The 58,162-nt window shown below is 42.6% G+C and overlaps 2 protein-coding genes across 6 annotated transcripts; one reads left to right on the top strand and one right to left on the bottom strand.

Moving 5' to 3' along the window:
* The first annotated feature begins 1,929 nt into the window (after window positions 1-1,929).
* LOC310911861 (L-threonine ammonia-lyase-like) lies at window positions 1,930-34,925 on the top strand. 5 transcript variants are annotated; one of them, XM_083865859.1, is made up of 12 exons: window positions 1,931-2,137; window positions 7,071-7,097; window positions 10,254-10,596; window positions 14,629-14,745; window positions 16,164-16,405; window positions 19,986-20,151; window positions 20,611-20,707; window positions 21,572-21,647; window positions 22,365-22,490; window positions 23,720-23,887; window positions 24,192-24,249; window positions 31,468-34,925. In XM_083865859.1, the coding sequence occupies exons 1-12, from the start codon at window positions 2,037-2,039 to the stop codon at window positions 31,564-31,566; spliced, it is 1,620 nt and encodes a 539-aa protein (XP_083721985.1). In that variant the 5' UTR covers window positions 1,931-2,036; the 3' UTR covers window positions 31,567-34,925. The 5 variants fall into 5 exon arrangements, with proteins under 5 accessions (XP_083721987.1, XP_083721985.1, XP_083721986.1 ...); XM_083865857.1 differs by having other exon boundaries at window positions 2,026-2,331; XM_083865861.1 differs by lacking the exon at window positions 7,071-7,097 and having other exon boundaries at window positions 1,930-1,983.
* A 1,218-nt stretch (window positions 34,926-36,143) lies between these two features.
* Window positions 36,144-42,992, bottom strand: TMEM254 (transmembrane protein 254). The gene is made up of 4 exons (XM_083865916.1): window positions 42,872-42,992; window positions 41,118-41,221; window positions 39,880-39,939; window positions 36,144-37,697 (listed from the first exon to the last, which is right to left on the bottom strand). The coding sequence occupies exons 1-4, from the start codon at window positions 42,965-42,967 to the stop codon at window positions 37,577-37,579; spliced, it is 381 nt and encodes a 126-aa protein (XP_083722042.1). The 5' UTR covers window positions 42,968-42,992; the 3' UTR covers window positions 36,144-37,576.
* Window positions 42,993-58,162: the final 15,170 nt, after the last annotated feature.

Here is a 58,162-nt window from a genome sequence, read left to right as displayed (position 1 = left end):
CCACTAAAGAGCAGATGGGAAGGAAGTAAGAAACTCTAGATTTGAAAAGAAATGTCATTTGGGGTGACCTGTAGTTTAGTGTTGTCCTTGACAGATTCATGGCAATTGTGTTAGATATCATTTGACTGTACCAGCAATACAATTATATCATACTTATCCCTTACTTCCACTCGTATAAAAGAAATAAATCGAAGATGAAAGCTAGTTTTTCTTTCCTGTGGTAATTGTGGTGTTTTTTAAAGCACTGTGAACGGGTTTGGAAGTGGGAAGGGCTTTGAAAGAATGTTTGACATGTGCCGAAATCTGCAGCAGAAATTCCCAAAGATCCTTTTTCTATAGTTGGCTCCTTCTTTGGGAGTGTTTTGCAGGGATAGCAATTCGGTGCTTCATGTACTTCTGACATGCAACAGCTTGGTGAATTTTTTTCCAGCTTCTTGACCAAATGGTTCCAGAAGTCCTTTTACCCATGCAACGTGGTCTACAAGTGTCAATTGCAGATCAGAACCTTGCTTGTGAGGAACTGAATTTATGTCAAGACTTGAATGCATCAGCCTGGACCCCCAGATACCCCAAAGCCAAAGGAATTTCCCTTTTCACTGCTATAAAGTTCCATTTCCTGCCCACCATTGCAGTTCAGATGTGTTGTGAACAAAGCAGTGACTCCCCTTGCCTTCCCTCTCCTCTTCAAGGTGCCAGTGAAGTTGGCCTGAAATATCTTGGCTGCAGGGATGTGAGTGCTGGCAGCAGCTGAGTGCATTTTTTCCTCATCTCTCCTGGCAGCAGCAGTGTGCTGCTGGGCTGTGGCCACTTGTAGCACATGGCACCACCACAACCTGCACATCCACCACCTGGAAAAGGAAGAATAAGAGGGGTTTGTGTGTGAGAAACTGGAAAAAATGGTGAATCTGGAGCTTCATCAGTACTGATGAAGTCAAGAGAACATGGCCCCTGCCTGCCACGCCAGTGTAGGGAAGGCTCCACCAGCACAGCTCAGACTTTCCAGTGATCCCAAAAGACTATTTGATCATTTATTCTGACTCTCCCATGTAAATTAGGTTATAGTATTTCCCATGACATCCTGTGGGGAGAGTTAGGTTACAGCTTGGGTTAGATTTTATGACAGGTCTGTGCTCTGTCTTGGAGATAAAGATTTTGTATGCTCTCAGCAGAAAGCAGAGGGTACTGAGGGACCACTCATACCTGCAAATGGATACCTGGTCCACCTTCAGGCAGTCTGGAGACTGCACTCCATCAGGAATATATTTGAGAGGAGAGGCACCAGATGTGCCCCATCGAGGCTGCACAGCCATTCTGTGTCTGGAGCTGTGACTCTGCTGGGCTCTCTCTGGACAAAGGAAGACAGATTTAGATGGAGTTTATATATATATATATATATTCCTATATAGATCTATAAATGCCATATAAATATATATAACAGATATCTACACAGATATAGCTAATTGTTGCTACAGTGCTTCCAGGATGGTCTTTTCTTTTCTTTATGATTTAGATACCTGTATTTTTCTGCTACAGGGACTTGTGCCAAGAGAAGACCTGAACCAACAGAGTTGTCTCCCCTGTGCCTCAGTCATGAGGTCTTCTTTAAGTGTCCCTTGGGGCTGCCTTAAAGGATCCCTGCAGAGACTCAAGCACCCCAAACCTGGGACCCTTTTCCTGCTGCTCTCCCTACCAGAGTCCTGCTGCTCACTCCTGGGCCCTGCAGCTGGTTGGGATCATGCTCCACAGCTAAGCAGTAAGTAACTAAAGCTTCGAGTGTCCTGCTAACAGAGTGTCACCCAAGAGTAATCCAGGCCCTGACTCAAATTGACAAGGACAGGTTGGGCTCTGAAATAATCTCTTTAAATAGCAGCAGCCATCTCTTTCAAAGGCACTTCCCCCCCAGCCAGCGCTGAGAGCTGCTTACAGCACACTGCCTGCTCTTTCCCATCCAGGCAGTGCAGGGCTGACCCTTCTCACAGGCAGGTGTGTCCCCCCTGCCAGCAGCCTCCAGCTTTGCTTTTGCACCAGGAGTTAGAATGAATTTTGCAGCACAGTTTCTCTACTTCAAGGTCTTAAAAAACAGAAGTCCCAGGGACCGCTACAGGGAAGACGAAGACTACGATCCTTTCTGGCAAAGGTTGGAGAATATTGCTGTCTGACTTAGAGCTAGAGTGCTCCTTTATCCCCCTCAGGGGTCATGGTCAGCCCTCGGGGTCCACCCAGGGCCAGGCCCAAGGACATGGCAACCCCTGGACCCCTCCTGCCTCCTTATGGTGTCGTAGTTGGAGTTTTGCTTCGCCTCGTTGTTTATTTAGTCGCTGTGCTATATAGGTAATGCTTTCTTTTTCCTTTCCTTACTTTCTTAAAAAAAAAAATCAAAACAACCAAAAAAAAATCCAGGAAGTTGTTTGTAATTTTCCATAATCTCCCAGGGTTCTGTGGGTCTGAGTTGCTCTTTGAGTTATCCACTAGAAATGGTGGAGATTTGAATATTTTTAGCCCTCAGAGTTCAGATTTTTTATTTCTTCATGAGTATACAGTGTCAGAAATAACCCAAGACAGACCAATGGACTGCTGAAATTTTATCTTGGGATAGCCCATGCCAGATCCTGTTATTACAGCTCTGTGGTTGCCTTTGTTATGGTTCTTATGGTGATCTTAAATTCCTGTTTTCAGATTTGGATGGGGTAGCTGGAATTTAAGAGTCATCTAGTGTGCTTGTGTAGCATGAGCCGAGGCTGTGCACACACATGGCATGGTGGTGTTGTGCAACCTCATTCTTAACCTTTTCCATAGTTTGTTTCTCCCTCAGTTTTATTATCTGGACACCACTGTTGAGATCACGCTGGTTTAGCCAGATGTACAAACAAAGAACAATTCTCATTTCCTGAATCTCCTTGTCACAGATGTTGTTAACATTTAAGACAAGAAATTGTTTCAGTGGCCTGATGCTGTTAATAAAGGGGAAGACAAGGTCTTCTGCCCTGCAAAAAGGGCTTGCCCAAAGTCACCTGTGATATGACTGTTCTGCAGTTCACTGTGAATCTCCTCTCAGGACTCTTTCCTCTATTGTGAGTTATGCTATTCGTTCCTAATTGGAAGTAAATTATGGAGATGTGTTAGTCACCAAAAACCTCTAGACTCAGAATACATTCAACTTAGGAAAAAGTCAAATTGAAGAGTTTTAGCTGCCAAACTCTGTACAGTGTTGGATAGTGATCATTTGACATTCACAGCTGTGGATGTCTTATAAGAACTTTTGAGAGGGATGGGTTTGTTTGAGAGACAGTTGGTTACCTCTGCTTCAGCATTTCCATGATGGGTGGCCTTGTGAATTCTTCTTGCTTTCAGATTGCTTTTTCCAGTGTTAACCATTTAGCAGCTGACACCCAGTTGCCATTGCCAGCAGTAAGAGATGACATGACCATAGTGTGTAGAAGGCCATAAAAGAATGGCAGTAGACCACAGATGAAGGCATGCATAGTGCTAGGCTCTGGCTCTGGTAAATCTGACTTACTAAAAGTAAGGAGAGATTTTATCAGAGGTGGTATTACAGCTTGGTTGTTTCCTGCATGAGCTTGAGCTTTCTTTGTGTGTGTTGCTGGTGCAGCATCTCACAGGTTTGTCAGACCTGTGTGTGGTGAGCAGAGTTATAAAGTCCTGCTCAGTCTCAAGGCTTGGTCATTATCTACCTATCTGTGCTGGATGGTCACAGTGCTCACACTTTGTCATCCAGGCTGGTTACTAAGCCCTGATCTCTTTGTCTTTAAGACACTCTGATAAATAGCCCTGCGGAAGTCTTAGGCAAGTCACTGGATCTGTGCCCCAGTTTCCATCAATAAAGTTGAGCTGAATATTTGCTGAATTTGTCTTTCTGTTTAGGGGAAGGTGTTGGTGATTCCTGTGTGACTTAAAAACAATCACTTTGCATGGGGTTTAGGTATATAGATTTCAGACATGCATTTTATATTTCCATCCTGTATGTGCCACTAGTTGGAGCAATACAGTCTTGGATGGGTGTTTCTAAGTACTAGTATTACACAAAATACTGATAATTCAAGACAGTCATACTTAGAGTGAATATTGTCTTTGATCTGTTTTAAATTTATTGTCAGAGATCTTGTGTTCCTTCCCTGTGCCTGCAGGAGTTTACTTGTCACCCTGTAGTGGTGTGCAGGGCACTCAGGCACTGCAGAGTGCATGACCTGGGATTCCTGGTAGTGAAGATGACATTTGTTATGATTCTTCTTGACACCTTTATCTCAGCAAGCTTCCGTTTTTCTACCATTTTTCTTTCATAAAGTCCTACTTATACACAAATTTCTGAGATGCTTTAAAGAATTGCTGCTATTGCAGTATTTGGATGTGTTTGGGGATGGGTAAAAAGGTAGAAGAGGAGTTGAGATGGAACAGGAATGTTCAGGAGCAGGAAAAGGGGATTGAAACAAACAAGGAAAGTATCAGAGGGGTCTAGGAGGCTCCAGTGAGAAGGGTCAGAGGAGACAGTGCTGGGACATGGAATTAGAAGGATTAATGGAGCTGGAGAGGTTCTGGGTAAAAGGGATTTGGATGAGGGAAAGGGCCCTCTGTCATATCCTGGGATTGCCTCTTTCTCATTCCTGTAAGAGCAGATCCCAGTCACATTGCAGTCATAAGCCAAACAGACTGCTACCTGCAGCAGGCTGCTCCCCCTGCCTTGCCCCCTGTACATGACCCATCTCTGCTCAACACTGAGGAAAGAGGCAGAAGTGACTTTAAAGGTGTCACCTTTTGCCTTACTAAGTATTCTGAACTCACAGGCCTAAGATCTGAGCCCAGTTACCTGAAAGCAGATGACAAATATGTCTAAAGCTGTATCTTACCAATGTCTGTTGGTCAGTGTTCTTCAGGAAAGTCTTCAGGGAGCCTGGGGATGATGGCAGCATATTGGTATGAGCTTAAGAAACTCCTACAACCAAAACATTAAAAAGGACCAAATTAAAATCCACATGTAGAGAAAACGTGCAAGTGAATTTGAAGTGGTATTCAAGCTTAACATTCTGTGACTGCTCAGCCCAAGCTGGGCATTGGAATTGGAACTTTTTGTCATGGCACAGGCCTGTAAGGATGCTAAAGTATTCCATAGAACTTGTGCCATACTGCTGTTGTCCACAAAAATCAGATTCCTTACCTGGTGTGCAACAAGCCAATAATTACATGCTGAGAGAGCTGTTCATTAAACTTGAGAATTGCACAAGCCTGGGTGCTCTGTGGGTGCTCTGTGGGTTCCACAAACCAACCACACCACTGGCAATGCTTTTTACTATCTATACGCTTTAACAAATAAAGGAATTAGCTTTCATTTGCTACAAGTTCTCTTATTAATTGGTATTCTATCTTCTATTGGTTAATGATTCTCTTGTTTCTCATGCTAATTAGTCCCCTTGCTCAGTCTTTCTCTTCTTTTGGGTTGGTGGTCACAATCTGCCCCTGCCAGAATCATCTTTTGCCCAGTGGGAGCTGATTTCAGCACAGCTGCTGAGTTGGCTTTGTTAGTTTCTCCTTTTTCTTGGGAATTCTGCCAAATGTCCTTGGGGCTCAGAAATTCTGCATATTTGTGTCCACTATCAGTGGTACATCCTTGTCCCCAAGCTTTGTTAACATCCTATGAGGTCCTAGACCATTGAAGCATGTCAAGCCCTAAACATTACTGAGGCAATTCTACCAACAAGTAATTTGCTTTCCTAGCACATGAACATCACTTGGAGCTTGCTAGCTGCTCTTTCATGGATTAAATCTCCCTTCTTGTTGATTAGGCCTGAAAATATTCAAACATTAAACATCAAAAACATCCTTGCTTGAGAAAATTTTTACATTTGCACATTTTGCAACACTGTCAATCCCTCTTAATGCTGAATGTGCATCACTGTGAATGCAGATGACAAAAGCTGATGTAGAAATGACAAAGAAAGGCTGAGTTTTCAGTCTTATATTAAAATTAGTTTCTTTTTGTGAGAGCTGAATTTCCATCTGTGGACCAGTACATGGGAGTGTATGTCCGTAATTCCAACTTCAGGTCTGCCTCAAAACTTGTTTTTGTGACTCATTATGGGCCAACTGCTGACATTGGGTACATCTGCAATCAAAATGGCAACACCGGGTCAGGCCAAAGATCACACTGTCCTCCTCTGTGGCCTCTCTCTAGGGGTGGCCAGTAACAGACCTGGGAGAATAAGCAAAGCACCTAAGACACTTTCTCTCATATGCTTTCATGGAGTTTGCCAAGTGCTCAGGGGCTTCCTGAATCACAGATTAATTCTTGAATGGTGTATTAGTCACTACTGTAATTTAATTGTGCATTTTTTAGGGTCCTGTTTGCATTGTTGTTCTTCATAAAGTCCTCTGGCAATGAGTTTTGTGGGCTAATTACTTTCTCTAAGAAGGGAAATTTTAATTTTTCTACCTGATACTTTCATACCATCTCCCCCTAACATTTATACTGGGCAGAATGGTGACTACTCTTTCACAATTTGCTATTCCCTGGACATGTGTGATTTTGCAGATTTTGCTCCTTCAGTTTTAGAAGCTGAGGAGACCCAGTGCATCAATTTAATCTGTTTAGTCTCTTTCATGGGTCCTGAGGGAGGCAATCTGAACGTGCCTTACAATGGGGTCATGTTGTTGTCCATCACTGCACACTTGGACACTTCTTTCTCTGTCTAAGGAAAGCAACAGTTGTGGTCTTTAGGTATAGTATGCATTACTGCCTTTTATCTCCCCAAAATTATTTTTGCTAGTTTATTATTTTCTTAGTTTGTTAATATTACTATTTTTGATTTCTTCCCCTAGTGCTGTTTAACTTGATTAATATTATAAGTATGTTCAAAAAAACAAACTAGAAATAGAAAAAATTATTCATTCCAAGTTGTTGCTTTTTATTATTGTAGGAATACATTTTGGTACACCCTGTCTGTGCATTGACTTTGAGATTTCAAACTATGTAAAGCTATCTACTTAAACAAATTTTTTTTTTCCTGTGCCTTAATTGTTTATGGAATGTCTGCATATGGATCTTCTCCTTTTTTTTCCAGTTATGCTGAGCAGCTGTTCTTGAAAAAGTAGGTTTATAAACTGCATTTTCATGTTTGCTTTTACTAATCACTTTAAAGGTAAAATGCTGTAATTTATAACCATGTAACAAAGCTTGCCAGCTGGGTATTTGTTTTAAGTCTGGAAATAAACAGACCTTTTAAAGAAAACTTTTGATAAACTCCAAAAAAGGAAAAAGCTCAATTTGAAAGGAGCTGTATAATGATGGGGCTTGTATTTATATTGGCTCAGATCTTCATTTGGTGGACAGGATTACTGGAGTAGGGACTATATTTTGTTACTGTGCTTGAGAAGTCCCGGGCTGTGTTTCTGTGAGCACTTGCATGCTTTGCTGTCTGCTTTGGCTGTTCCTGTAAAAGAAATCTCTGCCAAGCATGTGGAATGCTCTTGGGGCAAGAAATGCTTTTGACCCAACAGGATCATTAGTTGCTCATTTGTGGTATGAGATCAAACCTCAGCCCACTGTTTACCTTGGGAGTTGGAGAGCTCCAGGAGGGTCTGTGGCGCATCCAGGTGGGCTCAATATGGGGAAATGTCATTCTCTAATGTAAATGAAATGTGGGTGTAGAAGAAGAATCAAAGTTATTCTGAAATAAATACATACAATACATATATATACAATAGAATGATATCCCCTGCTGACCATTCAGATGCAAATGTATTATAGTTTTCATATTAAACATTAAGATGGTAATGATTCAGATGTGCTCTAAATCTAGCTCAAGCCTGGAAGGCCTAAACATATTTTGATTTCTCTTTTCCAATGGTCACAAGATGTTGTCTCCATTGGAGTCCTGAGCAGATACTCACTGGTCATGAGAGTGGTACTGAACATCAAGGACTGAGAATCTGATTTACTTCCCTCCTCTTTTTCTGCCAAAAAAAGGAAACCTAAAACTAGGGCAAAAAATCAATAATATACCATTTTGGTCTTTCTATTTGAACATACAAATATTTGATGGCACTAATGTGGTGTGGTGTTACCATGAACTTCTACTTTCTCACAGAATCCTGCTTCATCAGTAAACTTCTCGAGGCTATCTGGCTGGGTGTTTTTATAGACTTTTTGATTGCAACAGATGCAATGAAAAATGAGAATTGTTCTTCCATCTCAAATGCCAGTTGGATAAAAATTTGACCCATAAAATCACAAAATTTTAATCTATTTTTTTTCACCCTACATAGACCCCTTTAACCCATTTCCAGTGTAACAAACATAATTCATTGCTAATGCTTGTTGCTAAGCATTTTAGACAGTATGTTCAGAAATAAGACAGATCTGTTCTTCCTTTTGGAGTGGTTATGGGAGTCTGATATGGAAAATATTTTTTTGGAAGGGAGAGGTATGGAATGAGCCCCTTGGATGCTGCTGCTGGTTTTGTGGGGGCAGTGCTGTAACAGTCTGATCTGGTTCTCAGCTTTGCATTAAGCAGAACTAATGTGCACCCAAATGAACACTGGAAGCTTTATGAAGTGTTCCAGCTGTCTAACCCCAGTGGAGCAGAGATGCAGAAAAGTGTGGAACAGACCTACTTGATAAGTTATTTGATTTGAAAGCAGAAGGCCTGGTGTTAGGCTCTATCAGCTTTAAGATACAGTATTATAAATATTTCAGATCACAAGTTTCAACATAAAAAGATTAAAAAGTATAAACTTTATTTATCTTAGAATTTTTTTATTTAAAAAAGTATATACCTTATTTATCTTAGAAAATTAGTGTTCTCATTAATTTTAGAGAGGGAAGATCTTGCTATAAAAATTTTCTCCTGTGAAGATATACAGAATGATTGATGCTACTGGTATAGTATTTGATTCTAATAATAAAACATTTTATGTTGCCCATATTGTTATGTGAATTCCTCAATGGAAAAAATTGGAAGTGTAATAGGAACCAGAGCTACTGGCACAGATTATTGACACCATTAAGGAAATGGATGATACTGCCCAAAGTGGGCAATTGCTCAAAAAAGAGATGTTTCTAAATATTTAAAAATTCTTTTGGAAGTTGCTGAAAAGCATATTATGGTGCTGATCACTGCTGTAAAATGTGCTTTAACCAGCCCTGCTGATGAATAACTGCAAATCTTAGACCCAAATTATTTTAGGAAAAAGGTAAATATTTTTTGTTGGAGATAATGCTGGAATCTCTGACATAATTTAACATGTTTGTTTTTAGAATACCATTTCTACCAAATAGATTAATAGCAAGTCATGTAGAGGAGCTTATACCATCTGTCTAATCATAGCTACAAACCAGGGGTGGTATCAGCTCCTTTCCAAATCACTGGTCTTCTGCTTAATGCTCCTTTTCACCATGATAATCTCTCAATTCCAAGAATTCCTAGATGCTTTGCATTTATCTGTTGACAGGACTGCAAAATCCTGCACTACAGTACATTGTGAACTGAAGGCTATGGACCACAGAGTCAGGCAGCTGAAGGTAGCAAACCCAGCAAATTTTTCTAGCAGTGTTGTTTCTCCTGAGTTTCTTGGGGAAGGAGAATTTTGTACCACCACATCTACACATGCTGTATTTGCACGTGTGTTTACCCATGAAATGTTAACCCACAGATCAGGAGACCTAATTCTTTAGCTCTGCAGGAGGATATAATTATTATCCCTTATCAAAGTGATTTCCTTCCCATCACGAGGCAGTTGACGGCTGTCAAGAGCTCTGCAAGTATGCAAGGGCAGAGAGCAGACCTCTTGTGTGCAATGTAGTGGCATTTGTGACTGCTATTAATAGTTTATGGGAATAGTCTGCAGCAGCTGCTTGCCCTTTTTGAAAATGATAGAATTGTGTACAGAAAGCACAATTATTCCAGTTATTCCAAAATTTTTGGAAGCTCTAAACTAGGATCATTGCTGGTTGAATACTGAGTACTCTAAGGAAGGTCTGGCTGTCCAGACAACACAGAATATATAATTCTTGTTTTCTTGGGCAGGACAGTTTCACAGTTTGCCCATGTGTTGGGTTATTTGTGGCTTTTCTAACAGCTGGAATCTTTCAGTGCACCCACAGGGAGGTAATATGACAGCAGCAACTCACTCTGCCTGTTCAAGCCTCACAAAGAGCAACTGAGACTTGCACCCTTCCAAAATCCTAAATATTAAGCCTTTAATCACCCCAGCCTTTCTAACAAGCTTCTTTTATTTGTTCTCAGGGATGACAATAAAATAAAGAAACAAGATACGCCAGCAGTTTGTGATCTTCACTGCTGTAAGGACATGCCCGTAAGAAATGGCCTCATTGGGCAGAAATCACCCTCTATCAACCCCGAGAGACTGAAGGACTTTGGTGAGGAGGATTACCTGAACGGGGATGTGAAGACCTGGGAAATGAAGATAGTGAGCCGAAATGAGGAGTTACTTAGGGAGGCCCTTTCCTCCATCCCTCAGCCAAGCAGTAGGGCCAGCCTGGCGAGCTGTAACAAGCTGATTCGATTTGAAGACATTAGTGCAGCAGCCTTCAAAATCCAGTGTGGTGTTCAGAAAACCCCCTGCATGGTAGGGAATCTTTATGGTTTTGCATTCTCTCAATGTTTCTTTTATTTTTCATTATGAAAGTTGATCAGAAATAAATAAAGGGTGTGTGTGAATTGAAGCAGATAGATCTGTGTGAGAAGACTCATGTTCATATTAATTGTATTTAACTGTCAATAATAATTTTCTTCTTATCTGTTTACACTAACTTAAATCCTCAAAGATTGCAGTGACCTGTAAACAAAGGATAAACCACATTAGGCATAGACTTAATGCACTGTGATATGATGCTGTCAGTGAAAAACTCCTGCAGTAAGGAACGTGAGTTGGAGGTGGCAGACTACCAGCACCCTTGTGGGAGGGTCTGCTCTGGAACCTGCCCTCATATTTGGAGTGTTTGAAGGTACAGATTTGCCTTCTCAGTCAGGCCAACCAGGAAGGGCTGGGTATGCTCTGTAACCAGGTATTTCTGCAACAGGTGTCTCCAGCAAAATAAGGATGTTAAGACACACAAATGTGCACCTGTCAATCAGTCTTGGTGTAGAAATGACTGAGATCCCCCACCAATGTACAAGGTCTGCTAAAGCACAAGAGAAGTACAATGGCAAAAGCTGTACTGTATTTCTATATATTTTCATGGTGTATTTCTACTGTTGGGAGGTCTTCAAGCAGGCTGCTCTGGGCTTTCTGGGTAATCTCTTCATTCTGGTGGGTGAAAAGAGTGTCTTTGTCAAATGGCAGTTCCTAGCAGCAGCCCCACATTGTGCTCTCAATGAATCCTTGTAATCCCTGCTGATCCACAGACATCATAACTACTTCCAGTGTGGATTTTTTAGCCTAGCATTCCCACATTAAGGATAGCTGTGCTTTTTGTAGCACATTACTGAAGCAATGTGTCTTGTGTCAAAGGACATGGTACAAGACAGTTTGGGGCTGTAAGGTGGCATAAAAGATTTGACTGGGAAGTTTTGGCTAGGGTAGAGTTAATTTTCTTCACAGTAGCTGGTATGGGGCTGTTTTGAATTTGTGATGAAAATCTTATTGATGAGACAGATGATTTTGTTAGTGCTGAGCAGCTCTTACACAGAGTCAAGGCATTTTCTGTTCCTCACTCCATCCCACCAGTGAGAAGACTGGGAATGTACAAGGGGTTGGGAGGGTACACAGCTGAATCTGCTGACCAAAGGGACATCCTATACCTTATGACACCTTGCTCAGCAATAAAATTAGGGGAAAGTTGGCTGGGGACCTGTGGCTCAGGGCCTGGCTGGTCATCAGCTGGTTGGTGGTGAGCAATTGTTTTCAATTGCATAAGCTGTCTTTCTTGGGTCTTATTTATCTCTCTTTTTTATTTCCCATTTAATTACATTGTTGCTGTAATTATTTTGTTTATTTATTTATGTGTTTATTCTTACTAACTGTTCTTATCCCAACCCATGAGATTCCTCACTTTTACCCTTTCAATTCTCATCTCTCACAGAGCACAGGGGCAGGGAAATGAGCAAGTGGCAGGATGGTGTTCAGTTGCCAGCTGAGGTTAACCATGACACCCCTCAACTTAAATAGCCCCTTTCTCCTGGGTCTCCCTGGCAGATTTATGTAACTCAGTTGTATCCCCTTTCTACTTTTACTGTCTCGAGCTAAACAGTCTCACTTTCTTTAGTCATTTTTATATGAATTCTGCTTTTAAAATTGTCAGAATAGTGGAAAACCTATATCCATATAAAACCCTGTATATTTTAGTGTGAAAAGAGCCTATGACTGTTGTTATTTAAAATATTGTTCCTGCAGAAGTCATTAGTGCGTTTCATGCATTGTTTCAAAAGCACAGAGCAGCGTCAAGAAAAACACAGAAAACCTTTATTTTAACTCATTGTTGAGAGGTAAGAGCCTTTTGAAGGACATAGAAAAGTGAGTGTGACTATAATCCATTTAGTTAATTGAAGGGAGAAACACTTTGCAGGGTGGTTCCTAATCTGCAGGTAAAACCACGGATGGAGCATCCTGGTTCCTCAGGCAGGAGTTTGCTTTGGAGCTGAGAAATGGCATCATGAGTGAATTGTAACATGTCTAAGAGGTAGTAAGCATAAGAAAAGTAGGAATTGACATTAAATTGGACACCTGGTTTGGCTGCTGATGAAGGAGCTGTAAGGGTTGTGCTGGGTTAGCTTTGTGGATGCCAGAGGGAGGCTGTGCTGTGTGTTGTACCTTAGATATGGTATCTGTAGTCCTTAGATAAGATCACAGTGACTAAAGGGAGATCTCACAGGTTGGTTCAAAGAGTCTTATGAGGTCACACATCAGGTCAGCTCAGCTGCAAATAGCACTGATGCCTGCTTTGTTAGAAGTAATTTCTATATTTAGGCTATATGAAAAAATCCTCAATTAAAGGAAGACAAAAAGGAAAACCTACAGAATTAAAATCCTGAGTATCAAAATTATAGAAAAATATCAATCTAAAGTATACCACCCCTGTGGTAAGAAGTGACTTAAAGACACAGTTTTAAATGTAGGAGGCTTGGCAACTTTATTATTAACAGGATTCATATTCTTAAATCCTTTTCTGATTGCTCACTCTAAAATCCAAGATTCTCTACAAAAACAAGTTATGGTATGTGAAGAACTAGTAGCATTTATTTTATAGTGCTCTTGTTCTATTTTGCATGAGCATTCTCCATAGATTAGGATGTTTAGGATATAAACTATTATCCTATTAGTGTGCTAAGCACTTTCCATTGTTTCAGTTTCTGCAGCCAGATTTGCAAAGGAGCAGCAAGTGGTGGCTCTTATGTCAGGATTTTCAGGAGCAAAATAGAGAATCTGGCCCCACCTATGGGTGAGGAATTTAACATATGCTTGGAAATCCACTAAAAAGCCTTGAAATGTTCACCTGAAACATGTAGTTTAACTGTATACTTCAAAGCAAGTCTCTGTTTCAGATATATTTAGTTTATAAAAAATCACTTGGAAAGTCCCACAGTCTGGAAAACGTGTCAGGACATATTAGTGCAGACACTATACATTGTATGCATGACACTGCCAGATACTGCTGGAGATAAATGTTTTGTCATGCTGTTTTTGGATCTGTCTCACTTTGTGACTTATCTTAAATGAGGACTTGATCCCTAAATCACCAGGGCCTCTTTTGCCTTGGCAGCCAATAGAGGAGATGGAGCCAATTCTGAAATAAAGCTGCAGTAAGCCTGGGGAGGTGGCACCCACAGGCTTACTGAAGCTTTATTTCACAAGTTATCTTGTGTAAAACTCTTGGTTCAGTGAATACGGTAATTGGAAATTAATATGTTGATGCATGCTGGGAGTGTCTTATTATAAAACTTAACAAATATTTGCCATTAAATTTTTTTAAAAATCATGCACTTGGGCACTGTAATGTGCTTGCTAATTCCCCTCAGCTCAGGCATCCTTTCTGTTCCAAACACTAAATTTTCCAAACAGCTGCTGCTTACACTTACAGTCCTGGGAATTTGTTTTTTATTATTTCCATCTTTCTTTGAGTAAGAATGTCTTTACTAATATTCTGCTGGCTTTAGGAGGCAAAATGGACGATACTCAGCAGTGAATCAGTGGCGGAAACCATAACAGAGCCATCATGGGGCTCAAGGAGGTATTTTCTGATGGCTTTTGTATCTGTTAGATGATGACCTTATTTTTTGGGCATTCAACATCCAGTTCTGGCAAGTGCTGGAAACATGGGTTTTGAGATAATGGAAAATATTTATTGTAATAAACATGTGTTTGTACAGTAAGATCCAAACAAGTGCTATTTTCAGAGTTCTTAATGGCATATGCTCCATATTTCACTGCTGTGAGTTTGAAAATCACTTCCATAAAGCAGAAGGACTTGGTAGGTAACAACTAACTGTTGTGTATTTATAAAGAACCAGAAAATGAATTTTACTTTTTAGAGCTCACATATAGCAGTAGAATTCATGCCTCAACAGGCAGCTTGATGGGGTGTGGAAGGTTTTTTTTAATAGTAGATATATTGATATAATATTATTTATCTATTGATATAATATTATTTATCTACTCCAGTATTCTAGGCTATCCAAGCAGTATGGAATGGAAATCTACCTGAAGAAGGAGTTCCTGCAGTACACGGGGTCTGTGAAGGAACGAGGTGTACTTTACCTTCTGATGTCATTGCCTCAGGTATTAGCAAAATGTCAGCGTTCAAAAAGATGTAGATTAGCTCTGCTTCATGAAAATGGAGCAAAGTTGAAGATAAATTCACCTCTAACCTCCATGCAATCACAGTGTTTCTTGTCTTTAGAATCATTGGGCTGAACACAGCGTGTGAACACAGCCTGAATGTAAAATACTTTATTTACAATTGGCTGATCTGCTGGTGGAATCCTTAAAAATGCTTGAAACAAAAGCTTGCAAAATGGGAACATCAGCATTTTCCCAAGGCATTAAGATGCAAGTGGGTTTATGTGTACTGTAGTTCTGATATGTTGAAACCACCAAAACTCCTGAGTGATGATGAAACTGAATTACAATAAGTGATGATAAAGATCTAGATCACCAATTGATTTTGTAATGAATTTCAGTTTTTCTTACATGAATAGCTTGTTTATCATTTGTCATAGGATGTTGCTGCCATTGTCATAGGAGTCTCTGTGCAGTAATAATTGTTATAATGGGCATGAGACAGCAGCCCAGAGCAGTAGTTATTCCTACCTTTTGTAATAATATAAATTAAACCTTCTGTTAAAAGGAAGCCTGGAATGAAATAATTCCATACAGGCAGAGCAGAGATATCAGCTCTGAGGGACCAGATATCAACTCTTCTGTGATCAGTTGGAGTTTTTCAGCTCTTTCCAATGGAACAAGAACTGAACTCAGAGGAGTGCAGGCACAGGGATTTATCTTGTGCTGTTTTAGCTTTGTGTGTGAATCCTGAGATCACACCAGACCCCCATACACTGTACCATAATATCACAATTCAATCAGCTAGTAGAAGGAAAAAAGGAAGTCAGATCATTAGATATCACTGCTCCAGGGCTGCCCACCAGCTAGCCTTTGCCCTGTGGTGATATGATGGACTTTTTGGCAGGTCTGGAACTCCTGTCTGGAGCGTGCTCGAAGGCGTGGAATAAAGAGAGTGGACTTTTGCTTGGGTTTACCAGGCTTTATTCTTGTCCTGGCCAAACCTCGTGCAACAGACGGGCTCCTGACCTTGGGTCACCCCTTTTTACCTGAATGGACATTCCCCCAGAGAGGGGAATCTAGAACCAATAGCCAGCAAGGGAGGCTGTGACCCAGAACATGGGAACTTAACAGAACAAAAGAAAAAGGTGTTGCCCCCTCACCCAGACCGAATCCTTTCTTCAATCCCCGAATCTTCCAGATCTAACAAGGTGATTGACAGTGTCCCTCAGGGAGGAGACCATCAGAGAGTAAGGGTAAGGGGGTACCAGGAACAAACCATCTCCAAACAAATACAAAACATAACAAAAACCATACAGAACTTCAGAAAACTCAATTAGAACGATCCAGGATTGTACGTGACAACAAACGTGACAAACGCTGCACAACGAGCAATAAACCAACTCTGTTTTTTTCAGGAGCAGCAGAGAAAAGGGGTGATCGTGGCCTCGGACAGCAACTTCTCCATGGCAGTGGCTCACCACGCCGCCGAGCTCGGCGTGCCCGTGTTTGTCATCGTGCCCAGCACCACGGCCCCGGCGCGCGTCAGGACGTGCCGCGACTACGGCGCCATGGTCCTGTCCTACGGTGCCACCGCCAAGGATGCCCAGCTGCACGCCCGGAGGCTGGCCCAGGAGAATGGATATCTCTACCTGGAGGAGTGAGTGAAAGCCAGGAAGATCCCATTAGATGCCTGCAAAAGTCGATTAGTTTCGTTAAAATGTTGTCGCGGCTCATCGAAATGCTCCTCGTCCTGGGATATGGAGAGTTATGTGTTCCCCGGCACAAAGCGTGTCTTTCTGTAACAGTTGGGGATGGAGAACAAAATGAAACCCTTCTCTGCCCCTAAATTAGGCAAACTCTGTGATTAGTGATTTCTGTGGCTATAGGTTAATTCTTTAGGAACTCTGTCAGAAAGCATTAAGGCTGTTTGGTCTCTCTTCGAAGTTAGGTGGGTAAAAGTTAATTTTTAATGCAAAGGCTTCAGTGGGATAATGTGGAGCAAGAGAAGGTTAATGCTCTAAGATTTTCACATATCTAATGTGAGGAACAAAACTGATACTACCTTGAAAAAAAGATGATTAAGAGGCTGCTTCACACATACATTTAAAGTAGCCAAGGTTGACCATATATGTGAATTTGAACAATTTGAGGTCACTGGACAAGACAGATCTAACAAAAACATACTCCTCACTTCTCTCCCAGCTGGTGTATTGGGAAGGCAATACTGCAACCTGTACTGTTCAACTCCTCTGTTAGCTCTGCCAGCAGTCAGTGACACCCAGGGCTGGTTTGTGTGCCTGCTCTGCCACCATGGGCACAGTCTTGTCCCAGACTGGGATTTTTGGTGGGGAATTATGTGCTCTGAATCCCAAAGAATTTTAAACATTTTTAGGCTTCTTTGAAAACCACATTTTTCCATAACATTGTGATTTCCAAATTTCTGTCAGCCATTTTTCAATTGATGTTAACTCCCAGCTGGCTTGCAATAACTATCACATTCACACATAAGAACTAAATTATTTTATTGTAACTTGGTGTTTAATCTTCCCCTCCTCCCTAAATAATGATTTCAGTTACATAGGGTAGATATTCTCCAGGCTCATGAAGCTCCAGGGACAATGCACGTGTAGAACTTCAGCATCCAACACTGAGGAAATCTAAATGTACATACAACCATTAATAATACTAAAGCACTCTGATTTGTTTCAGGTTATAAGAAACAGAGTTGTTCAATCTGTGACTATGTTTAATTAAAACCTCACAGATGCAATTTTTCACTGAAAAAATAAAAGAAGAAACCTCTCCCCTCAATTGTGAGCCTTTTCATAATGGGAAATCAGAAAAATATTTTGTTAGATGTAGACCTGGAGAGATTTCCCAGTGTAATGCATGCCTTTAGGGATAGCCAGTCTTCTCTAGTGTGGGTCTGACATACATTCTTGTCACTGATACCAGCTGATCTCCCAAGTGTTAGAATGGAACTTCCGAAATGTCATTTTATTTCAGTTTAATTCTAGCTTGGATACAATCTCCAGCAATTTGGTCTCTGGGTCTCCTCACCCAGTAATTCATTCTGCCCTTCCTGGAGCAGACACTACGTGTCTGGGTCTGGCTGTGCCTGCATGGGTGATGCCCTCCAGCTGGGTGTGGCATTGTCAGCTCTTCCCTTTGCTTCAGTGCAATTAAAATACTGTGTCACGAAGATGACCATGCAAGAATTCAAACTGATGAAGGACACTTTTTACTCAGTTGCAACTTCCTGGGAAATCCCAGGAAGGAAATGTGATTTTTCGAATTGGAATTCAATCATTTAGTCTGCCTAATTGCTGCCTAGGTGCCATGAAATTTTTACTAACTATAGGGCTCAAGACCTCATTATAAATGCAATGTGGCTATTGCCAATAACTAATTCAGTACCTCTGGGAGGATGTGAGAAAGATTCCTTTGTGAATCAGGGAGGAAAAAGTGTTGCAGATTGGATTACACACCTTCCCTCCTTGAGAGCCCATTTTGAGCCCTTTGGAACAGATAGGATCAGACCTTTCTAGCTGCCACACCACAACTTCATTGGGAAACTGAAGCCTCACAGCCCATCTTTGCTGATGTATCACACATTTCAGAAGGCAAATATCCCAGTTTCTAGCTCTGGCTCAAAAATACTTGTTTCAGTCTATAGTCTTTAGATTTATCTACCCTGTTCCTTCATTTTGTCTCAATGGCACTTGATACTCAGAGATCTGTTTGCTTTCAAAAAGCAAAAGTTATCAGTCACAATGCAAAGAAAAATCACCCATTATATTATAAAACCTGACAGCTGATCAGTGAACTGATGTTTCAACTGGATGTTAGCAAGGAAAACACAATGATGAAATACTGATTCAAATTGCTATCAGCTCTCCATGCCCATTGCAGTCTCATTTGGACAGTTTCCAGTTGTTAGAGAGGCTTTATTCCTTCATTGAATATTTCAAGCCTTCATTCATTTTTGCAGGTCCCCTTGTAGCCCATGTAACTATGGCAGGGGTGACTCCACAAACTCAGATCTGAATCTTATTTGGGAATAAGTCTCCAGAATTGTTCAGGAGGTCAATGATATATTTTGTCATCTATAAAAAGGAGGAGAGCTCCTTCAGTATCTTGATAAAGACAGTAAAAACAAGGATTCAGTTCTCATTTCACTATGTCTTCTTGTCTTTGTCTTTGGTTGTGCTGTAGGAGTGGAAGTTCATTAATCCTATTCTTATGTAATTATATATAGACCCTTGTCCTGAGAAATGTTCTGTGTCTTGATATACATGTGAGGTAATTTCTCAAGGGCCTTGGTCTCCTCCTTGCAGGAATTCTGTGCTACTATGCTGAGCCTCTCTGTGCCTGTCTAACACTAATAAAAATAGTTTCCTAGTACCCAAACATCCTTGAGTCAGTTAAATCAAGTACAATCATTGGATCTATAATTCTGTTTGCCAGAAAAAGCAGAATGTACAGAGAGCTCATATTTCTTTTCTTATATATAGTTCTACAGTTGCATCATTGCTTACTTGCAAATAAAGTGCAAACCAGCTTTTAGAAATAGATCCAAGTCAGTCATGCAACTGTAGAATGGAATTTTCTTTAATTTTTGATGCTGCTTGTCCCTATTCTTGATACTACATTTGCCTGAAAATATTTTACCAGTGAATATTTTGGCATGACTAAATACTTCACTTAATGCAAAGGTATCAGATATTGGCCCTGGGCTGTGGAAAGACAACTCTAGCAATCTGTTTGGTATTTGTGAGGTTGAACATGCTGCATAAATCTCATGAAAATTTCCATTTATCACAAACACTAAATCCACTGACAAGTAAAGAGGGGATTTCTTTTTGAGGCTTTGCTCGTAGTTTGGACTTGCAACATTTAAAATTTATGAAGCTGAAGGAAGTGATGGCAATGGAAAACATGACTTCTCCCTGCCAGCTCTGTAAGCACCTGATAAGGATGGGAGTTAAGTGCTCTTCAGTCTGGAGACTCTTTGAGGGGCTTGTCTACAGCACAAGTTTTCTCCCAGCAGGCAGCAGCATGCTCTGGTCCCCCTGATGGCACCGTCCTGTTTGCATCACCTCCTCCCCTCATGTGCTGCTGATTTACTCTCACATTTATATTTTTTTCTGCTGAGCAATGTCTTGAAAGCAGTAGATTGAATTATTACTGCACTGACAAGTGTGACCTCTGCTGATGTGTGCCCTTCCTTCCCCCAGGGAGGACAGTGCTGTCTACCTGTCAGGCCTGGGGACTGTGGGGCTGGAGATGTACGAGCAGGTGCCAAAGCTGGACGCAGTGATTTTCCCTGCAGGAGGCCACTGTGGTTTGCTGGCAGGGTCAGCTGCTGCACTCAAACACCTCAACCCACACATTTCTGTAATTGTAAGTTGCCTTTCACCTATTCAGCGTTGTGTTTGGATGGCTTTTAACCACAGCTGTTTACAAAAGATACTGGTGTCTAGTGACACTTGCAGAGACTGCCTGTGCTGGGGACAGGAGATATCTGATCCCATGGGCTTTGCCTCAGAGAAAACCCTGTAAGAACCAGGGAAGTTCCTATCCCTTGGCTGTTTGGCTGGATTTAAGAGAAAAGTGTGGGAAGATTTTTCCTAAGCAAATAAAATCCAGTTCTTTGTTTTGAAATAAGTTCTTACTGGAAAAATTTGAGCCTAAGTAAGCCACAGAATCAGTTTAGTGGTGGCATGATTGTTTTGCAACTTGTAATTAATTGTTAATTTGAAGAGGAACTTCCTGTAGGTTTTGCTATCTACTTTGGTGGCAACTTATGTTATAACTGGTACAATTAAAAAAGAAAAAAGTGACAACATCTGTCTTCCTCAGGGAGTTGAATCTGAAAGCTTCCCAGTATTGCAACAGTCCTTAAAAGCTGGCCACCCCACTGATGACCAGGCCTGCAACAATCATCACTTCTACGGAGGTGAGAAAATGCTTTTGGAGGTAAAATAAAGGTTGTAACAGATTTCTCCAACTATATTATTTTCTTATTATTTCAGTTCAAACATATTTTAAGGGAGTTCTCTGAAGAGTCAGAATTTAGTTGAAGCTGTAAAAGCAGCTTTTGCCACATTTTCCCCCACACCCTTATGAGGTGAAATACTATTTCCAGTGCACATGAATACTTAGAATTATGATTGTATTTATCTGAACATTGTGCTGACGTGCAGCATCTAAACCAGTGGAATCAATGAGAAGGCTCTTGTATAAAAGACTAATTTGGGAAAAGGCAGGAAAACGATGCAGTGCTTAAATATTTAGACCCAAAACTGTTCTCAGAACAAAAGTGTTTATAAATGGTACAGTTGTTTCTATATCATTTGCTCAAAAACCCTCAACTGTTAAGCAATTTAAGAACATCCCGTTTGCCTGATGTTCAAATCTCTGGAAGTTTTGGATTAAATGGGAGTTTTATAAGAAACTCCTAATTTCTCTTGGTTATCTCTGCCTGTGTCTGCACCCTTAGCCAGCTGTGCTGCTGGAGCTCACAAGCCCAGGGCTGTGCAGCATTGGGCTGCAGGGTCACTCTCACACTGCAACAGTGCCAGTGAAGTATCACAAGTTTCTTGAAGGGGTCCAAAATGGCAAAAATCTTCTTGTGAGGTTTGATCTTTCATTACCAAATACATTTCTGTCACATGAAAAAAAAAAAAAAATCAAGCAACTTAAGGTCATGTAACAGCAGTGTGCTGCACTCATTAAGGGCACAAACCAGCCAGGACTCTAAAAAAATGTTGAATATGTCTAAAGCAGCCAACTTCATATTTTTGTCTTTTGAAATCTGCAGATGTGAGTGGAGTTTGCTTTGGCAGCAACTCTTTGCAGCTGACTGGGAAGCTTGTGGATAAAGTTGTTGCTGTGAGGTAGGTGAAGAAAAACAGTGAAATGAATAATACTGGATGGATGTTGTTGTATATGAAAAATGTGCTCTACCAGCAGGGTGTGGTGGCTCTGCATGTGCAGTGGAGAGCAGGTTGGCAGGAGGTGCCATCATGCAGAGACTGGGGGAGTGTGAGGATGGGGTACCTTTCTTTCCAAGTGGGGCACTGAAGACTTTGATCCCAGACTCACATACCACAGAATCACAGCATATCTCAAATTGCAGGAGGGCCATAAAGGATTATTATCAAGTCTATCTCCTAGCTCCTCACAGAACTACCTAAAACTAAGTGATATGACTAAAAGTGGTGTCCAAAGTGACCCTTTGGCCAAAACTTCACCTGCCACCACTACCTAATCATGTTCTGGGTGTAAAACTTGTCCTTGTGTTCTACAACACTTGAAGGCAGCCCTTGACAAACCTCTTCTAAATCTTCACAAAAAGGCCACATTTGTGGAGGATACTTATTAGTAGGATTTAGATAATATTTCTAGTAAAAATGCCATCCTGTCTTGCAGTTAATAATGAGTCTGAGGTGTACATCCACCCCCTCAGAACAGCATTCTGTAACACCACCCTGGGCTCAAATGTATCTGGGTGAAAGGCAAGAACCCAGCTACACATAAATTTATTATCTTCTGGTTTTGGGAGCTCTTTTGATTTGATTTGATTTTTTCTGACCCAAGTCTCTTTCTTTCAGGGAGGAGGACATCCTCATTGCAATGCTGAGGCTGCTGGAGTACGAGCGAGCCACGGTTGATGCAGAAGGGGCCATTGGACTTGCAGCCCTGGTGGCAGGGAAGCTGCCTGAGTTGAGGGGTAAAAGGTACAGCAGTTATTGCAAACAGGGAACTGTAGCAAAAACATGGGACTGAGCACTTTGTTCCTAGGAAAGGGTGAAAATCTACTTGTTCTTTGGGTGATGTGGCAGTTCCTGCCCCTGAACTCACAAGGGGCTCATCAGTGGCAGAAACTTCAGGCTGACTAGATTGGTCACAGAGGTAAGACAATGTTGAATCAGACAAATGCCAGCCTGGAGACCAGACAAATCTTGTCCCTTTCCTCAGTTCTCAGATATTTGGGGGGAAAAGCAGTCACAGCTCCATCAGGCATTGTTGCACCTGCCAGGACAGTGTCCAGCCTTTGTCAGCCTGCTCTCTCCTCCCATTCTGCTTGTGGAATGCAGCCCTGTCTGTGGTGGGAGAGGAGCTGGGCTGTCTGCTGCAGTGACCCCGTGGCACCTGCCTCCAGCCCTGAGAACTGTCCCCAGAGCCAGAGGGATTATCCTTGTGCTTAGTGCTGAGCGTGTGGCTCAGTGATGCCTTGTCTCCCAGCTTGAGGACTCAGCACTTAAGTGGATTGAGCCTTGGCTCAGGTCATAGTCCAGAATGTATTTAAACATACACGCTCTCAAGACAAAATAAAATTTCTACTGCACAGCACTGTACATTAAAATGCTGCTGAGGCAATTCTTCAGAAGAGGCTAAGAGTACACAGAGAGCAGCAACACATTTCAGTGCAGCTAAAATAAAAGGGAAAATGCAAAGGTTTGGTCTCAAAGAGGTTAGGTTTGACTCTGCAGAGAGAGATTTTCATAGACTAATCATGTGGGTCTTCACTTGCACTTCAAACATTTCTGCACTCATTTTCAGGGTTGTGATGAATTTAATCAATGGTTGCAACAAGCCTTGAACATACACATTGTCTGATCAGTAAGAAGCTGAAGCTTAGAACTTCCAGGGGAGAATTATGCCAAATTTGAAAAACTTGAAACCTAGACCTACCATTCCACAGCTAATTATCTCTAACAAAACTCAAGTCTCCAGGAAATGCAAAATGAAAACAACATTTCAGACCAACTAATGCAGCTGACTTCTAGGCTTCCCCTACCCGTTCACAATGGATACTGAGAGGCAGGAGCCCTCTGACATGTCATACTTACTGAGGGGAGGTTCTAGCAGACCTTAGGCTGATATTGATACAGTATTTATGATTTATGGTTCCTTTATGCTGGCAAGTGCTGATCAAAACTCCTATATTTCTGTCTGTTTTCAGAGTGGCAGTCGTTATATGCAGTGGAAACCTGGAATTACATTTGCTGCAGCAGTGCATAGCTCGTGCCCTGACCCTGGATAACAGAGTGTGCAGATTTTCCCTTGTGATTTCCGACTGCCCAGGAGACATGTCAAAGCTTCTGGAGATTTTGGCTCGGGAGGAAGTAAGGTAAATCAGACTAATAGTTGGGAAATATAACCACAGACTAGCACAGAGATTATTAAAGATTGGGAAATGTTTCCAAACATCTCTGAAGCCAAATCTGTAAGTAATTAATTAATCAAGTTTGGTTTTTTTTTTTGTCACATTGCAGAGAAGTTTTTATTTCCTTCATTTTTGTTCCGATCTGAAAACACCTTTGTAGCTTAGAATTGTGACAAATTCAGAAAGGAAAGATATTTACTCTGCAAACACTTACAGTTCTGCAGTGACAAGGGATTGTTGTGATCTCTTTGTCTCTTCTTTGACCCAGAGTTTTGGATATCAAACAAGAGCGCACGTTTGTGACGTCTGAGCTCTTCACTGTCCAGGTAAGATGAGATGCAATTTCAGTTTCTCTAATTGCACTGGCTTCCCCTGGTTCATTCTGTTTTCTTGTCTCTTCATGCCTATGCTGGAGAAACCCAACAGAGTGTGCACAGTGTCAGAGATTATTTCCTCTGTGTGATACAGCTCCTTGCCAAACACTCAGCAGGCACATAAATAACACAGGACCAGTCTTACCTGCTGTTGCAACACCCTGGTGAAGTGCTCCAGGTTGTATTGCACTGCTGCTGGTATGAACCCTCCTGACATGTGTGGCAGGGTGCTGGAGGAGGTGAGCAAGCTGCAGCAGCCATGCAGAACTTGAAGAGCCAGCTGTATAGGCTGGCTGTAATTGTCTTACATGTTTGCCTTAAAGCAAGGTAGAGAACACCATTACTCTTAAGGAATCCTCGTTTTGTTTCAGGCACTCAGTTTTGTTTCTCATCTACCAAGAGCACAGAGGTTGAGTTGAATATTAGATGCAGAAACAGTGACAAGGTGTTACCAGCTAATGGTGTCTCTTAAAAGGACTATTTGGTTCGTGGAGTATCTCTTATTTCAACTGGTTTGGCAAAGGTGTGGTCCTCCTGATTTCATGCTATCGCTGTCCAGGTCCGACCTGATTTAGTTTGTGAAACCTCAGGTGCAAGTCAAATTAGAGATCTTTGCTAAACAGGCTCATAATTGGGGTGCAGAAATGTCACTGGGTAACCAAGTTCTTTGATTTTGGTCTTTAAATTTAATTTCCTGCTTGGATGCAGAAGCCTGCTCAATATTTTCACTTGCAGATATAAAGAAGAGGTAGATTAAAGATCACTATAGTACATGATATTATCAATACTCTCAAACATCTAGGGCTTCACCCACATTGTTCTGCAGTGTGCCATAATGATAGGCCAGCTCACTGCTTTGGGTGATTTGGAGATAGTGACCCTCACTGCACGAGGTGGATGAATCCCTCTGAGTGACTAACCTAGCTCTGGAAACACTTCTCACTGAAGGCTAGATTCAACAAAACCTGTAACTCTTATAAAGTTTTCAATGTCATTTTTATGGAATGAGGCTTGTAGTTTTTATTAATGCTCTTAATTAAATGGAATCTACTGTTTTAGGTGGGTTTGGGTTGGGTTTTTTTTTTTTTGTTTTTATTTATTTATTTGTTTGGGGGTTTCTTTGGGTTTTGGGTTTATTTTTTGGTTTTGTTGTTGTTTGTTTTGAGTTGGGTGTTTTTAGTTTTTAGTAAATACAGCCCCTGAATGAAAACAGTGCCATGTGCTGTTCTCTGCCCTTTAAACACAATGTATTTTCACTGACTGTCCACTTCAAGAGTCTGACAGTGTTGTACAGAAAGGTTGAAGAGAGGAATTTGCTTCTCTGAATAATTTAATTGGATATTGGATTTGCATGATGGCTGTCAATCAGTCTGGGAGAGGCTATTGGATAATTAGATGTGAAGTACAAAGTAGTGACCCAGACATACAGATCTCTGCAGACAGCTCTATCTGGTGATATCTGGAGGATTGTGAAGCTTACTTTGAAAATTAAAACAGATGTAACCAAAAAGGGTAAAATATAGAGTTTATATGCAAGCCTCAAAATTAATTTGCTCTATCCAGGTACAAGAAAAAAAAAAATACATATTTTCATAGTAAGGCTAATACCTGTTGGGGATGTTTTGGGGTTTTTTCTTTGTTGTTTCTAAGAGCCAAAGACCTGTGTCATCAAAGTTTTTTGAGCATTTGTTATGCAAATCACAGCACATAAAATAAGGCATGAATTTAAACCTGGACCAAGAACCAAAATTACCACCTTGTGTTGTACTGGTGGTAATAACCAGAAAGGCCTTGCAGCTGCACCCATTTCATTCTGACTTTAATGTGTACTTTTGACTGTGGTTATGGATTAGGTGTTTGACAGAACAGAGCAGCAAGCAGAGATGCTGATTTGAAACAGTAAATCTGTCCTGTCAAGATTATTGTCTCAGTATTTAATCATCCTTTTAGATTTACCCTTTTATCTCTAAAGAAGAGAAACTTGGCTTCTAGTCACTTATCAGGATGAGAGAGCTGCTTTGGTTGGAGGTTTTTCATTCTAGTGAAAAGCCTTTTTAGGTTAGTGTTTGTTCATCAGGTGCACACGTGGAACACTCTCCGGGAAGATCCTTGCTGATAGTCTGATTTCATGAAAAAATAGGGATTATCTAAAATGAAGTGTTTTGCTCAAACTACACTTCTGGAAAAAATACTTCTGGAACATTTTACTGGCAAAAATAAGAGGTTTTTTATTTTTTTAACTAAAAATAAGGAAGGGATATGTCTATATTAGAGTAAGGATTGCCTTGTGCAGAGGGATTAGCTGCTTGTGTTCCTTGGAATCTTATGGGAGTTTCTTTGGGATTCTGCCTCCTCATACCTCCAATTTAGATTCTCTTCCCTTGTGACTCATTCTGGATTTCTTTCTCACAGAGAGCTACACCCTAATTCACTCTTACCTGACTGGTTAGGAAACTACTTCCAAAGTCCCTGTACTGAACGAGGTAACTCTTAGCAAATCAACCAGTCTAGTAGGCTTCACATTTTACAGCTCTTGAAGGAGGTAAGGTGACTGGGAAAAAAAGATCAGAGCTAAAGAAAAAAAATCATCTGGTATCACCAGTTTTCTATGAACTTCCTCTGTTCTCCATCAGAAATATTCCTCTGATTCAATTGGGACAATTTATCACTTGAATTGCTTCCATCTGTATACCTCTTTAAAACCATTTAAGTCCCTTTAATTTCATATTACTATTGGCTCAGAGAGAAGTCAATGAGCAAAATCAATAAGCAATTTAATAAGGTAAGGACATTCTCTGCTATGAAGTTGATCAGCCCCTTGCCTGCTTAATAAGTGTCTAATTTTTGGACTCAGGGAACTGAGTTGAAAAAAAATATCTTTGAGCTCATCAATTTTCTAGAAAGTCTTCTCACACTGAAACTGCAGCCTGATCACACTGGCAGGTCCAGGAGGGCTCTGTAAGGTCTTGAGTTGCCCCAGCAGCTTTTTCAGTGGCTTTTGCCCTGCAGTGGTGGCAGAGCCTGCTCTGAGCTCACTCCTGTCTGACACTATGGCCTGTCTGGTCTGTTCACTTCAGGCCTCTTGGGAGCTTCACTATGCTGTGGTTTTGCAGAACTTGGAAGAGACTGGCTGTAAAAAGAACATCCTCCACATTACTTCTCCCTCATGTCTGTGCAGAAAAATGCTAAATCATAAATCAAATATTTCCTTTTCAGTAACATTACACGTTCTCCCAGTGGTGCTGGAATTCCTGGCTTAATGTAGTGTAATACCTTTTTTTTTTATTATTACACACTTCATTCACTTCGGGCTAGAACTCAATAAATTATTTTAGTCTGCTCTGGTCAATTTGAATAAATTTGTTTGGGCCAACTTGCATTTTGTTAAGGCTGGAAGGGAATATTTTGGATTAGAGTCTCCAGTTGCCAATATTCCCTGTTATTGCCTTGTGAAGCAAATACATAGGAGCAGGCAGCTGTACAGCTCAGATGTACAGAAGGATGCTATCATTCCCAAAACATTTTCTGCATTACCCTGGGCAAGGCTCTGTTTCCATCTTCCATTCCTCAAATGCAAAGTGGAGACAATGGGATTGGGAAGTTCAACTCTCCATTTCTTCTGAGGCCCTCTAGAAGAATTTGGTTCAGTTCTTTAATGGCATTCCACAGCAGACTGTGGTACAGAGCAGCCTGGCCCAGCTGGAGAGTGAGTTCCTGGCTCTGGGGAGGCTCTCAGTGTTCCTGCTGGATTATTATTACCTCTCTTACATAATGTGGTGGCAGCTTGTCCCTGCCCCTGCTCACCCACCTGAATGCACCAATTGCCAAAAGATAAGGGCTCAGGTTGCACAACCAGCTGACAGCTGCTGCACTCTTTCTCAAGCATTCCACTGCTCTGACCTTGGGACAACCTGGCAGCTCATCCCCAAACCATCGGCTGAGCTGCTGTTACCATATAATCTATAAGGTGAAGTAATCTACACTGGGTGTTTACCAAATAATTCAAAAAATTGCCCAGTTGTTGATTTTTAAAAAAATAAACCCCTTTTTCTAGATACAGAAGTGAAAGCAGTGTATATAAATAAATTTTTCACTCTTAACTCCAGTGACTTTCATGCAAACAAACCTATAATGTTGCTAAATGTGGTGTATCATGAATACTAAATTATGCAAATTCAACAACAATAGCTTAGGATGATGAATATGATTTCTAGAATTAAAGAAAGCAGGATACAAAGGTTCAATGGATGATTCACAAACATAAAGAACTGCACTAGTTACTTAGGATTAGCTTTACATGGAGCCTGGAAAAGCACAAAAGACTGAAATGTCTTGATTCAGCAGTATTACTCACATTTCCTCTGCTCTCTAACATTGGCTCAGCATGTCCACCCACTATTTATATATATACACACAACCTACAGATAGTAGGCATCAGGGAACTGAGAGACATGCCAATTTCATTTTTAAAATCTAGGAAAATATGATCTAAAAGGCAAAGTGCCTCCATTATGAGAACTTGCAGTTAAAAGGGAGTAGAGGTGCCCACCCTATTCAGCACACAACTTTACACATTTCTTCCTTTTGTGAAGTTATGAAATCTCCTCTCTTTGAAATCAGTGCAATTCCTAAGAGTATTTGGATTTATGCATCTGGATTGGGGTGTTGCACAGCAATAACTTCTGATCAATTTTTTTTCCTTTAATTTTTTTTTTTTTTAGCTTTTGTCCTGCTTCCTCAATTATTTCCAGTCATTAAATAAAACTCAGAAGTCATTAATATTCAGTGAAATCTCTTCTGTCTTTAATTACTTGTATAGTTCTGAGGCACTTACTCTTAGGTCATCAATAGCTATGCAACCTCCTATAGCAAGTGGTACTGGGGTGTTTCTGCATCCCACATGAAATACAACCTCATAAACCTCCCTGTGAATGTGAGGGTTGCTCTGTTGACTCTCATGTAAATTGTGTGTCCCAGGTGAAGCAAGCAAGAGAGAACAGTTTGTGGAAGTAAAACTGCAGGGTAAATTGGCTTAATCTAAGCAAGAAAGTAAATTGTTGCCTTCCTTGCTGCTGAGATCTGTAGCTGTCCTGAGGTGGTGTGTGATTCTCTCTTCACTCCTGCTGGGACCAAATGCTGTCTGTTCCCTCTCTTTGAGAACTGTGAAAAATCAGGTGAATTTCTGGAGTTGTTTGTTATCACTGCTGTTGCTGTTCCTACTTTTATGATGCACTACAGCATCATATCTCCCATACCAGCTGCTGGTTGTGGTGCATGCTTAGAACAAAATGCCAGTGTTTTTCCAACCTATTCACCAGCTCTCTGGCTCCAGTTTAGTGAGGCCTGCCTGGTTTCCATTGCGAGCAGAAAGGAAAGGGCAGAGAGGATCATTAGCCATAAATCAAAATGCTTCCCCATGCTTGCTCCCAGGGCAGAGCAACAGCTTGCTGCCAGACATTCAAGGCTGAATCTGTCACATCCAGGCTGGTTCCAAGAGCAGCAATTGATTTACTCAGGACAAAACAGGCATGATTACTGTGGAGGAGGAAAACATCTTGCTTTTGTTAATTACAGACTCCATGTGAGATGCATGTGTCCCCTTGAAGACATGACTGCAAAGCTTTAGGGATTTGTATGAACCAGGGAATGGATAATGGGTGTTTGGTATATTGGTGCTCTCAGGTACTTTTCCCAATCATTATGTTCTCTCCCCTTTCCTCATTATTACTTCCCCTCTATGACTGTCCTTCTCTTGAGATTAAATCCCACTTTTCTGAAGAAGAAAGAAATTAGCATCTAATTTGCATTCCAAATAACCAAACAAATAGAACTATGTGCAGCACAAGAGGTGAAGAATTACAAGACCAGATCAGAATTGTGGCTTAGGATATTTGAGAAGCTGTAGCCAGTTTTCTAATTAAGTGAGCTATGGCTATTTAGATTAACTTGGAGTGTTAGTGTTTTATATTTTCATTCAGCAGTTTTGCTAAAGGTTTATTGCTATTTTAAGACAGTTCCAGAAAACATGAATTCAAAGTTCTTATTTAGAAATGCCCGTGTAAACAAATTAGAGTATTTTTTGCCTTGTTGCTTTCTAAAAGGGATGCAGTTCTGATAGGAACGTTTTGACAGGGCATGTCTGGAGCAGCCCAACATCAGGTTATGGTTCTGCTGTTGTTGTTCCTGTGCTCTCTGTAGATTTGCCTGTTACAGTGAACTCTCTGCAACGTGACTCATCTTAGGTCCTTTCCTTGCTAGATCTCCATGTTTCTGTCTTCTTTCCATGTGGCACTTCTAACACCAGTGATGATCCTGCTAGCAGGACTAGCACTAATGGAAGTCTCAAATTGTGAAGTGTAATTTTCCTTCTGCACCTTTACATTGGTGCTCAGACTTTCAACTGATGGGGCAGGGATGTGAGTATGCAAAAAAAGAGAGATTTTAGAATTTTTTTTAAAATGCCATTGAAGTTATTATCTTTAGTGGCTACATGACAGGATTTCAATAGTACTTATGGAGGCAGGTGAAGAATTCAAAAAAACTACCAAGATTAGTTTTGCCCAAGTTGTTTTATTAAGCAGCAGAACAACCATAAAAGAAAACTAGAAGTGATGCAATAAGCAAACAAAAACCAGAATGAAGCAAGAAGGTGTGTGAGACATGAAACCAGCCAAAATACTGCAGAGATGATAAAGAACTGGGGGTAACTCCATGACAGGCAAGAGAAGGAGAATATAAAAAGCTTGAAGGATGGAGGTTCTGGAGTAAACACTTGCTAGGAATATGGAAATGTGGTGAGGTGAGAGTCAGAGGTGGGTGAAGTGGCAGCAATGCCACACACATACCCCAGGGAGGGGAAAAGAAAAGCTACCAACAGACGTCTCCAGGGAAGCCAAGAGCAGAGAAGTACCTTGCCCAGGAGCCAGCAGAGGATCAGCTTGTCTTTTTAAACTTTGAAGGCAATAAAGTAAGGTTTTTGGAACGAGGTGGGTTGGAAGAGCCCCAGCTGTCTGCAATGTCAGTTTTCTTACCCGCATAGAGAGCAGATGCGAGGGCCAGTTTTTATTTTGAACCGATTGCTTTTATGACCGTATTTTAAGATTAAGTTGGAAATGGCTTTGTCTGAGATTGCTGCTGTGCCATCAGGAGTGGTCCTCATTCTTTTGCCAGGTCATCTGCACTGTGGAGACCAGAGACAAGATCCACACAGCCCAGCTGAGGAATGCACTCTTGGAACGCTACCCCACAACTGCCTGGACGGAGCGGTGACGGGCACCAGGGCCTCTGGCAAGGATTCTGCTGAGCCCCATCTTGAGGCTTTCACAACAAACATTACCTTTCAAAGCTGAACAGTTAGAAAAATAGTTTCAGGATATTTATTTCCTGCTCAAAATGTAGTAAATGTCTTTGGGGGAAAAAAGAGTTAAAACTCAAAACTTTAATTTAGCTGAGGGAAGCTCTTAGTCTCTGCTGCTGTTGGAATTCCTCAGTTCATTATCAGCTGGCTGCCTGGATTTTAGCTAGTTTGTAGAATCCAATGATATTCCATAAACAAACAGGGAGAAGGCATTTCTCTTTACATTTGAATATAGATCTCTCAAAGGTCTTTTGATTTTGATGCCCCTTGTTAAAGCAATGCAGCTCTTTCTGCTGGACTTTGCCACACTGTAAGTACAGAAATTTTCTGTTTCCAAGCCAGAAGCAGTTTTCTGTTTGCTAAATCTGCTTCAGGAGGTGTATACATGTGTGTGAGTTGAACACACTTCTGTTCTGATCTTTTCTATCATGTGAGGAAAAATTATGCTAATAGAAGGTGATTTAAACACAGACAGAAAAACCCTTGGAAGATAAAAGCCAATATAGATTAATTTTTTCCCAAGGGAAAATGATCCTATTTGCAAAATAAAATTCCAAAATATTTTGCAAAAATTGAAAAAAGTATTGAGTATGATTAGAGCTCATAAACAGAACACAAATGTATTTCTTGCCTCTGCTTTTGGAGACTCAGTATAAAAGGTAGCATATGAACTGGCTTGTGTTTCTATATAAAAAGGGGTCTCACTATCCATGTGAATTTTGTAATTAGCATTCCACTGATTATCTCAGTCTGTCTAAAACAGATTCCATCCATCTCACCTGACAGATTAAGCACACTGTTAATGGTGACATATATTTAAAGGCCACATATTAATAGCCAAAGGCAGTGCTGGGAGAAGAGGAAGCCTAAGTCTTAGGCACATGGCTAATGCAATTAACAAAGAACACATTGACCTAAATACCATTTCTATCACTACAGTCAGAGGCCAACTAACCATATAATGGTGTGGGATGGCAAGAAATGTAAGAGAAGTTCAGGCCCTCTACTGAATGTGCACACAACATAGTTGTGCCTTTTCATTTGGGCAGAATTTAACTTAAGCTCTGGGAAGACCTCATAGTACCTTCCAGTTCCTAAAGAAGGCCTACAGGAAAGCTGTGTGGGTCCAGGGGCAATGGGCTTCGGAGTGAAAGAGGGCAGATTTATATTAGATATTAGGAAGAAATGCTTCACTGTGAGGGTGGTGAGGCACTGACACAGGTTGCCCAGAAAAGTTATGGATGCCCCATCCCTGGAAGGATTCAAGGCCATGTTGGTTGAGGCTTTGAGCAACCTGGTCTAGTGGACAGAACTCCATGACAGGGAGGTTGGAACTAAATGGTCTTTGAAGTCCCTTCCAACCCAAACCATTTTGTGGTTCCATTATCCATCTCCCTCTGCAGCTTATACAGGCAAGATGGGATGAGAAGGGCAGCACTGTGGCTGTCTCTGCAGTATTATTTTTCTGGGAAATAATCTGTTTGCTCCTTCTTGTTGTTCACAAAGGAGTACAGAGTCTGACAAATGGTGGCCAAAAAATAGAAGTTGATAGATTTGGTCTGGTTTTGGAAGGACCATTTTGCTCTGCACTTGGAACTAAAAATTATTCATGCTCCAATGGTTAGTTTGTTCCCTTTTTGCCATCCAGAATGATGGGTATAGTCATCATTCTTGGTCCTGTAAATCACAGCTCTGTCCTGTCACACACGAGTCCTTTCTCCACTGCCAGAAGAGTTTAAGAAATCCGTATGGAAATAGATTACAGAGTCCATATTACATACTTGCTACTTCCATTGAACAAGAGATGAACACCAACAAGAAGTGAACAACACCAAAAAACAGATTTGGGGATGAAAACCCACTATAGATATGGGTCTAATTACCCTGTCATGTTTTTTGGCAAAATCTCAGGAAATTTTGAGGATGTTTCAGGTACCTATATGAGAAGAAAATGGAGCTTTATAACCAAAGTTCTCAGTAGTGACCAACAGGTTCTGCTGTCTGGATATTTGGTTTAAAATTTTGTATTATCCTGGACTTTATTGTTTTAGAAGCTCAGATCATTAATAACTTCTTTCCTAATCAGTGGGAACTGCATTTAGCAGGTCTTCACAAACTTGGGGCAAGAAGATGGAGCAGATAGAGCAACCAAAATCAATGCACTTGAAATCACTGTATGGTTTTGGAAATGTGTTTGTGGTGGGGGGAAAGAAGGTGAGGTCCAGAAGGTGCTTAAAATGTCAAATGTGATATTTGCAGTTTGGTTTTATTTTTATTGTTTTAAGTATAAACATACTTTAAAGTGTAAATCACTCTTCAATAATAAACACTTTATATGTGAATATAATAATACCAGAGGTTTTTCTCATTCTATATTGCCTTTATTGAAGTCTCATTGGCGTAAAAGATAAAATTATGATCTTCCAAGGGAAAAAAAAACCTCAAAATGAGACATTTAAATGAATGTATGCTTCGAAAGAATAATGAAATACCTGTGTTGCTAACCTTTACCCTTTTGAATTATGAAGTATAAGATCTATGGCATTTCAAAGATCTACTAATGTGATTTTGAATGTTTTATTTAAAGTATTTTTATATAGAGTGTTCTTATGTACCTTGAAAAATAACTGTACTGATTATGTAAAAAATTCACTAATGGTTAAACCAGCAAAATATAAATCTAAGCATTGTATTTATTTGAAGAAGAATTAAAATTCTGCTATGCCACCTCAGCAATGAAAGATTTGTCATTCTCTTGTTTGATATTGATAGCAGCCTCACTTTAAAACATCAGAGTTAATATTTTTTTCTTTTATCTGTCCTTGACACTGGCTCAAAATCCACATCATTAATGCAAGGGGGGATTAATACTTAAATCTCTGCCAGTACAGGTTTTTGCAGCACCAGGAGCAGTTCATCTCCCCACGCAGGTGGCATGTCCTCACAGACAGCACTTTGCCTTCTGACCTACTGCTTTTGGGAGATTCACCAACTCCCCATCCCACAATGCAGTAAGTACATTTGACATGTTATTGTTAAAGTTTTGCTGGAGCGAAGCATAGGCATGTGGTTTACTGAAGGGAAAAGTAAACTGCAGCACTCTGGGGTTGGGCTGTCATTCTTGCTAGTCATTTACTGGATGGCCTTGGTTTCTCTGCAATAGTAACAGCTCTTCTGTACATTTCCTTGAGGAAACTGGGGTTTCCTTTCAATGAGAAGCAATATTTTGAAATATTTTGTTTCAATGAATTGCTTAATTTGCAAGTATTTTCTTTAGGCAAGCAGGATTGGTTGGGTGTTGCTGGGGTTGGTTTGACACCCAGCCCAGCCTTTGGGAACACAGGCTGCACTTCTGTTGTGGAAAGGGCACTTCTGTTCTGCTCCTCTGTTGTGGAAAGGGCATTTTGATTGCAGAGGAAAGAGTGGCTGTAAGTGATTAAGAGTAAATCCTTTATTGTTGCTGTTGGACTAGCCTGGAGAAATGCTAGTGCCTGGAGTAACCAGCAGCATTTCCAGAGCCTATCAAAGCCAGGAATGTGTGTCTTTGTGAGCTGAGTGAGGTGCCAACCTGGATTCGTGCTCCTGTTGGCTTTTAAAAATAATTTTGTAACATATTAAGAGTATGTTTATCTTTCTGTGCTGTTACGGGCACTATAAACACTTATTCAGAAATGGTATCTCAATATTATTTTCAGTCTTGTCATGCTGTGGGTTTCCTCTTTTCCTCAAGGCCAGCCGGCATTGCTTAGCTCATTCTCAGGTTTGCAGTTGGGATCTTGTTGTGAAGCCTCCAAAACTTTATCAAAGAGGTATCAATGGTGTTTACAGCTCTGGGACACAGGTTGACAGCAAACACTGGTTGGCTTTTGTCTGATTTTTGTTTTTGTGGGTTTTTGTGGTTTTTTCAAACAAGTGTTAAGACTGAACTGCTGTGAAGCAAAAGTTGGGGAGAGAAAGTGTCTGAAGGTAGATGAATACCTGGGAGTTGGCTTTTTAAAATCTTTGATAAGCAATGACCAGCAACCTCCATGGAGACAACTGAAATCTGTCATGCTGAACAAAAATCACAGAGAGGCTTCAAAAATGGTGCTGATGCCAGTGCCTGGCTAAAACTTGTTCTAACTCAGTCATTTTCTTTATCTAAGGCAGTACATATTTTTTCCACTGTAGCTTCCTTGGGCTGCCCTGGGGAAGCTTTGCCATTCCCTGGGTAAAAGGAATTAGGGGCAATCTAACAGGACACAGTTGACTTCTCAGAGCTGTGATTTACCTGTGGCCACTCCAGAGCCCAGGGGAAGGGCTGAGGGTGAGCCTGACCCTGCTTGGAGAGCAGCCTGGCCATGGGAGGAGAAGACAGCCCAGTATCAGTGACGGGACTCACTTTGGAAGCTGATTCTGCAGGTTCCAAGGTGAGCACTGATACTGGTGTCAAGGAGCTGTCTCTGTATTTTGTATGGGCATTTTATTTCTGGGATGTATTAAAAACAACTTCTTCACCTTCTGAAAATCTTTATTCCAGGGTCACAGACTAAGACAAAAGGTTACACAGTAAAACGTAGCTCAGGCTCTTGACATTCCTGATGGATTTCTAGCCACGAAGAGTTTCTACTTCTCTATAAAATGTTTAAATTAATGGTTTGCCATTAAACAACAACAAAACCCAAACCACAAACAAGCCACCATTTTAAACCCTCCAGTTCTCCATGCTTTTAGTACCCACTGAAAGCAAAAACTTTATGTCCCTATGCTTGAATAAGAATTCCCACATGGAAGTGTTACAGTCTATAGGTACTGCACAAGGAACAAACTTACTTGTTACTGCCTTGTGGAGTTCTTAGAGGTTGGAGAAAGAACAACCTTTTCTTACCCTTTTCTTCCAGAACAGCATCATGGCAAGTGGCAGGGTAAAACTTCTCCCCACACCAGAGTTAGTACTTTATAACTTAAATAGTTATTCCTTTCAGAAGTGCTAAAACTACACAAGCTAAATTCTTGTTTAAATATCCAAAAGTAAAAGACAATCTGATGGAACTCACTACACATACAGGAAATACTCTTGAGGGCTTATGATGGTCTCTCAACCTTAGGTTTCTGAAGACTAGCATCTGGGAAGCAGTGGTATATGTTTATTCACTACATCTAATTTCATTCCCAAATACCAACTTTTCAGCTAGATTTTTAAAAGATTTTTTTTTATATAATAAATTACTTAAGCTGCCCTCAGAGCTACTTTATACTATAACAACTCCTAACTTAAAATCTTCATTAAAAAGATGAGGTCATGCTGCATGAATTTTAAGGCACTTGTACTAAACCAAGTTTAAGTGCTTTATGTATCCAAGCTCACTGCACCTCAGCCTGAGCTGAGACAGGGTCTTTTCAATGTTCCTGCAGCAGTACAGTGCTCTGTCCTTTGTGGAACAAAATAAGCAGACAAAACAAAGTACAGAGAGCAGGTTTTAACAACAACAACAACATCAGTCCGTAGAGAAAATACAGGTAATTTTAAATCCTATTACAAAACAGGTGCAAGCTGCCTTGAGGCTGTCAATAAGCCTTCCCTGTTGCAGAAGAGCAATTCTCCTCATGAAAAAGTAATTTATCAATCACTGCTACCAGCTGTCAGCAACGGGTACACATGTCAAAATCTGCACAGCAGCAACTTCTGGCTTCTTGCATAATAAATAGGATTAAAAATTCGGTAGTGCCAAGACTGAAGGGCTGATTTTCTACTGAACTATCCACAGGGCCCTGAGAATTTTAATTGTGTTGTTTAGTAAGAGGAGAGCTGCTTGGGTAGAAGGGCACTGCATCATGCAGCAGGAATGTAACTTAGCTAATTACAGCACCTAGACATGTACGTGGGGGTCTTTTCAGAAAAATGAGATCAAGTATGTGAGAAGTGACTTCTTTCAGTGTCTTCTAGTACTGCTTCTTGGCTGCAGGCTTGTAAGACACCAGGAGACCAAAGGAAGCATATCCAAAGAAAAGGGTCTGAACGAACCATTGGAACTGAACAGCCGGGTCAGTGATTCCTTTAGCTCTGTAAATTAACAAAAACACAAAATGTGTCAAAAACTTACACTCCTGCAGGCTGTACTGGTACTTATAAAGTAAGGTTAGCTATCTCCACCCATCCTTGAGATCCAGACTGGATTAGAACATTTCAACTCAGCACAACAGTTTCCATCCACTGACACATTTCCTGTGCTAACTAAACATACCAGTTCTTGTGGTTTTAGGATTTTAAGCTATTAATTGAACAAAAGTTCTTTCAGACATTCTGTGCATACAATTTCCTCAACAACACATAAATTGCAATCTCTGACTGTCCTATTTGAAATGTCTTATCCCAGAAGTTTGTGTGTAAAGGACCAAGAAACTGGAGTAGCTTAATGTCAATGTGAACATTAATTTCTTGTTGACTGTGTTAGTGAAGGGAAGACTTTATGCTGACAATGACTGTGTGATGAGGGATGGAGAAACACCAGTACCTGAATTTGTGGCTAGACAAAGACAGATAACAGAGCTGAAGGCACTTCACTTATCTTATGAAGGAGACCTTCCTATGTAAGTCAGTTTTAATGTAACATATGTGACTTTTTCTGTATGTTACAGGAAATGTCATTTTCTTCTCTATTATTCTTGAGAAGTACTCCTACTGAAAGGAACAAGTATAAACACAACAGCAAACCTAAGGGATTTCACATTTCCATAAACAATTCCCTCAGGCACAATTCCTGTGCTTTTTTTGTTTATAATGCTAGCTGCAGTGCTTTCAAATCAGTGCAGAACCTGGAGAACGAGGGCTTAAGAAATTTACCTGTTGCTACAAAGCAAGCTTAATGAACAGAACATATGCAGCAATACAGGCCAAGAGCCAATGACAATACTACTGCTGATTAACAAATTTGTATCAGAGTTCTCAAGTTTTGCCTTGTGCCTCCTTTGTGATGTTGCCAAGTAGACATAACTGTTACACAAGTAAAAATAAGTGGTGTTTGGTGCTCACAGAAGTACAATTAGATAATCTAAAGCAGCACTCCTGATGAGATGATGATGGGCAGGCCATCTCTGGTTTGTTTTTTTTGTTTTTTTGTTTTTTTGTTTTTTTTTTTTTTTTTTTTTTTTGAGGGTTTTAACACTTCTCTGTAAAACTTCATCAGTAAAATTAATTACAATACACTCATTTGGTATGTTCACTGGTAGTCAAGCTTCCTCATACTTAAAAGAATTGCCTTAGGCTCAGATACTCATTTATTTACACATTCAGACTTAAAGTTTTAACTTTCAAGCATAACTTAAAATCAGAGTCTGATAAACACAAAATTTTTACTATCTCTCATTCTGAAGCCAGAGATTATTCATTCACATTCTACTACCTTAAAAAAAAAAACAAAAACAAAACGCTTATGCGCTGTTCCATGAAATAAAATCCTGTTGCTTCCAAGAGCTGTTACCTGAGAAGCCTGGGACAGACAGCAGTGAATGACCCAAATGAAGTGGAAACTCATCATTTGTATCACGGCAAACAGACTGGCCACCTACTCTCCAGAGCAGGAGAACCTAATGAGTACCTACATTCTCCTGAATTACTGCAACCACAAGTCAAATGAACAGAAGGACCATGAGTTTGGACAGCACTCCTTTCCAGGTAAATTGTTATCCTAAGGTAAGACTTGGATGGCCTTGTCTGTACAGTCCCATTAGCTCAAGTATTTTATCCCACTGACCTGCAGATGGAAGCAGATCTGAAAGAGTCCCCAAATCAAAGTGTCCAATTGTATTCTCACAATATGCGTGCAATTGTCTAAGTGTGTGATTAGCAGTATTGCAATACTGATGAGGCAAGATCTGATAAAACTGTAACACCTGAAGTTATCAGACTATTTCTACACTACCTGCTGCTCCCTCTGCCTCCTGAGCAGCAGTGTCACCCAGTGAACAGGGAGCTCAGAGACACCAGACAAGCTCTGGCAAACGCTGCTGCTGCCAGTTCTGCAAGTCACCAGTCCTTGGTTTTGCTGCACAACAGGAACCACTGGGAGAACTGGCAGCAACCAGCTGTGGAGGACAGAAAACTATCACTGCAGCAGGAATTCCACCAGCATCCTCTGAGTTCACTGCTGCTGAGAGCCACCACAACCAGCCTGTAGCTGATGTTACTTCAGTCAGAAATCCTTAGCAGAGAACCTGTGTTGGAGTGAGAGGAGGGAGCAACTTACTGGCATAACTTCACACAGCAGAGGGCTTCCACTATGTGGATCAACCAGGACACCCAGAACCTGGTGGAAAGAAAACATGGGTTATTTTGATAAAAATTAGGGAGAAGACTGTTGGATCCAAGATTCATCATGCAGAGAATATAAATCTGGAAGTACTGAAGTGATGACTTATTTTAACCTAGAAAGGAAGGTGTGTTTTTCATCTTGGAAAAAACCCACAAGTGTACACTTAAACTGAAGCCCACTGAGAAAATCAGAGCAACTCTAAGTTGTGCAATAAGCCTTGACGTGCTATTTGAAGCATCCACTAGGCTTCCAAAACTTTCAGCACTTAGATTAAGCCAAAAAGCCAAATGCTTAGTGAAAGCAGTACAAGTTAATCCTAGTTAAGCAGGCAAAATCTATCCTTTTACTTACACAAGTATTTTTAGTGGTCCTAAGGAGCTACTTAAGTTTTTACAGATTTACTTCTACAAAAACAACTGGGTGTGTAGATTCAGAATATATAATGTGACTTGATAAGCACATTTGGCTACGAATTTTAATACAGAAACCTTTGTAGGGAAAAAAAAGGATATTCAGTTGGGATCAATACCTTGCTAAAGCAAAAGATGCTCTGAGAAAAGATGAAGGTTTTACACGATGCATAGTAAAATAGACAAGAAAGTCCAATTGATTTCTGTCTTTCCAGGAAGTCAGCGAGCTCAAGGAAATATTGTTTAATTAACAATCTCTTTTGTTAATTAAAGTAGCAAAAACTAAGTTTGTAACCCAGGAAAACTTAGCACTGTGCAGGTTATTTCTCGTGTAGATCAGGGTAAGCGAGTACAAGGGTAGAAAATGTTCTTTAACTGAAGCTGGATAAAAAAAGATTCCTAAAGAAAGAATTGAATGGCTCAAGTAACAACTAGAGAAAAAAAAAGACTTTCAGTAGATGATACAAGTATAACTTTGGACTAATAACTGTCATCAAAAGTAGTATCTTAACATTTTTCCCTTTCTTGTTAAACCATCAGTGATGCCAAATTCAAAGTTGAATTTTTAAACTATCAAACTGCTCTTAGCCTGTCTAGCCCTCTATGTACTTATTACCCCACACCCTTAATTGTAATGAGCTTGAAAGGAGAGCTCTTTCAATCTAATTAACAACTGGGTTACAGGAAGGCTTGTTAACACAGACTAACTAAGCACAAGAGTCAGAGAGAGGCAAAATAATTACACAGTCAAATATAACTTACCCGAGGTAGACCCATTTGTGGTGGTGTTCCACTAAATAATTAAGGAAGGTACCAAATAATCCCAAGTAATTATAAGGTATAGTTGAAGGCAAAAGTGCTACCCACTAAAAAAAAAAAAGAAGAAAAATTTGTTATCTTACTTCAAGGTAGAGGTACTATCAATTTAACATTCAAAATAGCTTTATTTTTGAGCCCCATGAGTTTAGGACTCATTTATTCACAGTACTTAAATTCTTTCATTCCATTAACTTTGTCCAAGGACCATATTCTTCCTTTATTCTTCCAGTAGCCTTTGAAAGGTTCCAACTAGGAAATTTCTATTCCTTGACATACCAGATGCCAAGAGGATAAGTTTAAGGTTGCTGTCTGGGTACCGGGAGTGCATCTGCACGTTAAGTGGCATTTAAGTTGTAAGCTCATTACCTATTAGACATGGAAGCTGCAAAACCTACATTATCCTTGTCCTGAAGAAGTTAATCTGAGGCAAGTGACCTGAAGAAGCCAAACAATGAATACACTGCTCAGGAGGAATAACAATTTATCTCAAACTAGGGGACAAGTCTTTCTTCTTTTGTCCTCTAAAAAAGAATCTGTCAGATTTTTGTTTCTTTTTAACAGGGCACAGAAGATAACTGAGCACAAATCCCAAGACCAGAAATGCAGAATTTTTTTTTCCAGGTTTCTTTCCTGTCACAGAGCTGTCCACAGTGTTTACCACTGTGTCCCCTGATTTTCACAGGGGGAGGAGGAGCAGGCAGTGAGGGATGAGCTGTGCCCTTCAGAGTCCACTGGGGAGGTAAGGTGAGCACTAGGCCAGGCCAAAGTTCACTCTGCCTTATCTTGCTTTTGGTATCAACACTGCAGTTTCTCACTATATGTCAATTTAGCTATGCCAAAGATGTGGCTAGATGATGGGTATAAAAAGGGAATCTGCTTAAAGCTCATTCTGTTTCTTGAAACAGTCCAAAAACTGTTTTGTGAGAGGCTTGATGTTCCTTGACCATCATTTTTACAAATAAGTAAGTTTAAGTTTAGAAAATCTGTGCAAACAGAAGAAAAATCACAACATGTGAAAGTCAAGGGATGCCTCTTATAAACTCGTTAGATACATCAATAAAGTGTATCTAACATTTTGTTAATGTTAACAAAACATTAAAAATATTAATATTTTTAAACATTAAAAATATTTGATGTTTTAAATAATACCCCTGCTCCAGTAATCCAACCGAACTTAGCTGAAGTCTGTTTTTGGAAATGAAGACAACTTGGTGAACTGTGTTTTCCAACACCACCAGCCCGTCCAGCCTGTGCCTAAAGCCCTCACCTGTAAATACACCTTATGCACTGACATGCCTCACGATTGTCCCGGAGCGAGCTGTGCTGATGCTCAGCGCCTCAATTCCCAGCTCTGGGAATGCCACAGCCCCTTTCCCAGGACACCGGCCCCGCAAACCCCCAAACCCCGCTGGGTGCCCCGGGATGCTCCGCCCGGGCCCGGGACGCGCCTCCAGCGCCGCGGCCTCGCTTCCTTCCCTCCGCAGGCCAGGCGGGTTTTCCCTCACGGTGCCTTCCCGCACGCCTCTGTCCACCCTCCTCCCTGCCTGGCCAGGGCAGCCGCCTCTTCTTTCCTTCTTCTCCCCATTTATTTTAGGGAGCGGCGTTTCCGCGCACACCAGAGAACCTGTTCCACGCACCCCGCGCCTTCCGAACGATCTCCCTCCCTCCTCCCCTCCCCGAGCCGCTCCGCTCCTTACGCCGAGCAGGATGTTGCCGAAGATGATGGCCACCATCCAGATGAACCGGGAGCGCTGGAAGTGGCAGCTGCCATCGCGGCCCCGCTCCGCCGCCATCCCGCCGGGCCCCGCTGTGAGCCCGGGCCGCGCCGCCGCCGCTAAGGCCGGGCTGAGGGGGGCGGGCCGGGCTGAGGGGGGCGGGCTGGGACAGCCCCTGGGCGGGCACTGCCCCTGTCCCTGGGCGGGCACTGCCCCTGTCCCTGGGCGGGCACTGCCTCAGTCCCTGGGCGGGCACTGCCCCTGTCCCTGGGCGGGCACTGCCTCAGTCCCTGGGCGGGCACTGCTCCTGTCCCCCGGCGGGCACTGCCCCTGTCCCCCGGGCGGGCACTGCCTCAGTCCCCGGGCGGGCACTGCCCCTGTCCCTGGGCGGGCACTGCTCCTTTCCCTGGGCGGGCACTGCCCCAAAACCTGGGCGGGCACTGCCCCTGTCCCTGGGCGGGCACTGCCTCAGTCCCTGGGCGGGCACTGCTCCTGTCCCTGGGCGGGCACTGCCCCTGTCCCTGGGCGGGCACTGCCCCTGTCCCCGGGCGGGCACTGCTCCTGTCCCTGGGCGGGCACTGCCTCAGTCCCTGGGCGGGCACTGCCCCTGTCCCTGGGCGGGCACTGCCTCAGTCCCTGGGCGGGCACTGCTCCTGTCCCTGGGCGGGCACTGCCCCAACCCCTGGGCGGGCATTGCCCCGGCCTGGCACCGCCTGCCCGGGGAGCCCCGCTGGGAAGGAGTGTGGGCTCCTCCGATGGGCCTCTACAAGCCCAGGCTGGGGACAGAGTGGCCGGGAAGTGGCCCCGCGGAGAAAGACCGGGAGTGCTGGTCGATACAGGCTGAACATGAGCCCGCAGGGTGCCCACCTGGCCGGGAAGGCTAGTGCCATCCTGGCCTGGATCAGCGATAATAGTGTGGCCAGCAGGGCCAGGCCAGGGATCATCCATCCCCTGTGCTTGGTACTGGTGAGGCCACACCTCGAGTGCTGTGTCCAGCTCTGACCCCCCAGTTTAGGAAAGACATTGAGTGCTGTGTCCAGCTCTGGGTGTCTCAGTTTAGGAAAGACATTGAGTGCTGTGTCCAGCTCTGGCCCCTCAGTTTAGGAAGGACATTGAGTGCTGTGTCCAGCTCTGGGGTCTCAGTTTAGGAAAGACATTGAGTGCTGTGTCCAGCTCTGGGTGTCTCAGTTTAGGAAGGATGTTGAGCTGCTGGAATGTGTCCAGAGAAGGGCAGCAAGGCTGGTGAAGGGTCTGGAACACCATTACTGTGAGGAGCAGCTGAGGGAGCTGTTTAGGGGTTGTTTAGCCCGGGGGAAAGGAGCCTCAGGGGAAATCCTGTCACTCTGTACAGCTGAAGGAGGCCGTAGCCAGGCGAGAATCGGTCCCTTGTCCCAGGCAGCCACTGGCAGGACAAGAGGACATAGTCCAGAACCACACAAGGGGAAATTTGGGGTGATTAGACATTAGATGAGCTGCCCAGAGAGGTGGTGGTGGTGTCACCGTCCCTGGAGGTGTTTAAGAAAACACTGGCTGTGGCACTCAGTGCCTGCCATGGTCTAGTTCACAAGCTGGTGTTCGGTCACAGATTGCACTCGATAGTCTCAGAAATCTTTTCCAACCTAATCTATTTTGCTATTCTGTACCGAACGTGGAACAGCACAGAAGTTGGAGCGAGCTTTTAACCTTGACCCTTTGCTACTTTACAGCAACAGGGGCGGAGAAAACACAGAGAACGGGCCGATGGCGGCACAAGCGGCCCGTGAGGCGGGCCCGGGCCCTGCTCTGTGCCGCGGGTACCGGAGCGCCCTCTGGTGGCACCGGGCGGCGCCGCGGGGCCGAGGCGGCTCCGGGGTGTCCCCTTTGTCACCCGAGGTGTCCCCTTTTCCACCCGGGCTGTCCCCTGTGCCACCTGGCGGGTCCCCTTTGCCACTCGGAGTGTCTCCTTTGCCACCCGGGCTGTCCCCGGGACACCACACAGGGATCGCACACTGGCTGCAGCGGCATTCACTGCTAGGCTAAAATAAACACCAATCGGCCTCCCTAGAGCTGAGCAAGTCCAGTCGTTTATCTAGAACAGTACAGAGCACCTTCCCTTTTGAAAACTAGCGCGTTAAGTCCAGCGTTTTCTTATTCTGTGCCCTTTTGGGAATGTGGGCTCTCGGTGATGAGTGACCAGGGCCTTGGAGCAGCAGCTCAGGGGTAGAAATGTTCGGAGGTGGGTTGGGCGGGTTTATGATTTCCTTTGAGCTTTGTTACCTGTTTGCTCGGCAGGACTGACAGTGTAGACATACTGTAAAATATTGACTGTGCTCTTCTCTTTCCTGCCTGCAGGCTAAACATGCTGCTCTGTTAATTATGTGTTAATGACGGGTCTGTGCTTTTTACCCCCTCATTTTTTTGGGGTGTTCTTTGAAATTGCAGGAGAATTTGGTAAAACATTCCTGCTGTGGTAAAACTGTTGCTGGGAATCCCTACAAAACCCAGTGAGGTCGGCTATGTGCAATTACACCTGATTTAAAATTTCCCTGTGTTGCTTTGCTGATGCAGGAGAGACGAGTGCATGGCCCCACTTACATCTTAGTATCTGGGAGAAATTCCTTAAATTAAACTTTTTTTTTTCTTTTTTTCTTTTTTTTTCCTCGGGTTTGTTTGGTGTTTTTTTGTTTGTTTGTTTGTTTGTTGTTTTTGTTTTTGTTTTGTTTTGTTGGGTTTTTGAGGGGGTTTTTTTGTAGCCCATTAGTTAATTTCTTCCGCTTTAGAACATTCTACGCAATTGCTTCTGCCTGCCAGTAATGCCGTGTCCAGAGGTGGTAAAGTCTTTTAAAATATTTCATCTTGCAGCTTAACAAGCGTTACATTTTTGAGACTAACGGACAAGATTTTCAGCTGATGATTCTTATACTTACAAGAAACGTTGAGTGTAATGAGATGTGCATAAGAAGTAACAATGTGCTGTAGTAATTCTGTTTGTTGCTATAGTGAATAGTCTTTGCAACTTGAAGTGAGATGCTGAGCTGGGCCAGGTTTTGTATTAGAAGAGCCTGGGAATGTCCCGCATAAGGAGATCTCGCCCTGCCTGCACCAGGACTGTCACCAAGGTCACAGCAAGGCACAAGGTGTGCGGGAATGCAGACAAAAAGCAGCTCGGGGCTGGAGGATGGACCGGCTGCTGCACGGCGGTGACTGCAGAGGGCAGTGCCTGCACAGCAAAGGCACAGAGTGGCATTGACCTTGTCACACTGGCTCGGTGGCCAGGAGGGGTCAGAGACGCTGTCCTGCCACCCCCACTCCAGCCCCCACTGTGACATCGTGGGCAGAGGACAGGGAGCTGGCTTACTTTTCTTTCTCTGTTGCCAAAAATAATTGATTATCTTTTTATTAAGTGATATTCTTCCAGCTTCATGTGTGGCAGCAGCCCCCACTCGCTGCCAGCCCTGGTGACTTTCATGGGCATCTCAACAGCCTCGGACCTAAATGTGAAATAGTTCATGAAGACAGCTCCCTGCTCAGACCTTTTTTGGGGGCTGGACATTCAGAGATTCCATTTCTAATCCAGGACAGAGTTTTTGACCTGACTTTTTAAAACAGGCTATTTCTCTTGACAAAGAGAGGAGTCTTTAGAGTATTTAAGAAGCTGAATATAGTTGCAGTTTTATTAATTTAAAGCCAGAAGACCTGTAGCATCATCTAGTCTGGCCAGCACATGCCATTAAATATTATCTGGTTTCTCTGAATAGAGGTCAGGGACTTGCATTTACTTACAGGATACTTTTCAAGGGGCATTTTGTTTTATTTTGAAGGTGTTGTGAGACAGAAAGTCCACAGCTTTCAGTGATGAATCTTTCTTGTGTTTCTTAGGTGTTGTTAGATACACATGATGACTAATTTTGGGGAAGTCATTTCCCAGAGTAGCTGAAAACCTTCCTCTATCATATTTTGCAAAGGTCTGCAATTCTGCCCTCATATTTTTGACAGATTAGTTACCTTTGTGGCTTCAGCATTGAAAATGTTATTTGTGAATTGCATTTATTGACAAGTATAATCTAAACTGGAAACAACAAATCCCAAATACTCTTGTGTGAATTATTGAAAAAAATGCAGGACAAATTCACTTTGCCAAGTTTACAGGACATTAAACTATTTCACCATCACTTCTGAGATTTCTACTTTGATTCCCTTTCCTTTTATCCTAATCAGTGCCAAAAAAAAATGAGTGAATGGTGGTGCTGTTATGAACTGGCAGCTCTGAGCAGCATCCCACACCCCAGAGCACCACCCAGGCTGAGTGCAGACAGCAGGCAGCTCTGGCCATGCTTACCAAAGCCAGATTTAGAGTTGTGGATTGGAACACACATGTCAGTTGTGACAGGACTGCCACAGCTCCCTGTCCTTTCTCACTTTCTCAGGCCGTTGCTGTGCTGGAGAACATGCAGATAATGGGAGGGAGCAATCAGCAAACTGCCAGCCCCATGGCAGGGCTCTGTAAGCCCTGGAGAAGATGAGCTAACCCAGCTTCACCCTGCTGCAGGCTGCACAGATTGCTGAACTCAGTCTGTTTTGAGGCTGTAGAAAAGAGGAAAAGCATAATCTTTTTTAAAAAGTTGGAAAGGGAAAAAAGCATTTAAAACGTATATTCCCTCGTAATTGAGCACAAACTTTTTTTTTCTTGCATTTGTATTACTTGGTTTAGATTTCAAATTAGGTTGGTATTAAACACTCAAGTATTTATTCAGAATCTACAACTGAAAGAGATGTTCTGTATGAAATCAACAGGTTAAAGTAACCACATAGTACCATGAGGATGGGACACAAGATCCTCTTTGAGGTTTCAGAGACAGCTACTTTTTTTTTTTTTTTTTTTTTTTTTTTTTTTTTTCACTGAAGCTGTGTCCAAGGGGTCCCAAAGTCTCCACAATGACTGGATGTGTACACTGAGATGAGTTAATTCTACTGAAACAACCATTTGGACAGATCACTCTCTTCAATTTTCAAATACTAAAGTTCCTGTTGCACCTACTAGTGGAGAAAAATGTTCCCTCTTCAGTTTAGAAACGTTTGCTATCTCTAACTTAGAGATATTGGCTATCTCACTTCCATCGGGAAGTACAAAGGGTATTTGCCAGGTAGTCGGCCTCTTTTGTTTGGTGTTCTAGGTGGATGCCAGAGAATAGATAGAGACACGTTAGCTCTTCTCTGTCGTTTAAAATTCCTTTTAAAAAAAGGAGGAGGGGGAGGGAGGATTAGTGAAATTCAGAACAAATTTTATGGCATGAGTCAGCGATGTGACTTGTTTAAACAGCAACTTTCTGTACAGGTAAGGATTTAGGGATTGAGATTTTCTTAGGAAGTTACTTGGAAATAAACTGGAGCCAATTTTCGAGTGGATTTGAAACTGGTATAAAAGAGATGGGATACATTCAGGGAAAGTTACCTAAGGAAAAAGAATTATCAACAGGACTTTTTTTTTTTTTTAATCAGAGCTAAATGGCACAATGCTATAATGAAACCACTGCAAGCAATGTCTGGTTCCTAATGATAGCTAGTTAATCTAACTACTCCCCTGCCACTTTTAATTTTTAATGAGGATTCAGAATTGTATCGCCTTAATCTTTTAGTTCCAAGATTAGAGAAGCTAAGGAAAAGTACAGTTTTTTCAAATATTTTGTCTTGCAGTTTGACAAGTATTACATTTTTGAGGTTAATGGAGAAGATTTTCAGCAGATTCCTATACTTACAAGAAATGTTGAGTGTAATGAGATGTGCATAAGAAGTAACAATGTGCTATAGTAATTCTGTTTGTTGCTAGTGAATCATCTTTGCAACTTGAAGTGAATAAACCTTTGCATATATCTGTTGTAATCTCCTCATTTGTCATTGGTTTCCTTGGGTGTTTGATAAAGCTACTTCTCTTCTATCACATTTAAACACAATTATGAGCATAATTCCAGTCTTGGAGATTTTCAGCTATAAAGGTCCCAGCCAAATACTTTATTCTTTGTAAAGATTAAGAACTAGGTAACACCTTTCAGTTATAGATGTTTGGAATTCTCATTGATTTTACTACAAATGCATTTTGTGCACTTAAGAGGGTGAATTTATGCCAGAGTTCCATATGCTTATCCTAACAATATCACAGTGGGGGGTTTTCTCTTATTAAAAAGGAAAAGGAAGGTGAAACAGCCTCCTTTATCATAATGTGCTTCAACCAACACTGCTGGAATAAGCCTTTGTAAAGAGACAGCCTAGGCTCAGCAGTTTGAAGTCCAAGGTTGCACAGAGAGCTTCACTTTTGACCACAGTTGTGCAGTTTACACTTCTCTATTTGTTTTTACCCATATCTGCTGGAAGTCAGTAACTTGAGTTCTACTAAAAATATTTTGTGGACATCTCTGATGTATTTTTTTATTATGTGAGGTAGCTTTAGAAAACGAAATATTAACAAATAACATCCATTTGAAATCTCAGTTTATAAATTTTGTATCTATGGTAAATGGATTTGGTGGAATTTTAAAAATTAGATATGAACTACAAGTATTTGAGAAGATTTTTTTGAAGGTATGGGAGCAATAAAAGATTTTATGTCATTTGGGGAGGGTATTTACTAAAAGTGAATGTACTTTGCAAGGATAAATTGTGACTAGACAGCCTTATTGTAATATTGGAAAAACCTGAGTAGCTTAGACTATTCAAAAGTATTTCATAGAGATCCAGGGCTGTGACTCTCCACACCAGCATCCTACCACACATAGAGTGGTTATAAAAGGATGAAGGAGGAAATCTCCAGCAAACCCTCAGCATTTTGATGCCTTATTCTGTCCTTTAACCACTTCATGATAGTGCGTGTGTATTTTAATACATGGTGTTTGGTACCTGACACTATTTCTTCTTTGCCTCTGAAGGAATTCCTAAGCCTTTATTACTGCTCCCTATTTGGAAAGACACTGCCTTATGTTGCCAAGTGGTATGGCAGTAAACACAGAGTGCAGTGTTGAGAAAAAGGAATGGCCTCCATTTAGTTTACTGTTCTTGAGGGTCCATTGGGACCAACTAATGGATCTTTTTTGTGCTTCTCAGTTAATGAACAAGTCATGTCAATTGACAGAGTTTTCTAGTCTTGAGTATTTTTTCCTATGTGTCTGGAACAGGAATATTGTGATGGAAAAACTGAAAAAACTGGCAGTAGAAAAAAGCCAGCACAGATCTAGCAAAGAAATGGGGTCACTCACTAGCAGAGATGGGTGAGATAGGTGGGAAGCATGTTTCATTACGGCCACATGGGTGGGGATGTTATTTGAGAGATGAGAAGGAATAGGACTGACAAGGGAGGGTAGAGCAATAGTTCTTTAAACAGGGAGGAGAAGACTCCAGACAACTTGTCTCCAATCCCAGCAGACTAGCCTTAAGGCCAAATTCACTGGTCTTTAGGTGACTAGCTATCATAATCAAGTCCAGCAGACTATGATGTTGAGATTTGTTGCATTTCTGTATTGTCATGTGAGTGTGCTTAATTCTGTCAGCACAAGAAGAAGATAGTCCTTTTCCTACAATGTCTGCAGTTCAGGGGTCTGATCCTCTCAGGTGCCAGGAGTCCAGTAGTGCTTCTGGGGCTGATCAGTGACAGGATATATCTGCAGTTACACAAACACCATGGGTGAGGACCATGACAGACACTTTCTCACAAAGGAAAGGAGACAGGGAAGGAGACAGCACAGAATAAAGGGAAAAGGATTTCCACAAAGTAACGTAGTCTGTGAGCCTGACTGTAGTGGGCATGAAATGCCATTACATTTAAAGGAAATAATATTTATCTCAGTGGTGCTGCAGCAAGCGAGGATTCAGCAGGTTGAACTGGACTCAGTAACCCTCTGGAGGCCCAGGGTAGATTTCTGGAGAATATTTCATCAGCAGTTTTTTTATGTTTCCTGAGGCAGGATTTTAGTGACCACAGGTTTGCTATTGCATGGCTGTGTGGCTTTTCTACTGTGTGTTCAAAGGGGTCAAGAATACTGATAATCCATTAATTGGATTTATTGAACAGGGAAATCCTGCTCCAGCCCATTCCTGCACTGCTGCAGACTCTGCTCTGCTGATTTGTCCTTCCCTGTGGTCATCCTAACCCTTTACAGGCTCAGCCTGTTCAAACTGCAGGTCAGTGTTCTGTGTGGCTGTGGGAGGCAGGTCTGTCCCACAGAATACAGATTTTCCTCCACCAGAGCAGGAGACACTGTATTGCACAGGACTGGGGGCACTAATCACCACTTTCCCAGCTATCCTACATCCATCTTCTAAGATATTTTTCCTACTGCTCAGAAAAAAGTGAACAGTGTTGGGTACTGCTGGACTACCACTTCATAAAATACACAATTTTTACAAATACTTTTGTTCCAGTTTTATCTGGGGTCTTACTTCCTTTCAAATTTAAGGCAGCCTTTTCTTTGACAGGGATGACGATTTCTTTCAAGATTGGCACAGGACTCAAAGTCACCAGTAGGCAGCATAGTGACAGTACAAGTAAGGAACTGTTTCCAGGTTTCACAGCATACTACCATTACAACACAGAAATGAGCTCTTGGAGTTTGATAGGTAATTCTATGAGAATGCAAGCTCAGTGAGGGTAAAAAAGACAAAGCAAATATTAGCTGTTAGGAAAGCAGACCTGCACATTACCTTCATAATAATAAAAACACCATGATTCCTCTACATCTTAAATTCTGAGAGTCACTCTATCATCTTTTTTTTTTTTTTTCACAAAGGATACAGCATAACCAGGAAAAGCTTTGGAAAAGACAATGTGAATGATGAAGGCATGGAGCAGTTAGCATAGGGGAGATAATCATGGACCAGCTAGCATGAATAAGATGGAATTCTTCAGTCTGGAAATTAGGTCGCTAAGAGCAGATAGAGAGTGAAGGGAGTTGATGAAAAAAATTATCAGTGTGAATTGCTGGAATGAGTGAACACATTCTGGGGTGGGCGGCAGCAAGCACCAAATGATTTTACATGTTCAGAACACAGAAAACCAAGAGTTGTTTCATGTAACAAATCCTAGTGAGGAGATCCTCTGGAAGCTAAAATTTTACATACATTCAGAGAAAAACTGAATAAATTCACTAAGTAGAAACTCTGGGCTGAAAATGACCTGACCAGGGTCTTCATCATAATTTCCAAGTTAAAGTACCAGTATGTCATTTACTGAGCTGGTTATAGATTCCTACCTTCCCATGGCAGGTATCCAGTTTTTGTCACTGGTGAAGAGTTTAAAATCAGGTTGGACACACATTTGATCTTGTAGGTGGGACCTTTTTTATCGTTACCTGGATTTCAGAGCATTACAATCAGTTACATGGATTATTTAAAGACTTAAATATAAGAAATACTGCAGTGTGAGATTATTCTAAGTTATCTCAAACTGGCCTAATGCCTTTTCCACCTTGAAATCTATAGATTTTAGTGTGATCTAAGAGCAAGATTGTCCCAAAAGTGCATGGTGTTTTCAGCAATATTTTTTGCCTCCATGTTCAAGTATTAGAAACAACATGTATTTCTGGTAGGAGAAAAGGCTAGAGCAATGCTTTGGTATAACAAAGGTGTTTAGTGTAAGGGACAGTTCAGTGCAGGTGACAGCTCTCTCAAAAGCCAGTTCTGGACTGAGGAATCAAAGCTCTTGAAAAGCAAGGATTGTCATAAATTTTGCTTTCTTGCTCAAGGTGCAAAATGTGCCTCCATCCTGCTTATCCTGCACCATGGAGCTGGACATGTCTGGACACTGAACTGGCTTTTCAGAGTGAATGGGGCTGCTGGAAGAGCTCCTTTCCCTGAGGAACAGGTGAGAGCACAACCAACTTGTCTGCTCATGTTCTCTGGAGGGTTCCTGGATGCCCCTGGCCATGAGACTACCGCTCATGATATGAAATCTTTGTGAATGAGAATCCATGGCGCTGTGCTGAATTCCACCATTTTCCATTTGAACATGAACTCTCTTTGCAAATTCTCCGGGGTTGCTTTCTGGCATTTTTATTTCAATGATGTAAGAGCTGCCTGTTACTGCCAAGCCCATAATTAAAGCAGTGTTGACTGGTAAGTAATGGGCTGCAAAAGGTGTACCAGAAAATAATTAACGATGCATTCCAGATAAGCGGGGCATGAGCATCCTTTTTATGAGGTGTTAATGTCTGAAGACCAACTAGTGAAATTGATCTTGCCTTCTTCAGGATGAAAGTTCTGCTCAAACATCAATAGCATTGTACTGCCCTAGAAGATGTTTGATGTAGGGATTTCTGAAGGGCGTTTGTCCTAAGACTCCCCAGGCAGGCGCCTGGTGACAGAGCCCTGCTGCACTGGGTGACTCAGCATACCATTCATGACTTTGGTGCCACCTTTGAGCTCCTGACGTGAGGGCAGCTCTGGAGGGAGAGAACAGAAGTTTCCAGTGCTCTGCATAGGATAGGTGCAAACCTTTTTTTTTCGAGAGCCATTTCAAAGACTACTGTGGCTAGTCCTTGTCTAATAATTGTGTTGTTGCTCCTAAATGCACTTTACTTACATATATTTCATTTCTGTTCTATTCTCAGCCTTTCCCACTTGTGATTTGGATTCCTCTGTAGAGACACTTGTATCACAACTAGGATAAAGGAACCTTGGCAGAGCATCTTTCCACATTTGGACTCTATTTAAATCTATAACAAAATTCCGTGGATTTTTGTGGAAGTCTGAAGACAATCTATGAACCAAAGAGATGCTGGTTTTGTTAAGCACGCTGCTTTGGGCATTCCTTTCCCACACTCTTCCCATTTCTCTGTTTGTGAAATTAATCAAAAGTAGGGATCAGAATACCATTTTCCTGAGATAGTTCAGAGAGGAGATGCAGGAGCTCACAAGCAGTTGTTTTGATGATGACTGCCATGCAACAGCATGAGGATGCCCAGGGAAGATGGGCAGCAAGGGCTGGTCAGTGCTCTCGATGGATTATTAGCGTATGGTCAAACTGCAGCCCTGGCAGAAATTAGCTCTTATGTTAGGCCAAGTCCATATGCCTCAGCAGAAAACGAGGAAAAGGAGGGGGAGGCAACGATTGTCATCTTTCTTCCTGGAATCTGATTTAAAAACAAAACTCGCAATCTCTATCAATTAGCATTGCAAAGAAAATCTCTGAAAATGAAGGGTGTAAAGAGGCTGCCTGGCAGAATGCCTCAAACAATAACTCCGGGAAGTGTGAACTGCTCTCTCTATAGCTAGGGGATGTTAACAAAAGCGTGTTCTGTTTGAGCCCAGCTAGTAGTGATGGACAGTCAATGTTAGCAACTAGTGCAAGTCTGTGCAAGCCTCTGCTGGCTCCTTCTTATCTCTTCTGCACTGGCTGTGTCTATAAGGTGTGTATGTGTTGGAGGAGGAGGTTTCCCTGTTCTTTTGAGCTCAATATTGCAGGCTGCCTGCAGAGGCACCTTTGTAATTACACAGATTAGTAATTAGTCCCACGAGATGATCTTTTTTTGGGAAGAAAACTGATGAAAACTGGAAATCCAAAGAGAAAAATTTAAGCATTTGTTCTAGCATTCCCTCTGTCCAGACTGAATGACTAATCTCTCTTTTTACCCTGCAAGCATCCTTGGTATCCTTGATCTAGTGTAGCATCTACCCCATGGACAGCTGACTTGGAATTGCAGAGATGGAAAGGTCATATGCAATTCCATACTTTATTGTGCCTGTGCAAATTGAGGCTCTGCCCCAAAGTTTTGTCTGCTTATTGTACCTGAGCCTTTATCCACCCCTACCTTCACATGTGTATGAATAACAAAAGTTAAATAAACTTGAAGGATTAGAAACACCCCTTGACTCTACCTAGAACTGCTGAACCATTTTACATTTTCCATATTTTTTTCCTTTCTCCCATATGACAATTCTTGCTTAAATACACATTTTACTGTTTACATGGACAGGAAAAAATTCCAAACTATCCTGGAGCTCAAGAGGAGAAAAGAAATAGTGTGGGATGGTTTTGTGCTATGACAGTTCAGGCTTAGGGAGATGCAAAGGTAGAAGAGAGGAAGAAATACTGAGAAATTGCTTCAAGCTGTTGTTTCCAGATGTTTTGAACTACTCACTGCTGTCATCCCTCTGAAATTCTCAATGTCTTCTATGCACTTCTGCTTGAAAATATTATTTAGGTGTAGTGGTTTCTGAGGGCATTTACCTTGCCCCATGGACCAAGCTGCTAAAGGAATCCAGTCTCCGGAGTACCAGACTCACAGGAGCTGACTGTCATCCCTGTGTGGAAGGAAGGACATTAATTTTTTGTTGTGAAGCACTGTGATGGTGTGTGTAATGTTAACACCCTTGTGCAGCTCAACCCAGAAGTGGCAGCATGGATGATGGGTGCACTGGTCCCTGCAGAATGCACACAGTGTGTACCAGCTCACACAAACTTTGTCCCTGTACCCTTCAGCTTCACAGCAAGCTGGAGTGGGTCCCAGATTTGAAAAATGAATGGGAACATGTTGAGATGATAAACACGTGATGTAATGATGTTGCTGTTCTTGAACACCTTCAGCGATAGCCACTAATGGCCTCATTTGACAAATTATTACACTGATTAATTGATTTGCTTCTCTTCTAACATTTAATCCTTTTCAGTGTTGCAACTGTTGCTCCCTGTAAATCCCCTTATGTCACTCTTGGCTCTCTTAAATTGTATTTCTGGCCACTTTTTTGAATTAATATGTTGTTCATGATTTCACCTTGGGCTGATAGCACAGACCTTGCTTGTTCCGTACCTGACTTGGATGTGGAGAGCTGTCTGGAGAGAAAAAAAAAAGCTGCCCCAGGAAAGGAAGACTTTTTGCTGGGTTATTCAGCATGCACTGCTCTGTCTGACCCGGGTGACTTTAGAGTGTGCTGGGGGAGGCTTTGTCCTTTAGGGTGAACACTGGGTGTTGATGCAATGTCTAGTAAAGCCACCAACATTTTGTTTCCTGCAGTAAAGCTGATGAGAAATGTCCCATGGATGGGAATAAGAGCAGGGTAACCACATGGGGAAGGCAAGGACTTGTCACCTGGGTGCAGTAAGAGCTGGGATGGTTTGCCTTTAGGAGAAGGCTGCTATGGAGGCCTCCTTGTATTGGGGGACCACCGAATTTCCAGCAGAACTCCAGGCAGTGCAGAGAGAAGGGTTTCTTCATTAAATTATTCGCTCTCCATTTGGGTTAAAGAACGGTGGATGGGTTGGTGGCAGCAGCGGGGACTCCGCTGGGAGACACTTTGGCTCCTTGGATAGGGCGAACCCTCATTATGTGTATTTTGGTGATGGGATGACAATGGAGGTGTGGAAGACAGCGCTGAGTCACCCTCGGAGCCTCGGCGGGGCCGGCTCGGGTGGGTGGGGGTCGCTAAGGGCAGGGGTGGAGGGCTCTTAAGGCACGGAGCTCCAGTGCCGTGTCACCGCCCGCAGACCTCGCTCGGCCCGCATGGAGCTCGCCAGTCTGCCCCCGGCCAGCCTGGTCCCTGCCAGCCTTCCCTCCGCCAGCCTGGGCTCTGCCAGCGTCCCTTCTGCCAGCCTGGCCCTCTCCAGCCTTCCCTCGGCCAGCCTGGCCCCCTCCAGCCTCCCCTCCGCCAGCCTGGTCCCCAGCCCTGGAGCCGCCGGTGAGCCGCGCCGGGGGTCTTGTGTTGGTGATGCTGGTGGCGGTGGCGGTGTTGGTGATGCTGATACTGGTGGCGGTGTTGGTGATGCTGGTGGCGGTGTTGGTGGCGGGGTCTTGTGTTGGTGATGCTGGTGGCGGTGTTGGTGTTGGTGTTGGTGGCGGGGTCTTGTGTTGGTGATGCTGGTGGCGGTGTTGGTGTTGGTGTTGGTGGCGGGGTCTTGTGTTGGTGATGCTGGTGGCGGTGTTGGTGTTGGTGTTGGTGGCGGGGTCTTGTGTTGGTGATGCTGGTGTCGATGTTGGTGTTGGTGTTGGTGGCGGGGTCTTGTGTTGGTGATGCTGGTGGTGATGTTGGTGTTGGTGTTGGTGGCGGTGTTTGCGCTGCCGGCGTTGTGTCAGGAGCTGGCTGCCCGGCCCCGCCGCCCGGCCCCGCTGAGCGCCGCTCCCCGTTTTCCCCCCGCAGACGAGCCCCGGGCGCGCCCCGCCGGCCCCAGCTCGGGACGGGAGGGCGGCCGCCGCAAGAGAACCACCTTCAACAAGGCGCAGCTGGAGCTGCTGGTCCGCGCCTTCGAGAAGGAGCCGTACCCCGGCATCGCCCTGCGGGAGCAGCTCTCCGGCCTCACCGACATCCCCGAGTCCCGGATCCAGGTGAGAGGGGCGCTCCGGGCGGGAGGACGGGCGGGCGGCGGAGCGGCTGCTCTGGCAGCCCAGGTGCTCAGTCAGTCTCTGTCTGTCCCGCAGGTGTGGTTCCAGAACAGGAGAGCCCGGCAGCTGAACCACAAGAAGAGCGAAGCCGCCGGTGGTGGTGCCAGGCCGGGCAAGCCGAAGCCGCCCCGGTGCGCTGGGCAGGAGCGGCCCCCGGCACAGCCCGGCCCGGGGATGGAGCGGAGCTTCCCCTGCCCGCAGCCCGGGCTGCCCGGAGGGAGCCACAGCTTCTGCGGCCAGCCGCCGTCCTACTCGGGGCAGCTGTACTCGAGGCTCGACATGCATTTCAGGAGCTTGGATAACACTTTCGGAGCGCTGGGTCAGCCCGCAGCTGATTTGGGCTCGGACTGCTCGGGCAGCGTGGGGAGCGCCCCTCCGTTCTCCCGGCCTGTGCAGCAGGCACAGGAGTATCCTCCGCACCTCAAGAAATTCTTCCCTGAAAGCTGCTACTCAGATGCAGATGTTTTCCAGCCTTGTACAGATCACCAGTACCCAGCAGCTAAAGAGAATGCGTACAGGAAGCCTGTCTTAAACTACTTCAATGCTAACCAGGGCCTGGGTGTTGAGAACTGTTTGTATGCCAAGTCAAGCACTTCTCCCTTTGGGAAGGGCTCCACTTTCGGTTGTGATGGGGGGGAACCTGAGCTGGAGCCCGAGCAGATGAGGCACAGCTCACCTCTGCTGGCAGCTAGTAATGCTAGTCCTCCTTTGGTGCTTCCAAAGCATGAAGGGGGACATCAAAGGACATTTGGCACTCAGTTGTATGGGCAGCAGCTGGTGGAGACAGTAAATGACTATGACCCTCATTGGCTGGGCATAAGAAATGAAATTTTTGGAGCAGGGTTAGATTTTCTGTTTGAGAGTGAGCAAAACGCAGAGCAAGGTCAGACAAAAAGTTACTTTTCTGCTTTTAGTGGCCAGAATTCAGTCTGTCATT

Source organism: Zosterops lateralis (genome assembly GCF_965231275.1).
Source record: "Zosterops lateralis genome assembly, chromosome: 8".
Taxonomy (NCBI): Eukaryota; Metazoa; Chordata; class Aves; order Passeriformes; family Zosteropidae; genus Zosterops; species Zosterops lateralis.
Note: the sequence above shows the minus strand (reverse complement) of the source record. Positions and strands in the feature narration are given on the sequence as shown.

What these genes read in the sequence shown, in the direction of transcription:
- LOC310911861 (XM_083865857.1), top strand. Translation starts at nt 2,198, where the DNA reads ATGGTCAGCCCTCGGGGTCCACCCAGGGCCAGGCCCAAGGACATGGCA. An exon ending in TTCTGATGTCATTGCCTCAG is followed by an intron (nt 14,746 to 16,163) that starts GTATTAGCAAAA and finishes TGTTTTTTTCAG; the next exon opens with GAGCAGCAGAGAAAAGGGGT. An exon ending in CAATCATCACTTCTACGGAG is followed by an intron (nt 20,708 to 21,571) that starts GTGAGAAAATGC and finishes TGAAATCTGCAG; the next exon opens with ATGTGAGTGGAGTTTGCTTT.
- TMEM254 (XM_083865916.1), bottom strand. Translation starts at nt 42,967, where the DNA reads ATGGCGGCGGAGCGGGGCCGCGATGGCAGCTGCCACTTCCAGCGCTCC. An exon ending in CACAAATGGGTCTACCTCGG is followed by an intron (nt 39,940 to 41,117) that starts GTAAGTTATATT and finishes TCTTTCCACCAG; the next exon opens with GTTCTGGGTGTCCTGGTTGA. An exon ending in TGCTGTGTGAAGTTATGCCA is followed by an intron (nt 37,698 to 39,879) that starts GTAAGTTGCTCC and finishes GTTAATTTACAG; the next exon opens with AGCTAAAGGAATCACTGACC.